Raw genomic sequence first — 72,089 nt, forward strand, 5'->3', positions numbered from 1 at the left:
AGTGGGTTCAAATTCGATAAGTGGTACCCTTAGAAAAGAGACAGAGAGAGAGGAAGGATGGTCATCTGAACACAGAGGAAGAGTTATGGTGCCGCTGCAAGCCAAAGAATGCCTGGGGATGGATACCAGAAACTGTGAGAAACAAGAAAGAATCTTTCCCTAGAGCCTTCAGAAAGACAATAGCCTCCTGACACCATGAATTTCAGACCTCCAACCTCCAGAATTGTGACACAACAATTTTCTAGGAAGCTAATAAACATGTGAAATTAGCAGTATTAGATCCTATTTTCTTTATAAAACTGGCAATGGAATTAATGATTATTTTTAATCACCTCTATGTTTATCCCTATCCAATTTACAAATTTGTCTCTTTTTAAACTTGTTAATAGATAAATCTTAATGTATGAATTTTGTATCCTGATTATGCTTTTTGAAATTCAATCGTGTTGCTGGGTGTAGCAGTAATTCATTGACAAACAATACTGTATTTTTTTACATCATGTATGGTGACATTACATAACAGATATCTTTTCTAATGCAGATGTTTTGTTGTTAGGTGCCATCGAGTCAGTTCTGACTCATAGTGGCTCTATGTACAACAGAACGAAACACTGCCTGGTCCCGTGCCATCCTCACAATCATTGTTACGCTTAAGCCCATTGTTGCAGCCACTGTGTCAATCCATCTAATTGAGTGTCTTCCCCTTTTTTGCTGACCCTCTACTTTACCAAGCATGATGTCCTTTTCCAGAGACTGATCCCTCTGGACAACATGTCCAAAGTATGTGAGATGTAGTCTCACCATTCTTGCTTCTAAGGAGCATTCTGGTTGTACTTCTTCCAAGACAGATTTGTTCATTCTTTTGGCAGTTCATGGTATATCCAATACTCTTCTCCAACACCACAATTTAAAGGTGTGAGTTCTTCTTTGGTCTTCTTTATTCATTGTCCAGCTTTCACATGCATAGGAGGTGATTGAAAACACCGTGGATCGGGTCAGGCGCAACTTAGTCTACAAGGTGAAATCTTTGCTGTTCAAAACATTAAAGAGATCTTTTGCAGCTGATTTGTCCAGTGCAATGTGTCTTTTGATTTCTTGACAGATGCTTCCATGGGTCTTGATTGCGGATCCAAGTAAAATGAAATCCTTGATAACCTCAGTCTTTTCCCTGTTTATCATTATGTTCCTTATTGGTCCAGTTGTGAGGATTTTTTCTTTCTTTGCATTGAGATGTAATCCATACTGAAGGTTGTGGTCTTTGAACTTGATCAGTAAGTACTTCAAGTCCTCTTCACTTTCTGCAAGCAAAGGTTGTGTCATCTGCATAACGCAGGTTGTTAACGAGTCTTCCTCCAATTCTGTTGCCTCCTTCTTCTTGATACAGTCTTCTCAAATTATTTGCTCAGCATACAGATTGAATAAGTATGGTGAAAGGATGCAACCCTGAAGCACACCGTTCCTGACTTTAAACCACAAAGTGTCCCCTTGTTCTGCTCAAAAGACTGTCTCTTGATCTATGTACAGGTTCCTCATGAGCAAAATCAAGTGTTCTGGATTTTCCATTCTTCTAAATGTTATCCATAATTTGGTATGATCGACAAAGTTGAATGCCTTTGCATAGTCAATAGAACACCAAGCTGAACCGAAGGCATTGGTGAAAAACAAAGTTCCACAAATTGATAGAATACCAATTGAGATGTTTCAACAAATGAATGCAACACTGGAAGCACTCACTTGTCTATGCCAAGGAATTTGGAAGACAGGCAGCTACCTGGCCAAACAACTGGAAGAGATCATATTTGTGCCCATTCCAAAGAAAGGTAATTCAGCAGAATTATCAACAGACCACAGCCGTCAGTATGGATTACATCTCAACATAAAACAAAAATCCTCACAACTGGACCAATAAGCAACATCACGACAAACAGAAAAGACTGAATCTGTCAAGGATCTCATTTTACTTGGATCCACAATCAACACCTATGGAAGCAACAGTCAAGATATCAAAAAATGCATTGCGTTGGTCAGATCTGCTGCAAAGGACCTCTTTAAAGTGTTGAAAAGCAAAGCTTTCACCTTGAAGACTAAGGTGCACCTGACCCATGCCATGGTATTTTCAATTGCATCATACACATCTGAAAGCTAGACGGTGGATAAGGAAGACTGCAGAAGAGTTGACGTCTCTGAATTGTGGTGTTGGTGAAAAATATCGAATATGCCAGGGACTGCCAAAAGAACAAAAAAAATCTGTCTTGGAAGAAGTACAACCAGAATGCTCCTTAGAAACAAGGATGGCGAAGCTGTGTCTTACATACTTTGGACATGTTGTCAGAAGGGATCAGTCCCTGGAGAAGGTCTTCATGCTTGGTAAAGTACAGGGTCAGTGAAAAACAGGAAGACCCTCAATGAGATGGAGTGACACAGTGGCTGCAACAATGGGCTCGAGCATAACAACGAATGTGAGCATGACGAAGGATCAGGCCATGTTTTGTTCTATGGTACATAGGGTTGCTATGAGTTGGAACCAACTTGACAGTACCTAACAACAACAACATATATATATATACATATATATATGTATATATATATGTATATATATATGTATATATATATATGTATATGTATATATATATAGTTGTCTTAGTTATCTAGTTCTGCTATAACAGTACTACCACATATGGATGGCTTTAACAAAGAGAAATTTATTTCCTCACAGTAACCCAGTAACCCAACCCAGTGCCGTAAAGTAGGCTAAAAGTCCAAATTCAGGGTGTTAGTCCCAGGGGAACACTTTCTCTCTCTCTTGGCTTGGAGAAAAGTCCTTCTCATCAATCTTCCCATGGTCTAGGAGCTTCTCCTTGCAGGAACCCTGCATCCAAAGAACGCACTCTGCTCACGGCACTGATTTTTTGGTGGTATAAGGTCCCCCTGTCTCTCTGCTTGCATCTCTTTTTTATATGCCAAAAGAAACTGGCTCAAGATACAATCCAATCCTGTGGATTGAGCCCTGCTTTGTCAACACAACTGCTGCCCCTCCACCCTGATTAACGTCATAAAGGCAGGATTTATAACACATAGAAAATCACATAAGTTGACAAAATGGTGGACAATCATACAATACTGGGAATCATGGCCCAGCCAAACAGATACACACATTTTTGTGGGGCACAGTTCAGTCTATAACAAGTGTCATGTCATTTGTGAATAGATGTAGTGTTTCTTTTCTTTTCCAATTTGGATGTCTCCTATTGTCTTGGTCTTTACAGATTTGCATTGCCCTGGGATCAGAATGACAACAAAAGTGTTTGGTTAATGAGGAGCTTTGGCTATTGAGCCCCAAGGGACATAGAGACTGCAAACAGTCTGCTGTGACCACTTCACTCGACAGCCCCCCCAGAGTCAGGAAGCAGGCGCACCTGAGACTCCGCCCACAAATGATGCTACTTACTCTGAGACCTCATGCCTCATTTAGCTCCTTTGCCTTTCCTGAGGACATATCTTCCAACTTCACCATCCAGGGCAGGTGTGATCATTCCTCAGTGCTGTCAGCCAGGTAACTAAAAATGGCTTAGCTAATGTCTGGAAATAAGGACGGTTATTTTAATACAGATTCATCCAGGTGAAGATGTGAATAGAGTGTATGCATAAAATGATTGGAACCAAGTAACCCATAGAACTTCTGCCTGTCTGCCAGAAATATTCTGACATTTTTCCTTGCGTCTTAGCATCAATGTTCAAGCAACTCTCATTCCAGTAGCCTCCTTCTCTCTGTAAGGGCAGGGGCCCTGTTCTTCCTGAGCAAACAGGATGACTATAACAGAATTGTCTGACATTTACCTGCATTCTTGTGGGGAAGGGGACTGCTTCACTTTACCTTTCCATCTCCGGTTCTTAACACACTTTCATATTAACTCTGTTGTCTGCCTCTGAACTATGATGAAGGAGTTGGAGGCCCAGACAGACACATTAAGCTACTTCCCTATATGTTTGTTTTTGTAAAATTACCTAATATATAAAAGATCATGCCAGCAGTTTGTGCAAAAACAGAACAAAAACCATGGCTGCAATTTTGCCCCTTTCCAGAATTCTCTGCTGTATCAACATCTGTTTATTTTTGAAGTAACAAAGTATGCATAATGAAGACATCCCATTTGTTTTACTCTTTATTCCTTTTGTTCTTTCCCAAGATGATTTTTGCCTCTGGTGATGCAGCGTCTGCTGCTCCAGGAACCATGCATTTTACTGTCTTATATCTTTTCCATCATTCATCAACAATATGGAACCCAGAAATAAAACAGATATTTCAAAATTCCTTCTCCTGGCACTGATAGAGGATCTAGAACTGCAGCCCCTCCTCTTTAGCCTGTTCTTGTCCGTGTATGTGATCGCTGTCCTGGGAAACCTACTCATTGTCCTGGCTGTCACCTTTGACTCCTACCTCCACACCCCCATGTATTTCTTTCTTGCCAATCTGTCCTTCACTGACATCTGTTTCAGCACAGCCACAATCCCAAAAATGCTGGCGAACCTCCAAACACAGCATCAGAGCATCACTTATGCAGGCTGCCTCACCCAGCTCTGCTTTGTCCTGATTTTTGGTGCTTTGGAAAATTTTCTCCTGGGAGTAATGGCCTATGACCGCTACGTGGCAATTTGTCACCCACTGAGATACACAGTCATCATGAACATTCACCTCTGTGGCCTGCTGTTTCTACTTTCCTTGTTCATTAGCATCATGAATGCCCTGTCCCACAGTCTGATGGTGTTGCAACTGTCCTTCGGCCCAGATCCGGAAATTCCTTACTTTTTTTGTGAAGTTCTTCAGGTCATTGAGGTTGCCTGTTCTGATGCCCTCCTCAATAACATCTCATATTTTGCAGCTACCATATTAAGTGGTGTTCCTCTCTCTGGGATCATTTTCTCTTATATACAAATTGCTTCCTCCATTTTGAGACTGCCATCAGCAGGTGGAAAGTATAAAGCTTTTTCTACCTGTGGGTCTCACCTCTCAGTTGTTTCCTTGTTTTATGGGACAGGCTTAGGCACGTATGTTAGTGCTGCATTTACACACTCTTCCAGGAAGACTGCAGTAGCTTCAGTGATGTAGACTGTGGTCACTCCCATGATGAACCCCTTTGTCTATAGCCTGAGAAACAGGGATGTGAAGGGGGCTTTGAGAAAAATTTTCAGGAGCATAACTGCTTTTCAGTGATTATCTTACCTACCTACTTTCAGCTTGGATTTCTAGATGGCATCAAAGAGAAAAGAATGCAAGTGAGGCAGAATGCCTGACTCTCCCATTACCACGTTCTTTTAAAATGACAACACAACATAATGGCTAAGTGCAATTCAACTTAGGTTTGAAATTTGACTTTATTCTTTGTGTAGCTCTGTGTTGTTTGACAAATTATTTTAATTCTCTAAGCTGAGTCTCTTTGGGCAAGTTCCATAGAAACAGAGCCTGAGGCAGGGTTGATTTATTTCTGTGGCACAGTCTCAGAATAAAGAGAGCAGGAGACGGTAGAAGGGTAGGGAAAGGATGCAGACAAGGCTGTGGGAAAAGCTAGAGACTAGCTTCAGCCTGATGCCATGGATTGAGTCATGTGAATGGAAATCAGGCTTAATCCCACTGCGAGACGAGAGCTGACCCTTTATGCCCAAATTTAGATATTAGTATGACATTTTTTTTTTTTTTTTGACATGTCATTGGTTAAACATGTGTGTCCGGGTAACGTTAGCATCCACCATACTCAGTTTAATCATTTATTTTTGTACTGGGTGTTGTTGCTAGCTGCCATCACCTTGGCCCTTGACTCATGGCAGCCCCATCCATAATGGGTAGAATCATTGTGATCCACAGGGTCTCACTGGCTGATTTTTTTGGGAGAAGATAGCCAGGGCTTTCTTCCTAGTTAACCTTAATGTGGAAGAGCCACTGAAACCTAGTCAGCGTCATAACTATGCTCAATGCTCCATGGACAGACAGGTTGTGGTGGCACATGAGGTTTATTGACCAAAAATTGAAACTGGGTCTCTCAATAGAAGGTGAGAGTGCTACCACTGAACCACAATTTCCCCTACATAATGTATAAAATTGGCATATTTGGATTATCTCAGCAGCTTCAGATGACTGTGATAATTGAATCTTATTAGAAGGCTTTGCTTCTAATAAGAAAATATGAACCTTGACTGTAAAATACATAAACAATACAGTTAACTTTCATTATAAGAACTTCAGAGATAGAGAATGCAAAAAAAAAATTTTTTTTTATTCTTCCATGAGGTGGCTTCAACAAGGTACCTTCATCCTAGGAATGGTTACCCTCGTGGCCAGGAATGGCTGCCACAGACTTAGGCATCATATCCAGTTATAATGCTCAGTCACACAAGGTCACTGTTTCTCCCTGAACCTGTTGTTAATTGTCATTTTTAGGTGCTTTCGAGTAGGTTCCGGCTCAAATCAATCCTATATACAACAGAATGAAACACTGCCCAGTCTTGCACCTTTCTCACAATCTTTGCTACGGTTTAGCCATCTTTAAACCTACTGTGTTAATCCAACTTATTCCTCTCTTTTATTCACTGCCTACTTTGCCAAGCATGAAGTCCTTCTCCAATGACTGGTTACTCCTGATAACATGTCCAAAGTACGTCAGACAAAGTCTCTCCATACTTTCTTCTAGGAGGCATTCTGAGTGTGCTTCCTCCAACACAGATTTGTTTGTTCTTCTGGCAGTCCATGGTATAACCACTATTCTTCCCCAGCACCATAAATCAAAGGCATCAACTCTTCCTTGGTCTTCCTTATTCATTTTCCAGCTTTTGCATGCATACGAGGAGATTGAAAATGCCATGGCTTAGGTCTGGTGCACCTAAACCCACAAAGTGACATCCTTGTTTTTTAACACTTTAAAGAGGTCTTTTGCAGGAGATTTCCTGATCGCCGCTTCCACGGGCATTGATTGTGGATCCAACTAAAACGAAATCCTTGGCAAATTCCATCCTTCCTCTGTTTATCATGATGTTTCTTATTGGTCCAGTTGTGAGGAGGTTGTTTTCTTTATGTTGACATGCAATCCATACTGAAGGCTGTGGTCTTTGATCTTCATCAGTGCTTCAAGTCCTTTTTGCTTTCAGCAAGCAAGGTTGTGTCATCTATATGTTGCAGGTTGAGTTTTTCTCCACTCCTGATGTAACATTCTTCTTAATATAGTCCAGCTTCTTGGATTATTTGCTCAGCATACAGATTGAATAAGTATGGTGAAAGAGTACAGCCTTGATCCACATCTTTCCTGATTTTAAACCACACAGCATGCCATTGTTCTGTCTGAATGACTGCCTTTTGGATTATGTACAGATTCTCTCCACATGAGCACCATTAATTGTTCTGAAAATCTCATTCTTCTCAATGTTATCCATAATTTGTTATGATCCACACAATTGAATTCCTTTGCATAGTCAATAATACAAAGGTAAACATCTTCCTGGCATTCTATACTTTCAGCCAAGATCCATCTGACATCAGCAATGAGATCCCTTGTTCCATGACCTCTTCTAAATGGGGCTTGAATTACTGAGAGTTCCCTGTGGAGGTATTACTGCAACTGCTTTTGAATTATCTTCAGCAAAATTTTACTAGCGGGTGATATTAATGATATTGTTTGGTAATTTCCACATTCTGTTGGATCATCTTTCTTTGGAATGGGCACAAATATGGATCTCTTCCAGTCAGTTGGTCAGGTAGCTGTCTTCCAAATTTCTTGGCATAGACAAGTAAGCACCTTCACCAGTGCACCCCTTTGTTGAAACATCTCAACTGGTATTCTGTCAACTCCTGGAGCCTTGTTTGCCTCCAATGCCTTCAGTGTACCTTGAACTTTTCCCTTCAAGGCCAATTGTTCTTTAGGATATGGTACCTCCTGAAATGTATGAATGTCAAGCAATTCTTTTTGGTACACTGACTGCGTGTATCCTTTCTATCTTCTTTTAATGTTTCCTGGGACCTTCAATATTTTGACTATAGAATCCTTAAAATTGAAATTTTTCCTTCAGTTTTTTCAGCTTGAGAAATGCCAAGATATGCTGAGAAATTGTTTTTGGTTTTCTAAGTCCAGATCTTTACACATTTCGTTATAGTAGTTTGCTTTATCTTCTCAACCCCCCTTTGAAATCTTCTGTTCAGCTCTTTTACTTCATCATTTCTTCCATTTACTTTAGCTGCTCTAACTTCAGAAACAAGTTTCAGAGTCTCTTCTGACATCCATTTTGGCCTCCTCTTTTTTTCTTGTCTTTTTAATGTCCTTTTGTTTTCTTCATGTGTGATATCCTTGACGATATTCCACAATTTGTCTGGTCTTTGGTCATAAGTGTTCAATGTGTCAAATCTGTTCTTGAGATGGTCTCTAAATTCAGGTGGGATATACTGAGAACCGTATTTTGCCTCTCATGGACTTGCTGTAATTTTCTACACCTTCAACTTGATCTTGTTATGAACAACTGATGGTCTATTCCACAGTCATCCCCTGGCCTTGTTCTGACTGATGATGTTGAGCTTTTCCATCTTCTCTTTCCACAGATGTAGTCGATTTGATTCCTGTGTATTTCATCTGGTGATGTCCACGTGTATGGTAGCCATTTATGTTGTTGAAAAAAGGCATTTGCAGTGAATAAGTCATTGGTCTTGCAAAATTCTATCATATGATCTCTGGCATTGTTTCTATCGCCAAGCCATATTTTCCAACTACCAATCTTTCCTCTTCATTTCCAGCTTTTGCATTCCAATCACCATTAATAGTCAATGCATCTTTATTGCATGTTTGATCAATTTTAGACTACAGAAATTGGTAAAGATCTTCAATTTCTTCATCCTTGGGATTAATGATTGGTGTGTAAACATGAATAAGAGCTGTATTAACTGATCTCCCTTGTACATTTATGGATATTATCCTGTCACTGACAGCATTGTACTTCGGAATAGATCTTGAAATTTTTTTTTTTTTTTTTTGAAGAATGCAACACCATTCTTCGTCATTTTGTCATTCCCAGTATGGTGTATCATATGAAAGTCCTATTCAAAATGGCCAATATCAGTCCAGTTTAGCTCACTAATACCTAGTGAGCTAGTGACCACAGCTTTCAGTATGGATTACATTTCAGCATAAAGAAAACAAAAATCCTCACTACTGGATCAATAAGCAACATAATGATAAAGGGAGAAAAGATTGAAGTTGTCAAGGATTTCATTTTACTTGGATCCAAAGTCAACACCCATGGAAGCAGCAGTCAAGAAATCAAAAGATGCATCGCGTTAGGCAAATTGGCTGCAAAATACCTCTTTGAAGTATTGAAAAGCAAAGATGTCACCTTGAAGACTAAGGAGTACCTGACCCAAGCCATGGTATTTTCATTCACCTCATATTTGTTCGAAAGCTGGACAATGAATGAAGGAGACAAGAACTGATCACATTGAACTACGGCATTGGTGAAGAATACTGAATATACCATGGACTGCCAAAAGAACAAACAAGTCTATTTTGGAAGAAGTACAGCCAGAGTGCCCCTTAGAAGCAGGGATGCGACGACTACATCTCACATACTTTGAATGTGTTACCAGGAGTGATCAGTCCCTGGATAACTACATCATGCTTGGTAAAGTGTAGGGTCAGCAACCTGATGGATTGACACAGTGGCTAAACAATGGGCTCCAGCATAACAATGATTGTGAGGATGGTGCAGGACCAGTCCGTGTTTCTTACTGTTGTACATGGGGTTACTATGAGCCAGAACCAACTCGAGGGCACCTAACAACAATAATACCTAGGATATCGATCTTTATGCATTTCTTTTTTGATTACTTCCAATTTTCCTATGTTAATACATCATGTGTTCCAAGTTCTGATTATTAATGGATGTTTGCAGATGTTTCTTCTCATTTTGGGTTGTGCCACATGAGCAAATGAAGGTCCTGAAAATTTGAGTCTTTTAAGATTGACTCTAATTTGAGGAGGCAACTCTTCCCTAGTCATATTTTGAGTGTCTTTGAACCTGAGGGGTTCAGCTTCTGGCACTATATCAGACAATGTTCCACTGCTATTCATAAGGTTTTCACTTGCCAATTTTTTCAGAAGTAGATAACCAGGTCCTTTTTCCTAGTCTGTTTTTGTCTGGAAGCTCCCCTAAACTTGTTCACCATGAGTGACCCTGCTGCTATTTGAAATACGAATGGCATAGCCTCCAGCATCAAAGTAACACAGAAGCCAACCACAGGATGACAAACTGACAGATGAGTGGTGTCTTTTGCTAATAGAGGGTCACTATGAGTCAGAATTGATTTGATCGCAATAGAATTTTTTAATTAATATATCCTTTCCATGGAGTCATACAGAAAATACTCATCCCATTTCATCACAAATAATAGGTTCATATATTCCTTCCTAATGAAATTTCTGGTATTGTGAAAAATAATTACTATAAGAGTCTTAGACTGACTACTTAGAGTATATTTTCTGTGGAGAAGTCAACCCTGCTAACCACCACAAGTACTTAATACAATGTTTGGTGCATAATATACAATAAAATTTAACCAGGGTCATTGTGTTCTATATCTTGTCATCATTTGTAAAACTTGTAATTCTTTGCTTTCCTATATTTCTACCCTTTGTTTCAGCAGTTTTATTGGTTTACCTTTGTCATAATATGTATCACCAGCTTTTACTAGTCTTAGTAATATAATCAGTAGGCAAGGTTGGTAATCTTTCAGTCACCTTATTTGTCTGATTCCTTTTCACTGATTTACTGATAAGAAAGTGTCTGGACACAATAGAATTTCCCAGATAGAATGGGAGAAAAATATAGAACAAAACTCAAATTCACGAAAAAAAGATCAGACTTACTGGACTGACAGAGACTGTAGGAACCCTTGTGATAATTGCCCTAAGTCATCCTTTTAATCTGCAACTGAAGTCACTTCCAGAGGTCACCTTTAAGTCAAACAATAGATTGGCCTATAAAATGAACAATAATATTCATGAGGAAAGTGCTTCTTGGAACAATCAAGTATAAGAGACCAAATGGGCAACATTTGCCCAAAAGCAAGATAAGAAGGCAAGGAGGGGCAGGGAAACTGGAGGAATGGAAATGGGGAGGCACGGTAGAAATAAGGGAATGCTGACACACTGTGGGGATAGCAGCCAGGGTCACAGAACAATTTGTGTATAAACTGTTGGAAGGAAAACTATTTGCTGTGTACAATAAATTGCTTGGAAAAAAAAGTTTGTCTTAGTTATCTAGTGCTGCTATAACAGAAATATCACAAGTGGATGGTTTTAACAAACAAATAATTTTCTCAAAATTTAGGAGGCTGGAAGTCTGAATTCAGATGCCGGCTATAAGGGAAAGCTTTCTCTCTCTGTCATCTCTGTATCAACATCCTTGTCTTTTCCGCTTGTTTCCTGGTTCCTTGGAGATCTCCATGTGGATTGGCATCAATCTTTGCCAATCTCTGCTCTACTTGCTTGTTTAATCTCCATATTTCAAAAGAGATTGACTCAAAATATTCCCTACACTAATCCTGCCTCATTAGCATAACAAAGACAATCCATTCCCAAAAGGGACTATAACCACAATCATAACCCAATGCCTTTTTGTCAATTCTGACTAATACAGATGCCATAGGACAGGATAGAACTGCTCCACAGGGTTTCCGAGGAATGGCTGGTGGATATGAAATGCTGATCTTTTGGTTAGCAGCAGAGCTCCTAACCACTGTGCCACCAGGGCTCCAACCACAGGCATGGAGGTTAGGATTTTCAAGACATATTTGTGGGGGACATGATTCAATCATAACAGAGGGTATATGGGTTTTTTGTTTGTTTGTTTACTTTTCCCCTTATTCAATTTATCTTACTTTTTTTCTTTGTAATTTCTGGTCGTATTCACACAGAGAAATACAATGAAGTAAAGTGAATTGAGTCAGTGAGGTTTTAAGGGGAAGGCTCCACTGTAACAATTCTCATATATAATTTTTAATGTGAATTCATTAGGGTAAAAATTTATCTGTGGAAATGGACTTTATTTTGAGGAAGATGTGTTCAGTATAAAACACAATGGGAGAAAAGCAAAGTTGGCAGGACTAGGGAGGTCATCTTTCCACAAGTAAAAATAAAAGCAGGCCATGCAGTCAGAATCATCTCTATGGTGTTGGGGTGACAACTATGTAGGTCTTGGAGGACCATCAGTAGAGTTTCTGGAAAGCCTTCTGGCCTGGTCATCACTAATGGTGGTGCAACGATTGTATTCAGCATCACACTGGGAAGATGGCCTCTAACCTGGCACACCAAGTGTCTTCTCATGCAGAACTGCCTCCATTTATGTCCCCAGAGCACCTGTAAAGATAAGTCACCTAAGGCCTTTATTCATACTGATGGTTTGTTTCCATAATTCACCTCAGAACTAGTGACTTGGATCTCTGGGGAGATACCCAAAAGATAACAACAACAACCAAAAACCAAACCAAACCAAACCAAAGCCATCATCATTGAGTTGATTCTGACTCATAGGGACCCTACAGGATGGGGTAGAACAGCCCATAGAGTTTTCCAGGACTGCCTGGTGGGTTCAAACTGCTGACCTTTTGGTTAGCAGCCATAGCACTTAACCACTACTCCAGCAGGGTTTCCTTGAAAGAAATGCATTCTAAAAAGCACTTTGTGAGGTTTTAAGGCATGATGAAGTCTGAGAAGCGTGACTTTAATTTTTCTTTTTTTGTTTGTACTTTAAATAAAGGCTAACAGAACAAACTAGCTTCTCATTAAATAGTTAGTACACTTATTATTTTTTGATGTTGGTTAACAAAACCATGACAAGTCAACATTCTCTTTTCTTGACCTTGGGTTCCCTATTACCAGCTGTCCTGTCCCCTCCTGCCTTCTAGTCCTTACCCCTGGGCTGGTGTGCCCCTTCAGTCTCACTTTGTTTTATGGGCCTGTCTAATCTTTGGATGAAGGGTGAACTTCAAGAGTGACTTCATTACTAAGCTAAAAGGGTGTCCCAAGGCCATACTCTCAAGGTTTCTCCAGTCTCTGTCAGGCCAGTAAGCTCGGTCTTTTTTTGTGTGTGACTTGGAATTTTGTTCTACATTTTTCTCTAGCTCTGTCCAGGACCCTCTATTGTGATTCCTGTCAGAGCAGTCAGTGGTGGTAGCCAGGCATCACCTAGTTGTACTGGACTCAGTCTGGTGGAAGCTGTGGTAGTTGTGATCCATCAGTCTTTTACACTAATCTTTCCCGTGTGTCTTTAGTTTTCTTCATTCTCCCTTTCTCCCATGGGGTGAGACCAGTGGAGTATCTTAGATGGCAACTCACAGGCTTTTAAGATTCCAGACACTACTCGCTGAAGTAGAATGTAGAACATTGTCTTTATAAACTGTTATGTCAATTGAGCTAGAAGGTTCCTGAAACCATGGTCCCCACAGCACTCAGCTCAGCAATTTGGTCCCTCAGGGAGTTTGGATGTGTGTATGGAGCTTGTTTCCATGACCTTGCTTTATACAAGCTGTGATGACTACTCCAGTATTGTGTACTGCCTTACCCTTTACCAAAGTTATCACTTATCTATTGTCCATTTAGTGTTTTTCCATTCCCACCCATCCCTTCCCTCATAATCATCAAAGATTGTTTTTGTGTGTGTGTGCGTAAACCTTTCCATGAATTTTTATAGTAATTTTTATAGTAGTGGCTGCACACAAATATTTGGCCATTTGTAATTGACCTATTTTACTTGGCATGATGCCTTCCAGATTCATCCATGTTGTGAGATGATTTGCAGATTCATCATTGTTCTTTATCATTGCAATTAAAAAGAAAAGAAAGAAAGAAAAGACCAAAATGGATGTCAGAAGAGACTCTGAAACCTGCTCTTGAATGTCGAGTAGCTAAGCAAAAGGAAGAATGATGAAGTAAAAGAGTTGAACAGAAGATTTCAAAGGGCAGTTCAAGAAGACAAAGTAAGGTATTATAATGACATGAACAAAGACTTGGATATAGACAACAAAAGGCAAGAACACGCTCTGCATTTCTCAAACTGAAAGAACTGAAGAAACAATTCATGTCTTGAGTTGCAATACTGAAGGATTCTATGGGGAAAATATTAAATGAGTCAGGAAGCACAAAAAGAAGATGGAAGGAATACACATTCAACCATTTCAGGAGGTACCATATGAGCAGGAACCAATGGTACTGAAGGAAGAAGTCCAAGCTACACTGAAGACACTGACAAAAAAACAAGGCTCCAGGAATTCACAGAATACCAATTGAGATGTTTCAAAAAACAGATGTGGCGCTGAAGTACTCACTCATCTATGCCAAGAAATTTGGAAGACAGCTACGTGGTCAACCACTGGAAGAGATCTATATTTATGCCTATTCCCCAGAAAAGTGACCCCACGTAATGCAGAAATTATTGAACAATACCATTAATATCACACGCAAGTAAAATTTTGCTGAAGATCATTGAAAAGCGGCACAGCAGCATATCAACAGGGAACTGCCAGAAATTCAAGATGAATTCAGAAGAGGATGCAGAACCAGGGATATCACTGCTGATGTTGATAGATCCTGGCTGAAAGCAGACAATACCCGAAAGATGTTTACCTGTGTTTCATTGACTATGCTAAGGCATTCGACTGTGTGGATCATAACAAATTATGGATAACATTGTGAAGAATGAGAATTCCAGAACACTTAATCGTGCTCATGAGGAACCTGTACATAGATCAAAAGGCAATCATTCGAATAGAACAAGGGGATGCTGCATGGTTAAAAGTCAAGAAATGTGTTCTTCAGGATTGTGTCATTTCACCATACTTATTCAACCTGTATACTGAGCAAATAGTCCAAGAAGTTGGACTATATGAAGAAGAACAGGGCATCAGGATTGGAGGAATACTTATTAACAACCTGCGTTATACAGGTGACACAACCTTGCTTGCTGAAAGTGAAGAGGACTTGAAGTACTTACTGATCAAGATCAAAGACCACAGCCTTCGGTATGGACATAAAGAAAACAAAAATCCTCATAACTGGACCAATAAGCAACATTGTGATAAACAGAGAAAAGACTGATGTTGTCAAGAATTTCATTTTACTTGGATCCACAATCCCAACCCATGGAAGCAGCAGTCAAGAAATCAAAAGACACATTGCATTGGCCAAATCTGCTACAAGGACCTCTGTAAAGTGCTGAAAAGCAAAGACATCACCTTGAAGACTAAGGTGCGCCTGACCCATGCCATGGTATTTTCAACTGTATCATGTGCATGCAAAAGCCGGACAATGAGTAAGGAAGACCAAAGAAAAATTGGTGCCTTTGGGTTGTGGTGTTGGAGAAGATTATTGACCACACCATGGACTGCCAAAAGAATGAAGAAATCTGTCTTGAAAGAAGTACAACCAGAATGCTCCTTAGAACCAAGGATAGCTAGAATAAGTCTCACATACTTTAGACTTGTTGTCAGGATGGATCAATCCCTGGAGAAGGACATCATGCTTGGTAAAGTAAAAGGTCAGCGAAAAGGGGAAGGGCTTTAGTGAGAGGGATTGATACAGTGGCTGCAACAATGGGCTTAAGCATAACAATGATTGTGAGGATGACACAGGATGTTGCACATAGGGTCGCTATGAGTTGAAACTGACTACTTGGCACCTAAGAATAACAACAATGGCTAGTATTCTCAAGAGTTTCCTCATGTGTCTCTTAGCTGTTAAAATGTCTTCTTTACCGAATTGTCTGTTCATTTCCTCAGCCCACTTTTTAATTGGATTATTTGTCTTTTGGTTGTAGAGGTGTTGAATTTTCCTGTTGATTTTAGAGATTAAACCTTTGTCAGATTTGTAACAGCCAAAATTTTTTTCCCACTCCATAGGTTCTGTTTTCACACTTTTTGTGAAGTCTTTTGATGAGCATAGGCGTTTAATTTTTAGAAGATCCCAGTTGTCTGGCTTATCTTCTGGAGTTTGTGTGTTGTTAGTTATGGTTTGTATCATGTTAATGCCATGTATTAGGGTCTCTAGTGTTGGTTCTATTTTTTCTTCTTTGATCTCTATAGTTTTTTTTTATATATATATTTAGGTCTTTGATCCATTCTGAATGTTCTTATGTATAGCGTGGGGTGTGGGTCCTGTTTCAAGTTTTTGCAGATGGACGTCCAGTTTTACTAGCACCGTTTGTTAAAAAGAGTGTCTTTTCCACATTTGATGGACTTTGGGCACTTGTCAAAGATCAGGTGACTGTAACTGGATGGATTTGCATCTGGGTTCTCAATTCTTTTCCGTTGATCAATGTATCTCTCATGGTACCAGTACCAAGGCTGTTTTGATTACCGTGGCTGTATAGTAGGTTCTGAGGTCAAGTGGTTTGAGTCTTCCTACTTTATTCATCTTCTTCAATAGTGTTTTACTTATCCAGGGCTTCTTCTCTTTCCATATAAAGCTAATCATTAGTTTTTCTATCTCTTTAAAGAAAGCTGTTGGTATTTGGACAGGGATTACATTGTATTTATAAATCGCTTTTTTTTTTGGGTATAATTGTCATTTTCACAATGTTGAGTCTACCTATCCATGAGAATGGTATCCTTTTCCATTTATATAGATCTCTTTTGGTTTCTGGCAGTAGTGTTTTGAAGTTTTCTTTGCATAAGTCTTCCCTGGTTAAGTTTATTCCTAAGGTTTTTTTTGTTTTGTTTTGTTAGGGACTATTATAAATGGTATTGTTTTTCTGACTTCCTTTTCATTGTTCTCTTTATTTATGTATAGGAATTCAGCTGATTTTTTGTGTTTAACTTGTGTCCTGCTACTCTCCAGAATCTTTCTATTAGTTCCTGTAGTTTTCTCGTGGAGTCTTTTGGGCTTTCTATGTATCATATCATCTGCAAATACGGACAGTTTACCTTCCTCATTACCAATTTGGATGCACTGCATTCCTTTTTCTTGCCTTATTGCTCTAGTTAGAACTTCCAGGACAATGTTAAATAGGAGTTGTGATAAAGGGCAGCCTTGTCTTTTTCCTGTTCTCGAGGGGAATGTTTTCAGCCTCTCTCCATTAAGAATGATGTTGGCTGTTGGTTTTGTATGGATGCCCTTTATTATGTTGAGGAGTTTCCCTTCTATGCCTATTTTACTAAGAATTTTTTTATCAGGAATGGGTGTTGGAATTTGTTGAATGCCTTTTCTGCATCAATTGAGATGATCATGTGATTTTTTTCCTTTATTTATGTGGTGGATTATGATGACGGATTTTCTAATGTTGAACCATCCTTGCATACCTGGTATGAATCCTACTTGGTAGTGGTGTGTTGTTTTTTTTGATATGACGCTGAATTCTATTGGCTAGAATTTTGTTGAGAATTTTTGCGTCTGTATTCTTGAGAGATATTGGTCTGTAGTTTTCTTTGCCTGGTTTAGGTATCAGGGTTATGCTGGCTTCAAAGAATGAATTTGGAAGTATCCCTTCCTTTTCTATGTTCTGAAATAGTTTGAGTAGTACTGGTGCAAGCCCTTTCCTGAATGTTTGGTAGAATTCTCCAGTGAAACCATCTGGGCCAGGGTTTTGTTGTTGTTGTTGGGAATTTTTTTTTTAATTACCTTTTCAATTTCATCTCTTGTTGTGGGTTTGTTCAGATTTTCAACTTCAGTTTGTGTTACTTTGGGTAGGTAGTGTGTTCCTAGAAGTTTGTCCATTTCCTCTAGGTTTTCAAGTTTGTTCAATATAGTTTTTCATAATAACTCTGTTATGATCTTTTTTATCTCAGTTGAGTCTGTTATAATGTCCCCCATTCCATTTCTTATGTGGATTATTTGTGCCCTTTCTTGTTTCTCTTTTGTCAGTTTGGTCAGTGGTTTGTCGATTTTGTTGATCCTTTCAAAAAACCAACTTTTGGTTTTGTTGATTCTTTCTATTGTTTGTCTTTTCTCTATTGCATTTATTTCTGCTTGATCTTTATTATTTCCTCTCTTCTGGTGGCTGTAGCATTCTTTCAGTGATCTCTTTCAATTAGTTCAAATTGTGTAGTTAATGTTTTGATTTTGTCCCTTCTTTTTTGATGTGTGCATCTATTGCTATAAATGACCTCTGAGCACTGCCTTTGTTGTGTCCCAAATGTTTTGGAATGATGTGTTGTCATTCTCATTTGATTCTAGGAATTTTTTGATTCCATCTCTGATTTCTTCTATTACCCAGTGGTTTTTAAGCAGGGTGTTATTCAGTTTCCATGTAATCAATTTTTTTTTTCCCTTCCTCTTCCTGTTGTTAATTTCTACTTTGATGATATTGTAGCCAGAGAAGAGACTTTGTATTATCTCAGTGTTTTGGATTTTGCTGAGGGTTGCTCTGTGGCCTAAGATGTGGTCTATTCTGGAGAACGTTCCATGTGTGTTGGAAAAGATTGTGTACTTTGCAGCTGTTGGATGGAGTGTTCTGTACATGTCTATGAGGTCAAGTTGGCTGATTGTGGCCTTTAGATCTTCCGTATCTTTACTGAGTTTCTTTCTAGATGTTCTGTTGTTTAGTGAGAGTGTTGTACTGAAGTCCTACCATTATTGTGGAACTGTCAATTTCTCTTTTCAGGGCTGCTAGAGTTTGTTTTATATCATTGAGTGTGTAGATATTTATTATGGTTATGTGTTCATGATGGATCATCCCTTTAATCATTATATAGTGCCCTTCTTTGCCTTTTATGGTGGACTTTGTTTTTGTTTTTTTTTTTAAGCCTTTTATCTGAGATTAGTATTGCCACTCCTGCTCTTTTTTGGTTGCTGTTTGCTTGATACATTTTTTTCCATACTTTGATTTTTAATAAATTTACATTTTGTTCCTAAGGTGTGCTCTTCTAGACATCACATTTATGCATCCTTTTCTATCCATTCTGTCACTCTCTGTCTCTTTATGGGTGCATTTAGACCATTTTCATTCAGTGTAATTATTGATAGATGTGACTTTATTGCTGTCATTTTGTAGTGTTTTTTCTTTGTTTTTGTGGTGCAGACATTTTCTTTGTTTATCTTACTGTCCTGTGCTGAATTCCCTTCATCGATTTTTTCTTTCTTTACAGATTTGTTTTTACTGAGATTTTATGTTTTTCTTCCTTATTTCGATGAGTTGATTTGTTAACTTTCTTTGTGTTTACCTTGAAATTTACCTTTATCTTCCCAGGTTTTAATCAGTCTATTATTACTTGGTATCATCATGTCTTCCTCTGCATTAGAAAGTTCTATACCTCTTCTGTTTATGCCCTCTTTTGTTGTTCTGATGTAGTCATTTACAGATTAACTTCTCTTGTTCCCTGTTGTAAATTTTTTGGTTTTGAATAGTCCTTGAGAGTTCATTTCCTAGGTTGGTATCTGGCTGGTGTGATATTGCATCCTAGATTCAGGCTGTAGTATGATGTTTTTTATTCTCAAACTGAAGGACTCCCTTTAATAATTCTTGTAAGTTCAGTTTGGACTTACATATTCCCTTAATTTCTGTTTATCTTGAAATGTCCTAATTTTACCATCATATTTGAATGAGAGTTTTGCAGGGTATATTATTCTTGGTTGGCAATTTTTTTTCATTCAAGGTTTTATATATGTTATCCCATTTCCTTCTTGCCTACATGGTTTCTGCTGAGTAATCAGAATTTAGTCTCATTGTTTCCCCCTTGTATGTGACTTTTGTTTTTCTCGAGTTGCTCTCAGGATTCTTACTGTGTCTTTGGTTTTAGTGAATGTAATTATGATATACGCATTGGTGTTTTTTTGGGGGGGTGGGTGTATCCCATATGGGGTTGGTTGAGCTTCTTGGATGGTCACCTTTTCATCATTCATGATATTAGGAAAGTTTTCTGTCAGCAACTCTTCAATGATCATCTGTGTGTTTTTCATTTTCTCCCCCTATTCTGGAACTCCGATCATGAGTAAAATTTTTGCTTTTGATTGTATCCCACATAATTCTCAGGATTTCTTAATTTTTCTTTGTTCTTTTTTTCTGATTTTTCCCTAAATAAAGTAATACCGAAGTATTTGTCTTCAATTTCACTGATCTTTTCTTCCATTGTTTCAAATCTGATCCTCAGACCTTCATGACACTGTCCATTTCTGAAATCTTATTCTTTATTTTTGGATTTCTATTTATTGTTTTTTTTTATGATTTCTAGTTGTGAATTTATTTTGACATTTTGTTGCTGTATTATTTTCCTGAATTCTTCCATTTTTTGTCTGTACTTTCTGTGGATTTGTCTATTTTTTCCTCATTTTTGTCTGCTTTTTGCTTCAACTCCTGGATAGCTCTACATATTAGAGATATGAATTCCCTATTAAGTAGTTCCAGTTCCTTTTCTTCTCCTGGAAAGTCATTTTGTGTTTTATTTTGGAATCCTACTGGAACCATCCTGTCCTTTTTTTAATATGTTTTGATATTGCCTGCTGCCTTCAGGACATTCATTATTTTCTTTGTTTATTGATTGCAGATGTGTTTGTTTCATCCTGCTTTTTTATTTTATTTGGTTACATCTGAGCAGGCAGGCTGTGCATTCTTTGTTGTTTGCTTATCTGTGGGCTCAATACTTTTCACCCTCTCGTCCAATGGGCAGCACCGGTCACTCAGCTATGGCACAGCAGGGCAGATCTAGCAGAAGGGGAGGGGCTGGGATGGGTTGTTTATGGCATGTACTGGGCCAACAGGGCAGGTTGGGAGTCAGTGCAGGGCAGGCTCTGGTAGGCTGTGCCTATGCTGCTTAGGAGTGTGATGTTCATTGCCTAGTGTAGTTAAGCAGGAAGGAGAAGGGAGGTTGTGATATGTGAAGCTAAGATGGGTATGAGAAAGAAGAGATAGAGGAGAGAGAAACAGGAGCCAAAAAGAAAAAAAAAAAAAAAAGTGCTCAGAGAATTTGCCATTGGAGTGGAGAGATGAGAAACCAAGAAAAACAAAAAGGAAAAGAGAAAAAATAAATACATTTTTTTAAAAATGCCTCCAGGGATCCCAGTGACCTTGGTGTACAGACTGAGGCAGTGGCTCCAAAGCCATGCAGTACAGCCTGGCTAAAAGGGATGTAGACAGCACACAGCAACAGTAATTCAGGAAACAGGAACAGAAGGTAAGTAGAAAGAGACAAGAAACTGATAAATGAAGAAAAACAAACAGAAAAAAGAAAAGCCTCCAGGGACCCCACCAGCATGACATCACAGACCTGGGAAGGGGCTCCCAAGCTGCAAAAAGAAAAAGAAAACAAACAAAGAGTACAAAAAAAAAAAAAAAGAAGTACCCAGGGATCCCACCAGCATGGTAGTACGGATGGGGGAAGCAGTTCCCCAGCCAAGTGGTGCTTTACAGCCTGTCAGGAAGAAGGAAAGACGGTACACAGAACCAAGTGTTTGAGAGAAAGGAGGGGGAGGAGGTGACAGGCAGGGACGGAATGAAAAGAAGCCCCCCTCAAAAAAAAGAAAAGCAACACAAGCAACAACAAAATGGCACAGAAGGAGCCAGCCTATGTGGGCGGGGTGAATCCAAGTGGCAGGGAGCCAGCGCCTTCCGGCCAGCCTGGCAAACTGGGCCTGCTGGGAAGCAGCAGGGGCCAAGTAGGGGGAAGAAGGATGGGGGACGAGGAAGAGTATATTGCTGGCTACTGGTTGTTTTGTCTCCTGCTGGAAGCTCTGTGAAGCCGCTTTCTGGTACTCCCTGTCTGTCAATCCCCAACAGGCATCCCAGATGCTGAATCCATGCTGCTTTAGTTGACATGGGACCTCTGTTTGTATCTCTCCTTAGTCTCTGTTCTCTGTCAGTTTCTTATTCCCTTCAGGAATACTAGAAACTGGGAGAGCTGAAAAAGGATCTTCCCTTAGAGCCTTCAAAAACAGCATAGCCCTGCTGACAACCTTAGTTCAGACTTTGAGCCTCCAGAACATTGAGACAAAAGACTTTTCTCATTTTAAGCCACCCATTTTGTGGTACTTTGTTATTAAAAAAAAAATTACCGTTGAGTCGATTCTAACTCACAGCAACCCTATAGGACAGAGTAGAACTGCCACATAGAGTTTCCAAGGAGCTCCTGGTGGATTCGAACTGCTGACGTTTTGGTTAGCAGCCATAGCACTTAGCCACTACGCCACCAGGGTTTCCAATATGTATAATATTAATATAAACTATTTTTTTAACCTAAACATGGTGTCAGTCTTCCTGACAATGTTTTAGGATAGGGATGACTTTGAATGCACCTGCAGAAAGAAAGGAGCTTGTCCATGTGTGCAAAGGGCCTGAAAAGAGAGTGAGCAGAGAGAATTAGAGCATAGGAGATGGCATAATCCTGGCCTCAGGGTGTGGGCATCAGCCAGCACAAAAGTTTTCCTTCCCTGAGCCTTGCTCCTTAGGGATTTGTCTTGCTCTAAGATTATAATTACAGCAAAAACTCTTACTAATGAGGGATTTTGGATATTGAACTCTCAAAGGCCACAAAGACTACAAAGAATCCTCCTGTGACCACCCTACTAAACAGCCCTACCCAGGTTCATTGGCTGAGCACCTGAGCCAAGGGACCATCACTTCAGCACATTTCTGATCATTGTACTATTCCATTAATGCTTTTTTTTTTTTTGTAATTTTATCATGGGAAAATATATTTAACAAAACATTTGCCATTGAAACCAAATTTAAATGTACAATTCAGAAACAATTATTACATTCATTTAGTTGTATAAAAGTCACCACTATCTATTTCCTAATGTTTTTTATTACCCAAAAGAGAAATCACATTTTATTTATTCATTCATGTGTTGATGAGCACTTGGGTTGTTTATACCGTTTGGTTATTGTAAATAATGCTACAATCAATATTGATGTAAAGAAACTGTCTGAGTTGTTGCCTACAAGTCATGTATTGAATTGTGTCCCCCAAAAATACGTGTCAACTTGGTTAGGCCATGATTCCCAATATTGTGTGGTTGTCCTTCATTTTGTGATTTTCCTATGTGTTATAAATCATAATCTCTGCGTGTGGTTAAAGAGGATTAGGGTGGAAGTAAAACACTTGCTCAGGTCACATCCCTGATCAAATGTAAAGTCAGTTTCCCTGGGGTGCGGCCTGCACCACCTTTTATCTTACAAGAGATAAAAGGAAAGGGAAGCAAGTAGAGAGTTGAGGGACTTGTACCACCAAGAAAGCAGTGCTGGGAGCAGAGAGTGTACTTTGGACCTGAGGTTCCTGCACAGAGAAGCTCCTAGTCCAGGGAAATATTGACAAGAAGGACTTTCTTCCAGGGCCGACAGAGTGGGAAAGCCTCCCCTGGAAGCTGATGCCCCAAATTTGGACTTGTAGTCTACTAGACTGTGAGAGAATAAAAATCTCTATTAAAGCCACCCACTTGTGATATTTCTGTTATAGTGGCACTGAATGACTAAGACAATGGGAGTAGGATTTCTGAGTCATATGGTAATTCTATGTTTAACTTCTTGAAGAAACTTGTGTTTTCCAGAAATTTACACTATTTTACATTCCCACCAGCAATGGATGGGCATTTCAATTTCTCAAGAGCCTCATCAAAACTTGTTATTTTTCACTTTTCTAGTAGTAGTCACCCCTGGGGGTGTAAGGGGGTATCTTACAGTGGGTTTGATTTGTATTTTCCCAATAACTAATGATGTTGAACATCTTTCCAAGGCTTATTGACCATTTGTATATCTTCTTTGGAGAAATGTCTATTCAAGTTTTTGCTCGTTTTTAAATGGGGTTGTTTGTCCTTTTGTCATTGAGTTTTGGAAGTTTTTTTCTGTATTCTGAATATTAAATCCTTATCAGATATGTGGTACCCAAATACTCTCTCCCATTCTGTAGGTTGCCCCTTCCTTTTATTGATAATGTCCACTGATGCACAAAAGTTTTAAATTAATTTTTTAATTAAAACATAATTCATATACTACAAAATTTTTCCTTTTAAGATGTGCAATTCAGTGGGTTTTAGTACATTCACAAAGTTCTTCATCAATCACCGTTATCTAATTTCAAAACACTTTCATTACCCCCAAAACTAAATTCTGTACTAGTTAGCAAAAAAAAAAAAAAAACCGTTGCCATCAAGTCAATTCCAACTCATAGTGACCCTACAGGACAGAATAGAACTGCTCCCTAGGGTTTCCAAGGAGTGCCTGGTGGATTCGAACTGCCAACGTTTTGGTTAGCAGCAGTAAGTCTTAACCACTACAGCCATCAGGGTTTCCTACTAATTAGCAGTCACTGCATAATTCTCTAAACCCCTAGTTCTTGAAAACGACTAATCTGATTTGTGCATCTATGGATTTGCCTGCTCTAGATATTTCATATACATGAAATCATAAAACGTATGGCCTTTTTTTTCTCTGGTTTCTCTCATTTAGTATAATGTATTCAAGGTTCATCCATACTGGAGCAGGTATCATAACTTTATCCCTTTTTTTCCTTAATAATATTCAGTTGTATAGCTACCCTAAATTTTATTTATTCATTCATGGATTGATGGGCATTTGAGCTGTAACCATTGTGTTGCTGTTCTGACTAATGCTGATATGAACATTTGAGTACAAGTTTTTGTGTAGACATAGCCTTTCAGTTACCTTGAGTATAAACCTAGGAGGGGTGTTGCTTAGCCACAAATGAACTATGTTTAACATGCTGAGGAACTGCCAAACTGACAAAGTGGCTGCACAATTTTCATTCCCACCGGCAATGTATGAGAGTTCTAATTTCCGCACATTCTCTCCAACATTTGTTATTATTATTTTTTTTTTGTATAGCCATCTTAGTTGGAGTGACATGTTATCTCATAGTGTTTCTTTAAATAAAAAAATTATTGCAGTAAAATATTTTTTAAAAAGTTTGCCATTTAGCTATCACCAACATTATTCATTTCCAAAAGTTATGCATCAGCCCAAAGAGAAATTCAGTAACCCTTTTGCAATGACTCCTATTTCCTCACTCTTATTGCCCCCACATTTTCTGGAAACCACTAATAAGCTTTGCTCTCTATGCATTTGTGTAACTAGGTACTTCAGATAAGTAGGATTATAAAATATTTCCCTTTTGTGTCCATCTTATTTTACTCAGAATAAAGTTTCCAAGGTTCGTTCATGTTCTAGCATGTGTCAAAGCTTCATTTCTCTTTATGGCTGAATAATATTCCATGGGTGAATATACAAAATATTGCTAATTTATTCACCTGCCGATGGACACATGGCTTGTTTCCACCTTTGGCTGCTGTAAATAATGCTATAATAAATATTCGGGTACAAATATCTGTTTGAGTCCCTGCTTTCAACTCTCTTGGCTATATAACTACAAATGAAATTATTGGGCCATATCATATTTTTTTTATTCTGATATTTCTATATTTAACTTTTTGATGAACCGTCAAACTGTTTTCCACAGGGGCTGCACATTTTACCTTTCCACCAACAGTGTATGAAAACAAAACAAAACCATTGTCGCCGAGTCGATTCCAATTCCTAGTGACCCTATAGGACAGGGTAGAATTGCCCCATAGAATTTCCCAGGAATAACTGGTGAATTCAAATGGCTGAACTTTGGATTAGCAGCCCAGTTCTTAACTACTGCATCACAGGGCTCTAACAATGTATGAGGGTTCCAGTTTCTCCACATCCTTGACAACATTTGTTAGTTTTCATTTTTCTGATATTAGCCACCCTGGTTTTTTTTTTTTAGTGGTAGTGAACTGGTATCTCATCATGGTTTTGATTTGCATTTCCCTAAAGACTGATAGCATTGCTGATGTTAGATGGATTCCAGCTGAAAGGAAAGAATGCCAGAAAGATGTTTACTGTGTTTTGTTGATTATGCAAAGGGATTTGACAGTGTGGATCATAACAAATTATGGATAGCATTGCAAAGAAAAGAAATTCCAGCATACTTAGTCATGCTCATGAGGAGACTACTTAGACCAAGAAGCAAGTGTTTGAACGGAGCAAGCGGATACTGCATGGTTTATTTCAGAAAGGTGTGCATCAGAATTGTATCCTTTCAGCATGCTTATTCAGTCTGTATGCTGAGCAAATACTCTGTGAAGCTGGACAGTATGAAGAAGAACATGACATCAGAATTGGAGGAAGACTCATTAACAACCTACATGCAAATGATGAAACGCGGCTTGCTGAAAGTGAAGAGGACTTGAAGCACTTACTGAAGAAGATCAAAGATCACAGCTTTCACTATGGATTAAACCTCAACATAAAGAAAACCAAAATCCTCACAACTGGACTAAGAAGCAACATTAGGTTAAATGGAGAAAACACTGAAGTTGTCAATTATTTCATTTTACTTGGATACACAATCAACACCCGTGGAAGTAGCAGTCAAGAAATCAAGCGATGCTTTGCGTTGGGCAAATCAGCTGCAAAAGACCTCAATAAAGTGTTAAAAAGCAAAGATGTCACTTTAAGGGCTAAGGTGAGCCTGACCCAAGCCATGGTGTTTTCAGCCTCCTCATACGCATGTGAAGGTTGGACAATGAATAAAGAAGGTCAAAAAATAATTGATGCCTTTGAATTATGTTGTTGGCAAAGTATATTGAGTATACCATGCACTGCCAGAACAAACAAATCTGTCTCAGAAGGATGCTCATTAGAAGCGAGAATGGTGAGACTAGGTCTCAACAAAATGGGTTGACACAGGGGCAGCAAAACTGGGCTCAAGCACAACAACAGTTGTGAGGATGACACAGGATCGGGCAGTGTTTCTTCCTGTTGCACATGGGGTCACCATGAGACAGAACCAGCTTGATGGCACCTAACAGTAACAACACAGTAATAGCCACTCCCAGTGAGCATGAGGGGGTATCTCGTTGTGGTTTTGATTTGTATTTCCCTAACTACTAACGATGTTAAGCATCTTTCCATGGCTTACTGGCCATTTGTGTATCTTCTTTGGAGAAATGTCTATTCAAGATTTTGTTCATTTTTAAATTGTGTCGTTTGTTTTTTTCATTGCATTATAGAGGTTTTTTCTGATTCTGAACATTAAACCCCTGTCAGATATATGGTAGCCAAATGCATTCTCCTACTTCGTAGGCTGCCCCTTCTTTTTCCTGATAAAATCCATTGATGCACAAAAGCTTTAAATTTATTTTCATTTTTAATAACATTTTCATTAAAATATAATTCACTTACCGTGAAATTTATCCTTTTAAAATGTCCAATTTGGTGGTTTTTAGTACATTGACAAAGGTGTTCATTGATCACCATTATCTAATTCCAGAACATTTTAATCACCCCCAAAACTAAATCCTATATAATTAAGTCACTGCACATTTCTCTGAACCGTCAGTTCCTGAAAACCACTAATCCGATTTCTATATCATATGGCCTTTTCTTAGATCTTATTTCTTTCGTTTATTGTAGTGTATTGAAGATTCATCCATGCTGCAGAATGTGTCATAACTTCATTCCGTATTTGCTGAGTAATAGTCCAGTGTGTCGCTGCACCACATGTTGTCATTCGTAGGTTGATGGACATCTGAGTTGTTTCCACTGCTTTGCTGTTAGGACTGATGGTGCTACGGACATTTAAAACAACCTTTGTATAGACACAGTTTTTCATTCACCTTGAGTGTAAACTTGGAGAGGAATTGCTGAGCCATAAACTAACTTTATGTTTAACATTTTGAGAAATTCGAACTGTTTGACAAAGTGGCTGCACAATTTACCCTCCCACCAATGGCCTATGAGAGTTCCCTTTCTCCACATTCTCTCTAATATTTGGTATTATCTGTTTTTATTTCCTTATTTATTCATTGATTTTTTGTATAGCCATCCTCACAGCAGTGAAGTGGTATCTCATTGTGTATGTGTTGTTTTCCTTTTTTAAATTTTATTATGGTAAAATATATATAACAAAAAGTTTGCCACTTAACTAGTTTTAAATGTGCAATTCAATGAGATTAACTACATTTACTATGTTGTGCTACCATCGACACTATTCATTTCAAAAAGCTTTACATCACCCCCAAGAGAAATTCAGTATCCCTTCAGCAGTGACTCCTATTCCCTCACCCTCAGCTTCTGGAAACCACTAATAAACTTTGCTCTCTAGGCATTTGTATAACTAGATTCAAAAAAAAAAAACTAGATACCTTGTGTAATTAGGATCATAAAATACTTGCCCTTTCGTGTCCATCTTATTTCACTCAGCATGAAGTTTTCAAGGTTCGCCCAAGTTCTGGCATGTGTCAGAACTTCATTTCTCTTTACAGCTGAATAATATTCCATTGTACGGACATGCAAAATTTTGCTAATGTCTTCATCTGTTGATGGACACATGGCTTGTTTCCACCTTTGGTTATTGTAAACACTGCTGTGATAAACACTGCCGCACAAGTATCTGTCTCAGTTTCAGTGTCATGGAATGAACTATGTCCCCCCAAAAATGTGTATCAACTTGTTTAGGCCATGATTCCCAGTATTCTGTTGTTGTCCTCCATTTTGTGATTGTAATTTTATGCTAAAAGGTTAGGGTGGGATTGTAACACAACCCTTACCCAGGTCACATCCCTGATAAAAAGTAAAGGGAGTTTCCTTGGGGTGTGGCCTACACCACCTTTAATCTTTTAAGAGGTAAAAAGAAAGAGAAGCAAGCAGAGTGTTGGGGACCTCATACCACCAAGAAAGCAGCACCAGGAGCAGAGCTTGTCTTTTGGACCCAGGGTCCCTGTGCCTGGGAAGCTCCCAGACCATGGGAAGGCTAAGAACAAGGACCATCTTTCAGAGCTGACAGAGAGAGAAAGCCTTCCCTTGGAGCTGAAGCTTTGAATTTGGGCTTTTAGTCTGCTTTACTGTGAGCAAATAAATTTCTCTTTGTTAAAGCCATCCACTTGTGGTATTTCTGTTATGGCAGCACTAGATAACTAAGACACCCGGCTTTCAAGTCTCTTGGGCATATACGTAGAAATGAAATTGTTGGGTCATATGGTATTTCAATATTTAACTTTTTGAAGAACTGTCAAACTGTTTTCCACAGGGGCCGCACATTTTACATTACACCCACAATGTATGAGGGTTCCAATTTTTCCACATCCTTGACAATACTAGTTAGTTTCCATTTTTCTGATACTCGCCCGCCCTAGCGGTAGTGAAGTGGTATCTCATTGTGGTTTTGATTTACATTTCCCTAAAGACTAATCCTGTTGAACATCCCTTCATGTGCTTATTGCCCATTTGTATATCTTCTCTGAGGCATTGGTGATGCAATTGTATCCCACCCATGTGGGAACACTGAGTGTGATACACAGCCAATTACCTCATGTCAGGCCACCAACTGTCTTGAATGTTGCTATGATGCTAACCAGATTACCATGAACTCCAAAATTAAGACAGAATAGGAAGAAAGGCATGGGGATCTACTTCTGAAAAGATAGCCAGTGACAACCCTATAGATCACAACAGAACATTGTGTGATCTTCAAACAATCGTACTGCTGGCCCAGGATTTTTTGTTTTGCTGTACACAGGGTCACCATTAGTCAAGGCTGACTCAATGACAGCAAATAACAATAACATCATCTCTGATGACATACCTATTTAAATTCTTGTTCATTATGACTGTGTTGTTTATCTTCTGTTGTTGAGTTGTAAGTGTTCTTTGTATATTCCAGATATTAACTATTATCAGATATATGGTTCCCAAATGTTTTCTCCCATTCTGTAGATTGTCTCTTTACTTTCTTGATAAATTTCTTTGATGCACAACTTTTTTTTTTTTTTTTCAATTTCATTGGTTCTGTTTATGTTCACCTGGTAGCTTAGTGGTTAAGAGTTTGGCTGCTAACCAAAAAGTTGGCAGTTCAAAACCACCAGACACTTATTGGAAACCCTATGGGACAATCCTTCTCTGTCCTAAGGTGTTGCTATGAGTCAGAACCAGCTCGAGGGAACCTAACAACAACAACAACAATTAATCTATGCATACGAAAGCTGGGCAATGAATAAGGAAATCCAAAGAAGAAACGATGCCCTTGAATTATGGTGTGGGCAAAGAATATTGAATATACCACAGGCTGCCAAAAGAAGGAACGAATCTGTCTTGGAAAAAGTATAGCCAGAATGCACATTAGAAACAAAAATGAGATTTTGTCTCACATATCTTGGACATGTTATCAGGAGGGACCAGTCCCTGGAGAAGGACATCATGCTTGGTAAAGTAGAGGATCTGAGAAAAAGAGGAAGACACTCAATGAGATGGATTGACACAGTAGCTGCAACAAAGGCTCAAGCTTAACAACGATTGTGAGGATGGTGCAGGAACAGGAAGCATTTGGTTCTGTTGTACATAGGGTCACTATGAGTCACAACAGTCTTGAGGGCACCTAGCAACAACGACAACATTTATATATTTTGTCTTTGTTGCTTGTGCTTTTGGTGCCAATTAAGAATTCATTGTCAAAAATAAGGCCTTGAAGTTTTACTCTTATGTTTTTTTATAAGAGTTTCATGGTTTTACTTCTTATATTTATCCCATTGGATGCATTTTGAGTTAATTTTTACATATGGTGTGAGGTATGGTCCATCTTCATTCTTTTGCATTTGTCCAGTTCTTCCAGCACCATTTATTAAAGAGACTGTTCCTCCTCCATTTAATGGACTTGGTACCCTTGTCAAAAATCAATTTGGCATAAATGTATGAGTTTACTTCTCTGCTCTTAATTCTATTCCATTGGTTTATATGTTCATCCTTATATCATTACAACACTATTTTGATTACTTTAGTTTCTTTATAGTATGTTTTGAAATCAGGAAATGTGAGTCTTCCTATTTTATTGATCTTTTTTAAGAGTGTTTTGTCTACTTAGTTTTACATGAATTTTAGGAATAACATTTTCATTTCTGAAAAAGAGCTGTTAGAAATTTGATAAATATTGCATTGAATCTGTAGTTTACTTTGGGGACTATTGACTTGTTAACAACATTGAGAGTTCCAGTCCATAAACAGAGAATATCTTTCCACTGATTTAGATCTTCTTTAATTTCCTTCAGCAATGGTTCATAGTTTTCATTATAAAAGTATTTTCCTCTGTGGTTAATTTTATTCCTAGATATCTTATTCTTTTATATGCCATTGTAAGAGGAAATGCCTTCTTAATTTTCTTTTAACTTGCATCATTGCTGACATATAGGTAAAACAACAGATTTTTGTGTTGTTCATGTACCCTGCTACTTTGTTGAAATCATTTATTAGTAATAGCAGCTTTGCTGTGGATTCTTTGGGATTTTTCATATACATAGAATCATGTCATCTGTGAATGGAGATAATTTTTCCTTTCCTTTCAGGTTTGAATGCCTTTTATTTCTTTTTCTTGCCTAATTTCTCTAGTTAGAACTTTGAGTCCAATGTTGAATAGCAGTGGTAAGAGAGGGTGTTTTTATCTTATTCCTGATTTTAGAGGGGAAGTCTTTCAGTCTTTCTCTATTGAGTATGATATTTACTGGTGGGTTTTTCATAACTGCTCATTATAACGTTAAGAAATTTCCCTTCTGTTCTGAGTTTCTGGAGTGTTTTCTCATGAAAGGGTGTTGGATTTTGTCCAGTTTTTTTTTTTTTTTGTATCAGTTGAGTTGATCATGTGATGTATTACATTCATTAATTTTCTTATGTTTCATTTTGGGCAAAATTCTACTTGGTAATAGCATATAGTCTTCTTAGCACACTGTTAGATTTGGTTTGCCAGTATTTTGTTGAGTATCTTCACACTGATATTCATAACGGATATTGTCTTCGCAATAGCCAAAAGACTTATGGCTGGCTTTAAAGTCACCTACTCACTAACAACTCCCAAATTTATGTCTTCCAGAAGGAACACTCTCCTGGGTTCCAGACTTCTGTAGTGAACTGCTCACTTGATATCTCCATGTGAATTCCTAACAGGCACCTCAAATTCAACATACTCTAAAATACTACACTGATACTTAGATTTTGCCCACAGTATTTCCAATCACTCTTGATGGCAACCCTATTCTTTAAGGTGCTGAGCAGTTTTCTCTAACTGAATATCATCTTTGATCCCTCTCTCTTTCTTATACCCCATGCCCACTTTTTCAGAAAACCCTGTTGTCTATACAATACAAATATATCCAGATTTCCACCAAAATTCACCACTTCCACAGTTATCACCAAGGTGAAAGCCACCACCATTCCAGGAATATTACAAAATCACTACACATAGTGACCCCCTGTGTCGGCCTTTGCCATCAGGAGACTGTTTGAATAATCTGCCTGACACTACATCTTTGATCTCATCTTTTCTATTCTCCACATCATTCACTCCCTTTCAACCTTCCTGGCCTCTGTATGATCTGATCATTGATTTTTTTTCTGAATTATTGATCTTGTGGGTCATCATTTTTGCTTTGCTTTTCTTCAAGATATTAAGTTAGATTTTACTGATATTATTTGAATGGGAAGATTTTTTTTCCCCTCCATGTTTTTCCATCTGTGTGCTCACTATTTCTTGTCTAACATGTTCACAGTAGCCCTCACCAGTCACCACTCCTCTAATCCTGACTTCCTTTTCCTGACTCTCGTGGTGCAGTAAATTGAGACTATCACAATTTCAGCCACTGTGCTAACAGGTAGCTTGGTTCATGTTCTCCTTGGAGGCTTTTCTGAAACTTTCAGCTGTTCTAAGTCTGTATTCATGGTCCAGTCAGTGTCCACAACTCTTGTGTTCACCCACATTTTTCAAATAAAAAATTCTAACTCTGCCCTTGATTTCAATGCCAAATTTTTTCTAGAATATTTTGTCCTCTTTATCTGAATGAGTAAACTTACAGCTAAAAGTTCTTGCTTTGTACACAAATCCATAGCTCACCATACTCACCACTAATGTTTCTGTTCTTTTTTTAGTACCTGGAAAACATAACTGGTATTTTTTTTTATTGTACTTTAAGTGAAAGTTAAAAATCAAGTCAGTCTCTCATACAAAAAAATTTATATACCCTCTGCTACGTACTCCTAGTTGCTCTCTCCCATTGGGATAGCACACTCCTTCTCTCCATGGTGTATTTCCCATGTCCATTCAGCCAGCTTCTGTCCCCCTGTGCCATTTCAATGCCTCTCCAGACAGGAGCTGCCCACATAGTCTCATGTGTCTACTTGGGCCAAGAAACTCACTCATCACCGGTATCATTTTTTTTTTAATCTTATACTCCAGTCCGATCTCTAAAGAGTTGGCTTTGGGAATGGTTCCAGTCTTGGGCTAACAGAAGGTCTGGGGATCATAACCTCTGAGGTCCTTCTAGTCTCACTCAGACCATTAAGTCTGGTCTTTTTATGAGAACTTAAGATCTGCATCCCACTGCTCACCTGCTCCATCGGGGACTCTCTGTTGTGTTCCCTGTCAGGGCAGTCATCAGTTATAGCCAGGCACCATCTAGTTCTTCTGGTCTCAGGCTGATGTAGTCTCTTATTTATGTGGCCCTTTCTGTCTCCTGGGCTCAAAATTACCTTGTGTCTTTGGTGTTCTTCATTCTCCTTTGCTCCAGGTTAGTTGAGACCAATTGATGTGTCTTAGTCAGCCACTTGCTAGTGTTTAACACCTCAGGTGCTACTCACCAAAGTGAGATGCAGGATGTTTTCTTAATAGATTTTATTATGCCAAATGACCTAGATACCCCCTGAAGCCGTGGTCGCCAGACCCTCACCCCTGCCACTCTGGCCTTCAAAAGTCTTGGCTTATTCAGGAAACTTCTTTGCTTTTGGTTTAGTCCAGTTGTGCTGACCTCTCCTGTATTGTGTGTTGTCTTTCCCTTCACCTAAAACAGTTCTTGACTACTATCTAATTAGTGAATACCCCTCTCCCTTCCTCCCTCTCCACTCACGTAACCATCAACATAACTTGCATTTTTATGTTTCAGATCTTTCTGTGGTACAAAAAAAAGTTTAACTTTTTGGGGTGACCAACTATGCTTTGTTCTATTTTGTCTATTATTTCATGTGTTTGAAGTGAATGGGGTTAAGATGGCAAAGGGTAAGTAACATCATAATTTCATCTTATCTCAAGTTGGTGTTCAAAAGTTTATGTATTAATAAACTTCATATGTTTTTCTTGCTGTTGTTAAGTGCCGTCAAGTCAGTTCCGACTCATAGCAACCATATGCACAACAGAACGAAACACTGGCCACCCAGTCCTGAGCCATCCATACAATAGTTGTTATGCTTGATGCCATCTAAGATGCATCAATTGGTCTTAACCCACCTGGATAAAAGAAGAATGAAGAATACAAAGGACACAAAGTAACTATGAGCCCAAGAGACAGAAAGGGCCACATAAACCAGAGACTACATCAGCCTGAGACCAGAAGAGCTAGATGGTCCCCGACTACAACCAATGACTGCCCTGACAGTGAACGCAACAGAGAACCCCTGAGGAAGCAGGACAGCAGGGGGATGTAGACCCCAAATTCTCATAAAAAGACCAGACTTAATGGTCTGACTGAGACTGGAAGGACCCCGGTGGTCATGGCCCCCAGACCTTCTGTTGGTCCAGGACAGGAACCATTCCCAAAGCCAACTCTTCACACAGGGATTGAACTGGACAATGGGTTGGAGAGGGATGCTGGTGAGGAGTGAGCTTCTTGGATCAGGTGGACACTTGAGACTATGTTGGCCTCTCCTCCCTGGAGGAAAGATGAGAGGGTAGAGAGGGTTAGAAGCTGGAGAAATGGTCACAAAAAGAGAGAGTGGAGGGAGGGAGCGGGATGTCTCATTAGAGGGAGACCAATTGGGAGTATGTAGCAAGGTGTATATAAGTTTTTGTGTGAGAGGCTGACTTGGTTTGTAAACTTTCACTTAAAGCACAATAAAAATTAAAGTAAAAAAAAAGAAAGTTTCTTAAGGACCTTCTCCTCTGAAATGTAATTGCAAGGGATATCATATCCTTACCTCCCAGTTTCCTGGTAAGGTTTTAACATAACTTTAGGTGTCTTGCCATAAAGACATTAGAAAATTAGTAATTTTATCCTGAAAAGATGAAAGTAATGAGTTGTATACTCCTGGCTATACAAAGGGTCAGTTACCTTGCTGACTTTGTAATCTCTTTAGTGGATTACCTGTGATGCATCACATAATGGTTTAATGCTTACCCATTAGTAAAACTTACCTTTCTCTTAAAAGAGAGAGAGACGCAAATAATCAATACTGCTGAACTACACATGTAAAAATTGTTGAATTGGCAAATGTTTTGTTGTGTATATTTTTACCACAGAGAGAGAGAGATGCAAAGAGAGAATAGACACGGACAGAAGAGAAGTTAATGTGACTACAGAGGCAGAAATTGGCATAATATGGTCACAAACCAAGGAAAACCTGAAACCACCAGAAGTTCGAAAAGGCAATGAATGGATTTGCCCATAGAGTCTCCGGAGAGTGCGTGACTGTGCACACACCTTGATTTCTGCACTGTGAAACTGATTTCAGACTCATGGCCTTCAGAACTGTAAGAGAATACATTTCTGTTGTTTTTTGTCACCAAGTTTCTGGCCATGTAGTTAATACAGCAGCCAGAAGAAACTAATGTACTTCACTTTCAGTGTTATATATTATTGTAGTTTTTATCCTACTTCACTGGCCACTAGCCTCCTTTGGTGTGTCCTCATCATCTTTCCAACCTCAAGCTATGGAGGGCCTTAAGGCTCACTCCTAATCCTCTTTGCTCCAGCTACCCTGACTCTTTTGCAATAGCATCCAGACCCATGGCCTTAAAAGTCATCTGCACTCCAATGACTCCAAAATTTTTGTTTCCAGAGAGGAACACTCCCCTAAATTTCAGACTGGAATACCCAGCTTCCTACTTGACTTCTCAAGTGGATGCCTCACAGGTACCTCAAACTCAACTCTCTCAAAACTACCACCCTGATATTAAACTTCCAAATATATTTGCCTACAGTCTTTCCTATCACAGTTAATGGGAACTCCACTCTTTTAGATGCTGAGCAGTTATCTCACACCAAGCATTGTCTTTGAATTCTCTTTTTTTATACGATGTGCCCATTCTTTCAAAAGAGAAACATATCTAGAATCCCACCAAATCTCACCACCTCCACTGTTATCACCATGGTCCTGTTGTTGTTAGGTGCCATCGAGTCGGTTCTGACTAATAGCGACCCTATGCACAACAGAACGAAACACTGCCTGGTCCTGCGCCATCCTTACAATCATTGTTATGGTTGAGCTCATCGTTGCAGCCACTGTGTCAATCCACCTTGTTGAGCCCACTAGGTTGGAAGGTACTCAAAAGATGACTGGGGAAGAGCTGCCTCCTAAAGGAAAGTCGACCTTAATGACGTGGATGGAGTAAAGCTTTCAGGACCTTCGTTTGCTGATGTGGCACTACTCAAAATGAGAAGAAACAGCTGCAAACATCCATTAATAATCAGAACCTGCAATGTACAAAGTATGAAACTAGGAAAATTGGAAATCATCAAAAATGAAATGGAATGCATAAACATCAATATCCTAGGCATTAGTGAGCTGAAATGGACTGGTATTGGCCATTTTGAATCGGACAGTCATATAGTCTACTATGCTGGGAATAACAACTCAAAGAGAAAGGGTGTTGCATTCATCATCAAAAAGAATGTTTCAAGATCTAGCCTGAAGTACAACGCTATCAGTGATAGGATAATATCCGTACGCCTACAAGGAAGAAGAGTTAATACGACTATTATTCAAATCTGTGCACCAACCAGTAGGGCCAAAGATGAAGAAATAGAAGAATTTTATCAGCTGCCTCAGTCTGAAATTGATCGAACATGCAATCAAGATGCATTGATAATTACCGGCGATTGGAATGAGAAAGGTGGAAACAAAGAAGAAGGATCAGTAATTGGAAAATATGGCCTTGGTGATAGAAACAATGCCGGAGATGGAATGATAGAATTTTGCAAGACCAACGACTTCTTCATTGCAAATACCTTCTTTCACCAACATAAACGAAGACTATACACGTGGACCTCGCCAGATAGAACACACAGAAATCAAATTGACTACATCTGTGGAAAGAGACGATGGAAAAGCTCAATATCATCAGTCAGAACAAAGCCAGTGGCCAGCTGTGAAAAAGACCATCAATTACTCATATGCAAGTTCAAGCTGAAACTGAAGAAAATCAGAGCAAGTCCACCATAGTCCTAGCTACCATCACTTTAGGATTATTATGAAGTGACTAAATGTAGTACCCTGCATCTGCCCTTGCCATCAGGAGACTGTTCCAATAATCGGCCTGACACTGCATCTTTGATCTCACCTTTTCTATTCTCCATGTTACTCATTACATTACAACCATCCTGGCCTCTGTGTGATCTGATTATTGATTTTTTTCTGGATTATTGTTTTGGTTGCTTATCATTTTAGCATTGCTTTTCTTCATCATTATTTAAATTAGAACATACGGATTCTATTTAAATGGGAAGATGCCCTGCCCTCAATGTTTTTTCATCTATATGCTCACTCTTTATTGTCAGACAGGTTCACAGAGGCCTCGCCAATCATCACTCTTCTAAGTTTGAATTTCATTCCTTGACTCCTCCCAGCTCAATAATATTGAGGCTATCACAAATCCAGCCACCATGCTAAAAGGTAGCTTGGATTATCTTCTCCTTGGAGGTTTTCTGAAACTTTCAACTGGTCTAAGTCCATAGTCATGGGTCCAGTCAGTGTCCACAACTCTTGTATTCATCTACATATTTCTAATAAAGACATTCTACCTCTGCCCTTGGCTTCAACGCCACATATTTTTCTAGAACATTTAGTCCTCATTAACTGAAAAAGTAAATTGCAGCTAAAACTTCTTACTATGGACATAAATTCTTGGCTCAGCTTACTCGTCATTTTATATTTGAGTTCCTTTTATGGTACCTGGAAAACTTAACTTGTATTTTTATATTTCAGGTCTTTCTGTGGTAATGGAAATTTTTCTTTTCTTTTTTTTTTGAGACCAGCTATATTTTCTTCTATTTTATCTATTATTTCATGTATTTGAAGTGAATAGCAAAGAATGCCATCACAATATCATCTTCTCAAGTTAGTTTTCATAAAAGATATGAAGAAAAGTATATATTAAGGAACTTTATATAAAAATAGCTAGGTGTGGTAAAATAAATAAGTAAACACAAAAATTTTGAGTTCATTAAAGGTGAAAGACTTTTAAGTAGATTCTAAATGGAGCAACATCATTACCTATTAAATATTGGCAGTTATCTAACAAAATCTACCGAGAGTATGAATGCACCTGTATCCTAGTTCCTAGCCAATGACATTGTGATTTCTCACAACTCCATTAAAAATCAAGAGCCAAGATATCAAGCCAACCTCCACTAATATGAAGAAAAATGTACATTGAGACAATTGTGATGAAATTGGAAACACTGGTTATGGAAACGTCAAAAGGGAGTCTATCTCCAGTGATCACAGTCAGAATTGACCACAGAGAAGAGTTTAGAACATGCTGTATATAAAATATACAAAATGATACAGTAAGGTTCAGGGAACAGTCAAAGACTCTCAGAAAGAAAAAAACACTACTTGCATTTTACACTATCTTAACTCTATTTATAAATATATTATGTTGTTATGCTGTTAGGTGCCATGGAATCAGTCCTGACTCACAGTGACAGTATGTACTACAGGAGAGAGCACTGCCCAGGCATGTGGCATCCCCACAATCCTTGCTATGCTTGAGCCCATCATGGCAGCCACTGTGTCAGTTCATCTTGTTGAGGGTCTTCCTCTCTTTTGCTGACCCTCTACGTTACCAAGCATGATGTCCTTTTCCAGGAACTGGTTACTCCTGATAACATGTCCAATGTACTTGATATTAAGTCACACCATCCTAGCTTCTAAGAAGCATTCTGGCTCTAATTCTTCCAAGACAGATTTGTTCGTTCTTCTGGCAGTCCATGTTATATTCAATATTCTTTTCCTTACCATAATTCAAAGACATCAATTCTTCTTAGGTCTACCTTATTCACTGTTCAACTTTCACGCTCATATGAGGCGATTGAAAATACCATGGCTTGGGTCAGGGGCACCTTATTCCTCAACCTAACATCTTTGCTTTTCAGCAGTTTGAAGAGATCATTTGCAGCAGATTTGCCCAATGCAATTTGTCATTTGGTTTCTAGACTGCTGCTTTCGTGGGTGTTGATAAATATATTATACCCATATACATAACTATATCTTCACACCTAAAATAGGAGTCAGGGTCCTAATGCAACTCGTAAGATACAGTTGCTGTCAAGTTGTGTTAAAAAAAAACAAAAAAAGAAGATGACTGGAATCCAGTGAGAAGGCTTTTGTGTCCATGTGTGCACGTTGTTGACACGGAGGTTAGCAGAAACAGAGAGAAAAATGGCATGATCTTACAGGGGCAAGGAATCAGCCATCCTGAATTTCACATTCTAAAGCCTTGGTCTTTCAGGATTTTCACTGTCCTGGGATCAGAATGACAATAAAAGTGCTTACTTAATGAGGAGCTTTGGATATTGAGCCCCCAGGGATACAGAGACTGCAAATAGCCTGCCTATGACCACCTCACTCAACATCCCTCCCTCAGGCAGGCAGCAGCACACCCGAGACTCCACCCACAGATAACCCTGAAGCCCAGGAGCCAGGTGTCCCACTCAATCTCTCTGCCTTTCCTCAGAACACATCCTCCACCTTCACCATCTGGGGGATTTATCAACATCATTCTACGGCGACATCAGCCAGGTAACTTAAAATTGCTTAGTTATTGTTTGGAAATAAGGACAGGTGTTTTACCACAGGTTCATTCTGGGGAAACTGTGCTGAGAGTACATGCATGAAATGATTGAACTCAAGTTTCCCATGGACTCCTGCCTGTCTTCTCTCTTCCTGACATGTTTCCTTCTATCTTTGCACCAGTCCCAAGAAGCTCCAATTCTACCAGTTCTCTAATTCTGTCTCTACAATGGTAAAGACCATTTTCCTCCTGAACAGAAATCGCCCCTTCTCCAACATGATGACTGTGATAAAATTCTGTGATATTTTCTTGCATTCTTATGGTGATGAAATAGGGTTATCAGGTTTGCCTTTTCTACCCACCCCTGGTTCTTAAAACACATTTGTATTATTGCTATCACCTGGCCCTAATCTCGGGGGGAAAAAGAAAGAAACATGAAGTCTGCAAGAGACAATTCAGAGTGTCTCCCTCTTCTGTTTTTCTCTATAATAGTACCAAATTTGTGAAGAAAATAATTTTACTGATGCTTCATGTCTGGGAGGACACATTTTTCTTTGTAAAGATGGATCTTTCCTTGGAGTAAGTGTGTCCATCCAGACTTGTTTAGAATATGCCCCTTGGGCTGGAAATCTAGGCCCACAATGAAGTCCACATGGGCCCTGTTGTTTTTGTTAGCTGGCAGTGAGTGGACCTTTGACACATGGCAACTCATGCTCAACAGAACCAAAAGCTGCCACGTCCTCTGCCATCCTCATACTTGATTGTGAATTGAACCATTTTAATACAGAATTTTTATTGGCTAATTTTCAGAAATAGATCCCCAGGCCTTTCTTCCTATAAAATTACAAAATATTTAAAATGATCATAAGAACTCAGATAGTGTAAAAAAAAAAAAATGAGCACCTTATCAACACTTTGCAGAATAAATGTTGATGCTCAGCTATTGATCAAATTCACATATTTTTTATTAAATAATCAAATAATATACACACAGGTGACACCAACTTTGTATCTTCTCGATTTCTCATGACCCTGCCCTAGGTGCTGTTTACCTTTGGTGATGCAGCTACTGCTGGTATAGGGACCACGCACTTGGTTGTCTTGTCAGCTGATCTGTTCCATCAGATTCATCAACAATATGAAACCTAAAAATCAAACAAGTTTTTCTGGATTCCTTCTCCTGGCACTGACAGAGGATCCGGAACTGCAACCCCTTCTCTTTGCCCTGTTTCTGTTCATATATCTGGTCATTGTCCTGGGGAACCTGCTCATCATCCTGGCTGTCAGCTCTGACCCTCACCTCCACACCCCCATGTATTTCTTTCTTGCCAATCTGTCCTTCACTGACATCTGTTTCAGCACCACCACGATCCCAAGCATGCTGGTGAATCTCCAAACACAGAATCAGAGCATCACGTATGCAGGCTGCCTCACCCAGGTCTGCTTTGTCTTGGTTTTTGCTAGTTTGGAAAGTTTTCTCCTGGGAGTAATGGCCTATGACCGCTACGTCGCCATTTGTCACCCACTGACATACACAGCCATCATGAACCCCCGCCTCTGTGGTCTGCTGATTCTACTCTCCTTGTCCGTTACCACTGTGGATGCCTTGATCCACAGTCTGATAGTGTTGAACCTGTCTTTCTGCTCAGACCGGACAATCCCCTACTTTTTCTGTGAAGCTTTTCAGATCATCAAGATTGCCTCTTCTGATACCCTCCTCAATAGCATCTTCTTATATTTGGCAGCTACCATACTAGGTGGTGTTCCTCTCTCTGGAATCATTTTCTCTTATACTCAAATTGTCTCCTCCATTTTGAGAATGCCTTCAGCAGGTGGAAAGTATAAGGCTTTCTCCACCTGTGGGTCCCACCTCTCAGTTGTTTCCTTGTTCTATGGGACAGGCTTAGGTACGTGTGTTAGTGCCGCATTTACACACTCTTCCAGGAAGACTGCAGTGGCTTCAGTGACGTACACTGTGGTCACTCCCATGATGAACCCCTTCATCTACAGCCTGAGAAACAGGGACATGAAGGGAGCTTTGAAGAACATTTTCAAGTGCATACCTGCTTTTCCGTGATTAAATTATCTGCTTTGGGCCTGGATTTCTAGTTTGCATCAAAGCGAAAAAATACTTATGAGCTAGAATCCCCGACTCTCCTATAACCAGGTTTTCTAAAATGACAAAATAACATAATGGCTAAGCAGCTAAGAAATCAAATGACACATGGCATTGGGCAAATCTGCTGCAAAAGACCTCTTTAAAGTGTTGAAAAGCAAAGATATTACCTTGAAGACTAAGATGCACCTGACCCAAGCCATGGTGTTTTCAGTCCCCTCCTATGCATGTGAAAGCAGGACAATGAATAAGGAAGACCAAAGAAGAATCAATGCCTTTGAACTGTGTTGTTGGAGAAGAATATTGACTATATCATGGACTACCAAAAGAAGGAACAAATCTGTCTTGGAAGAAGTACAATCAGAATGCTCCTTAGAAGCAAGGATAGCGAGACTACGTCTCACACACTTTGAATATGTTATCAGGAGAGATCAGTCTCTCGGGAAGGACAGCATGCTTGGTAAAGTAGCGGGTCAACAAAAATGAGGAAGACCCTCAATGAGATGGACTGACACAGTGACTATCACAATGGACTTAAGCATACCAAGGATTGTGAGGATGACTCAGGACCAGGCCATGTTTTGTTCTGTTGTACATAGGGTAGCTATGAGTCTGAACTACTCAATGGCTCCTAACAATGACAATAACAAGTGCAATTCAATTTGGGATTGGACCCTGACTCTGCTCCTTGTGTAACCTCGGTTTCTTTCTTTTTTTTTCGGTCAAGTTCTATAGAAGCAGTGCCTGAGGCAGGTGTTTTGTTATGTGACTTTGGGGGGCAGCAGAAGGGAAGTGGGTGGAGGTGAGGGGGGCCGGAAAAAGGAAAAAGTAAGGCTGTAGGAATAGCCAGAGACTAGCTTCAGTTTGATCCCATGGCTAGAGCCATGTGAATGGAAACCTAGAGTTAGTCCCAATGTGAGAGATGGGAGCTTACTTTTCATGCCCCGATTAGTAGTTACTGAGACATGTCACTGGTAAACTGTATGTGTCCAGGGTAACATCAGCATTCACTGTATTCAGTTTCATTATGTATAAAATGATCAAAATTAGATGGTCTCAGGACTTCAGAAGATTGTGAAATACCTGAACCTTTTCGGTAAGAAAGGCTTCGGTTCTAATAAGAAAATATAAACTCTACCCTAACATGCTTTCATTACAAGGACTTCATTACAAGGACTTGAGAGTTAGAGAACGTACAAAAACAGGAGAGTAGGGCTTCATTCAGTCTCCTACAAGGTGGCTCCATCCTAGGATGGCTGGAACAGATCCAGGCATCATATCCACACATGATGCTCCGAGACGCAAAACTGACCTTCTCTGGGCCTATTGTTAATAGAGGTCTATTGTTAATAGACGTTTCCATGGAGTCATACAGAAGACATCTCCTCCTGTCTCATCACTTTGAATAGCATCATACATCCCTTCCTCGTCAAATTTCTGGTATGGGGAAAAGCAAGTACTATGACAGGCTCAGACTGACCATGCAGATTGTATTTCCTGTTGGGAAGTGAATCCCTGCAACCACTAAAATCACTTAATACAATGGCTGGCACATAATTCTCAATACAATCCAACTGGGATCATTGTGTTCTACACGTTACCATTATTTATAAGGCTTGTTATTCCTTTCTCTCAAACACTTCTACCACTTGATTCAGCAGTTTTATTAGTTTACCTTTAATGTAATATCTTTCAGTAGGTTTTACTAGTCTTAATAATATAATCAAATGAATAATTATTCAGTAGGCTGGATAGGGTTGATAGTTGTCATGGATTGAATTGTGTCCCCTCAAAATATCTGTCAACTTGGCTAGGTCATGTTTCCCAGTATTGTATGATTATCTACCATTTTGTCATCTAAAGTGATTTTCCTATGTGTTGTAAATCCTATTAATATGATGTTCATGAGAGAGATTAGGAGCAGTTACATTAGATAGTGCCTTAATCCAATCTCTTTTTATTTTTTTTAATAATTTTTATTCTGCTTTAAGTGAAAGTTTACAAATCAAGTCAGTCTGTCACATATAAGCTTATATACACCTTACTCCATACTCCCACTTACTCTCCCCCTAAAGAGTCAGCCCTTCCAGTCTCTCCTTTCATGACAATTTTGCCAGTTTCTAACCCTCTCTACCCTTCTATCTCCCCTCCAGACAGGAGATGCCAACACAACCTCAAGTGTCCACCTGATACAAGTAGCTCACTCCTCATCAGCATCTCTCTCCAACCTATTGTCCAGTCCCTTCCATGTCTGATGAGTTGTCTTCGGGAATGATTCCTGTCCTGGGCCAACAGAAGGTTTGGGGACCATGACCGCCGGGATTCCTCTAGTCTCAGTCAGACCATTAAGTCTGGTCTTTTTATGAGAATTTGGGTTCTGCATCCCACTGATCTCCTGCTCCCTCAGGGGTTCTCTGTTGTGCTCCCTGTCAGGGCAGTCATCGGTTGTGGCCGGGCACCATCTAGTTCTTCTGGTTTCAGGATGATGTAAGTCTCTGGTTCATGTGGCCCTTTCTGTCTTTTGGGCTCATAGTTATTGAGTTACCTTGGTGTTCTTCATTCTCCTTTGATCCAGGTAGGTTGAGACCAACTGATGCATCTTAGATGGCCGCTTGTTAGCATTTAAGACCCCAGACGCCACATTTCAAAGTGGGATACAGAATGTTTTCATAATAGAGTTATTTTGCCAATTGACTTAGAAGTCACATTAAGCCATAGTCCCCAAGCCCCGCCCTTGCTTTGCTGACCTTCGAAGCATTCAGTTTATCCTGGAAACTGCTTTTGGTCTAGTCCAGTTGAGCTGACCTTCCGTGTATTGAGTATTGTCCTTCCCTTCACCTAAAGTAGTTCTTATCTACTAACTAATCAGTAAATAGCCCTCTCCCACCCTCCCTCTCTCCCCCTCTCGTAACCACAAAAGTATGTGTTCTTCTAGTTTATACTATTTCTCAAGATCTTATAATAGTGGTCTTATACAATATTTGTCCTTTTGCCTCTGACTAATTTCACTCAGCATAATGCCTTCCAGGTTCCTCCATGCCATGAAATGTTTCACACATTCGTCACTGTTCTTTATCGATGTGTAGTATTCCATTGTGTGAATATACCACAATTTATTTAACCATTCATCTGTTGATGGACACCTTGGTTGCTTCTAGCTTTTTGCTATTGTAAACAGAGCTGCAATAAACATGGGTGTGCATATATCTGTTTGTGTGAAGGCTCTTATTTCTCTAGAGTATATTCCAAGGAGTGGGATTTCTGGGTTGTATGGTAGTTCTATTTCTAACTTTTTAAGAAAACGCCAGATAGATTTCCAAAGTGGTTGTACCGTTTTACATTCCCACCAGCAGTGTATAAGAGTTCCAATCTCTCCGCAGCCTCTCCAACATTTATTATTTTGTGTTTTTTGGATTAATGCCAGCCTTGTTGGAGGGAGATGGAATCTCATCGTAGTTTTAATTTGAATTTCTCTAATGGCTAATGATCGAGAGCATTTTCTCATGTATCTGTTAGCTGCCTGAATATCTTCTTTAGTGAAGTGCGTGTTCATATCCTTTGCCCACTTCTTGATTGGGTTGTTTGTCTTTTTGTGGTTGAGTTTTAACAGAATCATATAGATTTTAGAGATCAGGCGCTGCTCAGAGATATCATAGCTGAAAATCCTTTCCCAGTCTGTAGGTGGTCTTTTTACTCCTTTGGTGAAGTCTTTAGATGAGCATAGGTGTTTGATTTTTAGGAGCTCCCAGTTATCTGGTTTCTCTTCGTCATTTTTGGTAATGTTTTGTATTCTGTTTATGACTTGTATTAGGGCTCCTAACGTTGCCCCTGTTTTTTCTTCCATGATCTTTATCGTTTTAGTCTTTATGTTTAGGTCTTTGATCCACTTGGAGTTAGTTTTTGTGCATGGTGTCAGGTATGGGTCCTGTTTCATCTTTTTGCAAATGGATATCCAGTTAAGCCAGCACCATTTGTTAAAAAGACTATCTTTTCCCCAATTAACTGACACTGGGCCTTTGTCAAATATCAGCTGCTCATATGTGGGTGGATTTATACCTGGGCTCTCAATTCTGTTCCATTGGTCTATGTACCTGTTGTTGTACCAGTACCAGGCTGTTTTGACTACTGTGGCTGTATAGTATGTTCTAAAATCAGGTAGAGTGAGGCCTCCCACTTTCTTCCTCTTTTTCAGTAATGCTTTACTTATCCGGGGCTTCTTTCCCTTCCATAGGAAGTTGGTGATTTGTTTCTCCAACACATTAAAAAATGTCATTGGCGTTTGGATCGGAAGTGCATTGTATGTATAGATGGCTTTTGGTAGAATAGACATTTTTACTATGTTAAGTCTTCCTATCCATGAGCAAGGTATGTCTTTCCACTTATGTAGGTCCTTTTTAGTTTCTTGCACTAGTACTTTTTAGTTTTCTTTGTATAGGTCTTTAACATCTTTGGTAAGATTTATTCCTAAGTATTTTATCCTCTTGGGTGCTACTGTGAATGGTATTGATTTGGTGATTTCATCTTCCATGTTCTTTTTGTTGATGTAGAGGAATCCAAGTGATTTTTGTATGTTTATCTTATAACCTGAGACTCTGCCAAACTCTTCTATTAGTTTCAGTAGTTTTCTGGAAGATTCCTTAGGGTTTTCTGTGTATAGGATCATGTCATCTGCAAGTAGATAAATTTTACTTCCTCCTTGCCAATCCAGATGCCCTTTATTTCTTTGTCTTGCCTAATTGCTCTGGCTAGGACCTCTACCACAATGTTGAATAAGAGCAGTGATAAAGGGCATCCTTGTCTGGTTCCCGTTCTCAAGGGAAATGCTTTTAGGCTTTCTCCATTTAGAGTGATGTTGGCTGTTGGCTTTGTATAGATGCCATTTATTATGTTGAGGAATTTTCCTTCAATTCCTATCTTGCTGAGAGTTTTTATCATGAATGGGTGTTGGACTTTGTCAAATGCCTTTTCTGCATCAATTGATAAGATCATGTGGTTTTTGTCTTTTGTTTTATTTATATGGTGGATTACATTAATGGTTTTTCTAATATTAAACCAGCCTTGCATATCTGGTATAAATCCCACTTGGTCGTGGTGAATTATTTTTTTGATATGTTGTTGAATTCTATTGGCTAGAATTTTGTTGAGAATTTTTTCATCTATGTTCATGAGGGATATAGGTCTGTAATTTTCTTTTTTTGTGATGTCTTTACCTGGTTTTGGTACCAGGGATATGGTGGCTTCATAGAATGGGTTAGGTAGTATTCCGTCATTTTCTATGCTTTGAAATACCTTTAGCAGTAGTGGTGTTAACTCTTCTCTGAAAGTTTGGTAGAGCTCTGCAGTGAAGCCGTCCTGGCCAGGGTTTTTTTTTGTTGAGAGTTTTTTGATTACCGTCTCAATCTCTTTTTTTGTTATGGATCTATTTAGATGTTCTATTTCTGATTGTGTTAGTTTAGGTAGGTAGTGTTTTTCCAGGAATTCATCCATTTCTTCTAGGTTTGCAAATTTGTTAGAGTACAATTTTTCATAATACTCCAATACGATTCTTTTAATTTCAGTTGGGTCTGTTGTGATGTGGCCCATCTCGTTTCTCATTCAGGTTATTTGTTTCCTTTCCTGTATTTCTTTAGTCAGTCTGGCCAGTGGTTTATCAATCTTGTTAATTTTTTCAAAGAACCAGCTTTTGGCTTTGTTAATTCTTTCAATTGTTTTTCTTTTCTCTAATTCATTTAGTTCAGCTCTAATTTTTATTATTTGTTTTCTTCTGGTGCCTGATGGATTCTTTTGTTGCTCACTTTCTATTTGTTCAAGTTGTAGGGACAGTTCTCTGATTTTGGCTCATTCTTCTTTATGTATGTGTGCATTTATCAATATAAATTGACCTCTGAGCACTGCTTTTGCTGTGTCCCAGAGGTTTTGATAGGAAGTGTTTTCATTCTTGTTGCATTCTATGAATTTCCTTTTTCCCTCCTTCACGTCTTCTATAACCCAGTCTTTTTTCAGCAGGGTATTGTTCAGTTTCCAAGTATTTGATTTCTTTTCCCTGATTTTTCTGTTATTGATTTCCACTTTTATGGCCTTGTGGTCTGAGAAGATGCTTTGTAATATTTCGATGTTTTGGATTCTGCAAAGGCTTGTTTTATGGCCTAATATGTGGTCTATTCTAGAGAATGTTCCATGTGCACTAGAAAAAAAAGTGTACTTTGCAGCAGTTGGGTGGAATGTTCTGTATAAGTCTATGAGGTCGAGTTGGTTGATTGTAGCAATTAGGTCTTCCGTGTCTCTATTGAGCTTCTTACTGGAAGTCCTGTCCTTCTCCGAAAGTGGTGTGTTGAAGTCTCCTAGTATAATTGTGGAGGTGTCTATCTCACTTTTTAGTTCTGTTAAAGTTTGTTTTATGTATCTTGCAGCCCTGTCATTGGGTGCATAAATATTAAATATAGTTATATCTTCCTGGTCAATTGTTCCTTTAATCATTATGTAGTGTCCTTCTTTGTCCTTTGTGGTGGACTTAAGTTTAAATTCTATTTTGTCAGAAATTAATATTGCTGCTCCTGCTCTTTTTTGCTTGTTGTTTGCCTGATAAATTTTTTCCATCCTTTGAGTTTTAGTTTGTTTGTGTCTCTAAGTCTAAGGTGTGTCTCTTGTAGGCAGCATATAGACGCATCGTGTTTCTTTATCCAGTCTGAGACTCTCTGTCTCTTTACTGGTGCATTTAGGCCATTTACATTCAGCGTAATTAAAGATAAGTATGTGTTTAGTGCTGTCATTTTGATGCCTTTTTATGTGTGTTGTTGACAATTTCATTTTCCACTTACTTTTTTGTGCTGAGACATTTTTCTTTGTAAATTGTGTGTTCCTCATTTTCATAGTATTTGTCTTTATGTTTGCTGAGTTGTTATGTTTTTCTTGTTTTTTATTTTGAGTTATGGAGTTGGAATACCTCTTTGTGGTTACCTTAATATTTACCCCTATTTTTCTAAGTAAAAACCTAGCTTGTATTGTCCTGTATCGCCTTGTTTCCCTCTCCATATGGCAGTTCTATGCCACCTGTATTTAGTCCCTCTTTTTGATTATTGTGATCTTTTACATATTGACTTCTATGATTTCCGGTTTTGAGTGTTTTTTTTCTTTTTGAAATTAATCTTAATTTGTTTTTGTGATTTCCCTATCTGAGTTGATATCAGGATGTTCTGTTCTGTGACCTTGTGTTATGCTGGTATCTGATATTATTGGTTTTCTGACCAAACGATTTCCTTTAATATTTCTTGTAGCTTTGGTTTGGTTTTTGCAAATTCTCTGAGCTTGTGTTTATCTGTAAATGTTTTAATTTCGCCTTCTTATTTTAGAGAGAGTTTTGCTGGATATGTGATCCTTGGCTGGCAGTTTTTCTCCTTCAGTGCACTATATATTTCATCCCATTGCCTTCTTGCCTGCATGGTTTCCGCTGAGTAGTCTGAACTTATTCTTATTGATTCTCCCTTGTAGGAGACCTTTCTTTTATCCCTGGCTTCTTTTCAAATTTTCTGTTTATCTTTGGTTTTGGCAAGTTTGATGATAATATGTCTTGGTGATTTTCTTTTTGGATCAATCTTAAATGGGGTTCGAAGAGCATCTTGGATAGATATCCTTTCATCTTTCATGATGTCAGGGAAGTTTTCTGCCAACAGATCTTCAACTATTCTCTCTGCATTTTCTATTATCCCTCCCTGTTCTGGGTCTCCAATCACACGCAAAGTTATTCTTCCTGATAGAGTCCCACATGATTCTTAGGGTTTCTTCATTTTTTTAAATTCTTTTATCTAATTTTATTTCAGCTATATTCCTGTCAATTCCCGTGTCCTCCAGATCCCCCACCCTGCATTCCAGTTGCTCGAGTCTGCTCCTCTGACTTTTTATTGAGTTGTCTAATTCTGTAATTTTACTGTTAATCTTTTGGATTTCTGAATGCTGTCTCTCTGTGGATTCTTGCAGCTTATTAAATTTTCCACTATGTTCTTGAATAATCTTTTTGAGTTCTTCAACTGCTTTATCAGTGTGTTCCTTGGTTTTTTCTGTAGATTGCCTTATTTCATTTCTGAGGTCATCCCCTATGTCTTGAAGCATTCTGTAAATTAGTTTTTTATATTCTGCATCTGGCAATTCCAGGATTGTATCTTCATTTGGGAAAGATATTGATTCTTTAGTTTGGAGAGTTGTAGAAGCAATCATGGTCTGCTTCTTTATGTGGTTTGATATTGACTGCTGTCTCCGAGCCATCTCTGAGATATTGTAGTGATTTATTCTATATTTGCTCACTGAGTCTTATCTTGTTTTGTTTTCTTTCAATATACATAGATGGGCTACTAGATTGCGCTGTCTTGATTGTTGTAGCCCTTGAATCACTTATGTCCTATTACCAGCTGGTTTGGGCTGTTACCAGATATATATATATTTTTTGTGTGTGTGTATGTGTGTGTGTGTGTGTGTGTGGTGTTCACGTACCCTGGAACTTTGTTGAACTCATTTATTAGCTGTAGTAGCTTTGCTGCAAATTCTTTGGGATTTTTCATATATATAAGATCATGTCATCTGGGAATGGAGTTAGTGTTTCTTTTCCTTTCTAATTTCAATGTCTTTTGTTTCTTTTTCTTGCTTAATTTCCCTGGTTAGAATTTCCATTCCAATGTTGAATAACCCACTGCCGTTGATAGCAGTGGTGAAAGAAGGCATTCTTGTCTTATTCCTGATTTTAGAGAGGAAAACTTTTAGTCTTTCTTTACTGAGTATGATATTTGTGGTGGATTTTTCCTAGCTGCCCTTTATACTGTTGAGGAATTTTCCTTCTATTCTTAGTTTCTTGAGTATTTTATCATGGAAGGGTGTTGGATTTTGTCAAATGCCTTTTTTGCATCAATTGAAATGATTACATGGTATATTACATTGATTGACTTACTTCTGTTTCATTTTGGTCAAAATGTCACTTGGTCTTGGCATATAATCCTTCTAGCATGCTCTTAGATTTGGTTTGCCAGTATTCTGTTGAGTATTTTCACATTAATGTTCATGACAGATACTGTCTGCAATAGCCAAAGGACTCATGGCTTTAAAGTCATAGACAACTCCCAAATTCATGACTCCAGGAAGGACCACTCTCCTGGATTCCAGACTTCTGTATTTAATTGCCTACTTGCTATCATTATGTGGATACTTAACTGGCACCTCAAACTAAACATACTCCAAAATGCTACACTGATATTAAGACTTTGCCCACAGTCTTTCCTATCACAGTTGAAGGCAACTCCATTCTTTTAGGGGCTGAGCAGTTTTCTCTCACTGAACATCATCTTTGTTTCCTCTCTCTATCTTATACCCCATGCACACTCTTCCAGAAAACTCTATTGTCCATCCAATAAAAATATATCCAGAATCCCAGCAAATTTCTCTACCTCTACTGTTACCACCGTGGTGAAAGCCACCATCATTCTAGGAATATTACAAAATCGTTACACCTAGTGACCCTGTGTCTGCCCTTGCCACCAGGAGACTTTAAATGACCTGTTTGACCCTACATCTTTGATCTTATCTTTTCTATTCTCCACAGCACTCACTCCATTACAACGTTGCTGACCTCTGTCTGATCTGATTATCGTATTCTTGTTGGTCATCAGTTTTCTTCAAGGTTATTTAAATTAGAACTTATTGATTCTATTTGAATGGGAATATATTTTTCCCCTCCATGTTTTTCCATCTATGTGCTCACTCTTTCTTGTCTAATAGGTTCACAGTAGCCTGTTAGGTGCCATCCTTTGCCCTCTTGTCTCAAGTTGGTTTTCAAAAGTTTATGTATTAACAAAGTTCATAAAGAAATTGTCAAATGTGGTAAAACAAATGAAAATATAGAGTTCATTAAAGTTAAAGATTTTTAAATGAGTACTAAATTGGAGTACCATCTTCATCAATTAAAAAAAAAATTGTTTTTATTTAACAAATCTATTGACAAGGGGCTCAAGCATCACAACGATTGTGGGCATGGTGCAGGACCGGGCAGTGTTTTGTTCTGTGGTACATAGGGTTGCTCTGAGTTGGAATCAACTCAATGGCACTTAACAACAACAACAAAAAGAAAATCTATTGAGTCTATGGGTAAGCCTGCATAGAAGTGCCTAGCCAGTGACATCATGATTTCTCACAACTCTATTAAAAATCAAGAGCAAAAAGTATAAACCTACTTTGCACTAATGTGAAGAAAAATGTGCGTTGAAACTATTGTGATGAAATTGGAGAAGCTTGCTATGGAACCCCCAAAAGGGAGTAACATCTCTAGAGTGATCACAATCAGAATTGATCAGACAGAAGAGTTTAGAATACAATATATATAAAATATACAGATTGAAAAGTAATGTCCAGGGAACATTCAACGACTATTATAAAGAAACGATGCTGAATATTTCCATTTTACAATAGCTTAGGTATATTTCCAAATTATTATATTCATATGCATATGTAAGTATGTGCATGAGTATATTAAGATAATTCAAAAACAGTTGCAGAAGTACATCAACAAGGAACTGCTAGGAATTCAAGCCAAATTCAGAAGAGGATGTGGAATGAGGGCTATCACGCTGATGTCACATGGATCTTGGCTGGAAACGGAGAATACCAGAAAGATGTTTACCTGTGTTTTATTGACTATGCAAAGGCATTGAACTGTATGGATCATAACTGATTATGTATAACATTGTGAAAAATGGGCATTCCAGAACATTTAATTGTGCTAATGTGAAATCTTCCCCACGTGTGTGTCAGTTTGTAGTACTGTGGGGGATTGCATGTTGCTGTGATGCTGAAAGCTATGCCACCAGTATTCAAATATCGGCAGGGTCATTCATGGTGGAGAGCTGAGCTTCCAGACTAAGATAAGACAGACTAGGAAGAAGGACCCTGCAGCCTACTTCTGAAAAGATTTAGCCAGTGAAAACCTTAGGAGTAGTAGAGGAACATTGTTTGATATAGTGCCAGAAGATGAGCCCCTCAGGTTGGAAGGCACTTAAAAGACAACTGGGGAAGAGCTGCCTCCTCAAAGTAGAGTTGACCTTAGTGACAAGGATGGAGTAAGGCTTTCCAGACCATTAATAATCAAAACCTAGCATGTATGAAGTATGAATCTAGAAAATCTGGAAGTCATCAAAAATGAAATGGAATGCATAAACATTGATATCCTAGGCATTAGTGAGGTGAAATGGACTGCTATTTACAATTTTGAATTGGACAATTATATGGTCTACTATGCTGGGAATGACATCTTGAGGAGGAATGGCATTGCATTCATCTTCAAGAACATTTCCCAGATATATCCTGATGTACTATGTGTCAGTGACAGGATAATATCCACATGCCAACAAGGAAGACCAGTTAACACGACTATAATTCAAATTTACCCACCAACCACTAAGGCCAAAGAGGAAGAAACTGAAGATTTTAACCAACTTCTATAGTCTGAAATTGAGGAACATGCAATAAGGATGCATTGATGATTACCAGAGAGATTCTAATGAAACTATACACATGGACCTCACCAGATGGAATATACATGGATCAAATCGACTACTTCTGTGAGAAGAAACAATGGAAAAGCTAAATATGGTTAGTCACAAGGCCAGTGTCCCACTGCAGAACAGGCCACCAATTGCTCCTATGCAAGTTCAAGTGGAAACTGAAGAAAATTAGAACAAGTCCATGAGAACCAAAGTATGACCATGAGCGTATCCCACCTGAATTTAGAGACAATCTCAAGAATAGATTTGATGCACTGAACACTAACGACCGAAGACCAGATGAGTTGTGGAATGACATCAAGGGCATCATACATGAAGAAAGCAAGAGCTCATTTAAAAGACAAGGAAGAAAGAAGAGACCAAAATGGATGTCAGAAGAGACTCTGAAGCTTGCTTTTGAATGTCAAGTAGCTAAAGCAAAAGGAAGAAATGACAAAGTAAAAGAGCTGAACAGAAGATTTCAAAGGGCAGCTCAAGAAGACAAAGTAATACACTATACCAAAAAGAATTGGTCGATGTTCAACCATTTCAGGAGGTAACATATGATCAGGAACCAATGGTACAGAAGGAAGAAGTCCTCGCTGCACTGAAGGCATTGGCAAAAAACAGGGCTCCAGGAATTGACACAACCTTACTTGCTGAAAATGAAGGTGAAGTATTTACTGATGAAGATCAAAGACGACAGCCTTCGGGATGGATTCCACCTCAACACAAAGAAAACAAAAATACAATTGCACCAATATGACAATGCAACATCATGATAAAAAGAGAAAAGATTGAAGTTGTCAAGGATTTAATATTAGTTGGATTCATAATAAACGCCCATGGAGGCAACAGTCAAGAAATCAAACAGCATTGCATTGGGCAGATCTGCTGCAAAATACTTCTTTGAAGTGTTAAGTAGCAAAGATGTCACCTCAAGGACTAAAGTACTCCTGGCCCAAGCCATGGTATTTCCAATCACCTCTTGTGCATACAGAAGCTGAACAATGAATAAGGAAGACCAAGGAAGAATTGATACCTTTGAATTATAGTGATGGCAAAGAATATTGAAAGTACATGGCCTCCCAAAAGAAGGAACAAATTTGTCTTGGAAGAAGTGCAGCCAGAGTGCTCATTAGAATGATGATGGCAGGACTTCGTCTTACATACTTAAGACGTGTTATCAGGAGGGGTCAGTCCCTGGAGAAGGACATGGTGTTTGGCAAAGTAGAGGGTCACCAAAAAAGAGGAAGACACTCAATGAGATGAACTGACACAGTGGCTGCAACAATGGGCTCAAACATAGCAATGATTGTGAGGGTGGCAGGATGGAACATTGTTTCATTCTGCTGTAACTGGGCTCATTATGAATCAGTACCATCTCGAGGGCACCTAGCAACAACATACATAAACTATACTTTCACACCTAAAACAGGCATCAGGCTTCCTAATATCAGTGGTGGAAACCTGGTGGTGCTGTGGCTAAGACTTCAGCTGCTAACCAAAAGGTCAGCAGTTCGAATTCGCCAGCCACTTCTTGGAAATCCTATGCAGTGGTTACTGGTAAGATAAGAGTTGCTTTCAGTTGTAATTAAGTAAAGAAGACTTCGATTAGATAAGGATGGTACGTCATGTGTGCAAGGTGTTTGAAATAGAGGTTAGCAGAAATGGCTGGAGAGAGGTGAGTGGCATGCATCTGTCCTCCTCAGGGAATCATTCATCCTGAAAGCCATGTTTTATTGTCTTGGTCTTTAAGGATTTGCACTGTCTTTGGATCAGAATGACAATAAAAGTGTTTGACTAATGAGGAACTTTGGACATTGAGCCCTCAGGGATACAGAAACTGCAAATAGTTGGCCTATGACCTTCTCACTCAGCAGCCCTTCTCCAGTCAGGGGGCAGCACAGCCGAGACACCACCCACAGATGATCCTCTTGCCCAGGAACCCACTACCTGACTCGGTCCCCCTGCCTCTCCTGAGGATAGACCTTCTGCCTACATCATCTAACATCCAGGGCAGATGTTTAGCCTCATTCCTCAGTGATGCCATCCAGGTTACCTAGAGTCCCTTAGTTAATGTTTGGAAATGAGGACAGGTGTTTCACTGCAGGCACATCCAGAAAAAGCTGTGAGGAGAGTTGTTAGGTGCCATTGAGTCAATTCCAACTCATGGCGACCCCATGTACAACAGAACGAAATGTTACCTGATCTTGTGCCATCCTCACAATCATCGCTATGCTTGAGTGTATTGTTGTTCATTATTGCAGCCACTGTGTCAGTCCATCCTCTTGAGGGTCTTCCTCTCAGCAGGGAGAGTGATGAAAGTACATGCATAAAATGCTTGGAACTAAGTCTTCCATGGACTCCTGCCTGTCTTCCATCTTCCATCTTTCCTTGTATCTTTGTACCAGTCTCAAGTAATCCCATTCTACCAGTCTCCTCCTCTGTCTTTACAATGGCAGGCACCCTTTTCCTCCTGAGCAGAAATCTGTCATTTCTCAAACATGATGACCACTAGAGAATTCGCTAATATTTACTTGCATTCTTGTGGTCGAGACAGAGGAAGTTTTATCGACTTTATCTTATCTTCACATTTCTGGTTCTTAACACACATTTTTATCATGCCTGTGGTCCAGCTCTGATCATGGAAATACGTGGGGTCTGAGATAGACACATCACACTATCTCCCTACTCCATCCGTTTTTTCTTTATACAATTGCCAAACATTCAAAAAAGATCATACGAACACAGGTAGTATTAAAGAAAAATAAATAAGTAGAAAGACCAGCCTTTCACCTCTTTTGAGAATAAATAAATGTTTACACTCAGCTCTATCAGATTTTTTTTCTTTTTAATAGCCAATTAATATGCATAGAGAGGACACAAGCTTTGTAGTCTTCTCCGTTCTTCTCCTTCCCTTCCACACATGGCATTTACCTCTGGTGATGAAACTGCTGCCGGTCCAGGGACCACACATTTGATTGTCTTGTCACTCATCTTTTCTATCAGTTTCAGCAACAATATGGAACCCAGGAACCAAAAACATATTTCAGAGTTCTTTCTCCTGGGACTGACAGAGGATCCAGAACTGCAGCGCCTTCTTTATGACACCTTTCTGTTCATGTACCTGGTCACCGTCATGGGAAACCTGCTCATCATCCTGGCTGTCGGCTGACTCCCACCTCCACACCCCCATGTATTTTTTTCTCTCCAATCTGTCCTTTACAGACACCTGGTAAAGTACAACCACAGTCTCAGCGATGCTGGTGAACATTGAGACACAGAGAAACTCTATCACTTATACAGGCTGTCTCACCCAGGTATGTGCTGTCCTGGTTTTCAGAGGTTTTGAAACTTGTCTTCTTGCAGTAATGGCGTATGATCACTATGTGGCCATTTGTTACCCACTGAGGTACACAGTCATCACATAGACTCTCGACTCTGTGGCCTGCTGATTGTAATCTCTTTGTTCACTAGCACCTTGAACGCCCTGCTCCATAGCCTGATGTTGTTGCGACTGTCCTTCTACACAGACCTGGAAATCCCCCATTTCTTCTGTGAACTTGCTCAGGCTCTCAGACTTGCCCGTTCCAATACCCTTATCAATAACATCATGCTATATTTTATGTCTCGCATATTTGCTGGTATTCCTCTCTCTGGGATCATTTACTCTTATGCGCAAATTATCTCCTCCATTCTGAGAATGCCGTCAGCTGGCGGAAAGTATAAAGCTTTTTCCACCTGTGGCTCTCACCTCTCAGTTGTTTTCTTGTTCTGTGGGACAGGCTTTGGGGTGTACATTAGCTCTGCATTTACACACTCTTCCAGGAAGACAGCAGTAGCTGCATTCATGTATGCTGTGGTCCCTCAAATGATGACTCCTTTTATCTATAGCCTGAGGAACAGGCACATGAAGGTAACCTTGAGAAAAATCATTGGCAGGATACCTTCTCTTTAGTGATTGTGTTCTCTTCTTTGGGCTTCTATTTCTAGAACGAGTAAAGTAAAAGAAATACTGGCGTGTCAGAATACCTAACTATTGCATCAACAAGTGCTTCTAAAATGACTAGATAATGTAATGGCTAAGTGTTGCATAAATGAGTCAAAAATGCCCTCTGCATATTGGTCCCCAGTCGTTTACTTCTTCATAGCAAGCTCAAAAAAGACTGACAATGTCAAACTCAAATTTGTACATATCCAATTCTTTTTAAAAATACCCCAGGTAAGTCGATTTTACCAACTTAGAGCCTGCCTTCTTTACTTACCCCACAAAGCTGCACCCAACAGCTGCTAGATAAGACAAAACCTTATAGGGGTCCTAATGTTCTGCTGCCTTTGGAGTGTCTCTGACCTAGAGACTCTCCACCTTACTGCAGTAGGACATCTCATAGGGACACGTAATCCCCTTCCTTCCCTCTGCTCTTCCCTGGGAGTTTTTATGCCCTCTTCCCCTTCTGTTGTCTCCCTGTAGTGTTTGCCTCTGGAAGACCTCCTGCTGTAGGAGATGACACCCTAAATTGCTTGTTATGCAACTGGTATTCCACAGTCATAAATTTTTTTCTTGATCAGCCCTGAACTCCGCTGAACTCACTATACTAAATGGAATTTAACTTGGGATTGAAACCAGGCTCTGTTTTGTGCCTAGTTTTGTGCTGTTTGACAAATGATTTGCACTCTTTAAGCTCAGTTTGTTTGGGCAGGTTCCATAGAAGCAGAGCCTGAGGAAGGGCTTCTTGTTATCGGGATATTGTTAGTATCCTACTCAGACAAAAGCAAGTGGGAGACGATGGATAAGGCAGGGAAGGATCTAATGAATGTTGCTATCATGGCTAGAGTGTAGCTTCGGCCTGGTACAATGGATAAGGTTGTGAACAGGACCCCATACTTACCTCACTGTGAGACAAGGATGCTGACCTCTCATGCCCCAATTCAGCACCTAGTGAGATCTGTCACTGATAAACTGTCTCTAATAATGGCAACATCAGCACCCACCATGCTCGGTTTCATCATCTACAAAATGATCTCTGTAATTTTAGATGATCGTGAGATATTTAAATTTCATCAGTGACGAAGCCTTTGGTTCTAAGAAGAAAAAGAACTGACTCTAATATCCTTAAGCAATAGAGTTATATATCATTATAAGGAAAGGCCTTCAAAGGTAGGGAATGAACAGAAACAGGAAAGTAAGCTTCATTTAGTCCTCTGTTAGGTGGCTTCATCTTAGAAGTGGTTCCCCTTGTGGTCTCCTGATTGTTGCAGCAGATCCAGGGGTCATATCCATACCTGATGTCCAGAAAGAGAAAGCTTGCTATCCTTACCTGTATCTATTATTAATAGACCTCTCCATGGAGTCATCAGAAGGTAACTCCTCTGTATTGGGTTGAATAATGCCCCCCTCCCCCCTGCAAGATAGGCCAGTCCCTGGAAACCTGTGGACATTACCTGATACGATAAAGAAAAAAAAGTGAATGTTGCTGCCTGTACTTTTGGTGTCGTATTTAAGAAACCATTTCCCAATCCAAGATCAAGAAAATTTACCTCTCTGTTTCCTTCTAAGAGGTTTGTAGTTTTAGCATTTGATCCATTTCAAGTTAATTTTTGTATTGATATAGAAGGGGAAGGGTCCACCTTTATTCTTTTGCATGTGACTATCCAGTGGTCTCAGTGTCATTTTTTAAAAAAGTTTGTTTATTTTTTCCTGTTGAATGGTGCTGGTGCTAAATGTTTAGTCTTTTTATATATGGATTTTCTTAGTTTTCTGTTTTTTGTCTCCCTCCCCCCACCCCCACCACCATGTGCTTTGGAGATTCAAACCTGTTGTTGGGTGTAGCACTAGCTCATTTATTTTTCAGTGATGTACATTTTTACATTGTATACAGTACTTTCACAGAAGTTCTTTTTTTATGCAGATGGAAGTTTTGCTAGGTAGTTTTCTGCTCTTATGAATAGAGCTGTTTCAATATTCTCATTTCTCCTAGCTGAAATCAGCAAGAGTTTTATAATAGGGGAGGGGGAAGTATATGTTATTGAGTATAGGGGAAAACCTATTATTCTTTGGATAGCTCCAAAGTTTTTTAAGTGGTTGAACTAGTTTTTACTCCCAATGAATATTCCTTGTATCCTTGTAATCACCAACATATTTTCATTTAGTTTAACATTAGTTTAACAATCTGTTAAGTATAAAACATTATTTATGAATTTGTGCATGATTTGTTGTGTATATTTTCACCATAATAAAAAAATAAAAATTATTCAATCGACTAACATTTCTGTTATGAAGAGCTTGAAAATCTTTTCACCTACCTGTTATGTGCCATTTATTCTTCCCTTTTTGTGAAATATCTGTTTATGGTATTTCATTGAGTGGTTTATCTTTTTTTTTTTTTTTTAATTCAAAAGCTTTCTTTATTTGGTGGAGGTGTTAATACTTTGGCAGTTAGATGCATTACAAATTTCTTCATTAGGTCCATGGCTTGTATTTCATATCCTTTCATGCCTGTTTGGATGAACAGAGTGCTTTTCCTCTTTTCTTCTCTGTTGTTCCCTCTCCTTCTGTTCCAGAATGCCCTGCAGGGTCAGTGGGGGTTGGCACTGGGACTGTATCAAGACTGTTTCCCCCTCTTCCCAATCCTGTTCCCCTCCTTTATCTTTCAAGGTGCAGACTCCAGGAGCAGTTCCTAATAAACTTTTATCACGCTAATCTCTGCTTCCCAAGGGAGCCCAACCTGGAGCTATAGGAAAAAGATGGACTATTGATGGTGCTAAATGTTATGGAGAATAAACTTCAGGAAAGGGATTAGGAAAACAGGAAGATGTTGCAGTTTTAGATAGGAAGGCAGAAGGGACCTCACTAAGCAGTGTACTTGTAAACAAAGACCTACAGGAAGAGTGGAATGAACCTGTGGTTATCTGGAGGAAGAAGCAACGGTAATTACCTGGAGTAAGGCCAAATTGGGCCTAAAGCATTATCTTTTTTTCATTTTTGCTGGATTTGATTTTTTTTTTTTTTAAATCCTGTTAGTAATTTTGTGGGAGTGCCGTGGGATTTTCCTTTCTTGTGCTAACCATGTCTACTTTTAGTTATCAAGGTTATGCCGGCATTATACAATGAGATTGAGAATATTTTTTCCCTTATATTTTCTGAAAAGATTCCTTTTCTTTTGTCTACACTCACATTGTCCAATTCTTTCCTTCAATTTCCATTTGAGTTCAGTCTGTCAAAAAATCTAAATGTGCAAAGAAACAGGAGAAATTAGTGTAAGAAAATATATTTATTGTGAGTAGAAAAGATCCCATTCAAATTGGGTAGCATCACCCCCAAAACACAGGGAAGGCTCTCCAAAGAGGATTAATGAAAACAGGTTATATAGGTCATCGTCAAGTTAATTTCTCAGGAGATAGCAACAGAACACATGTTGGGTTCCAGGGTCAGCCTATTGTAGGAACAGAGGCACTAAGAACATGTCATATATTTTCCTGTAAGACCCTGGGGTTCCTGCTTCTTGCAACTGACTGCACATAAGTAATTCTCTCAAAGATCCCAATGTCTGAGGCAAAGAAGTCCTTACTAAGCTACTCACTGGGCTATTGTGTGACCTGAAGGTGACTCCAGGAAAACCAGTTCTTTAAAGGCTCAAGGTTTAAAAGGACACCTCAGGGCAAATGGTCTGGGCCAGTTACCTCAACTCCAAGAACCCAGAAATCTGGGTATTTGAAGACTTAAAATGGTTTGTCATTTCCTCCCTTTTGATCACAATTCTGCTATAGAATCTTTGATCATAAATGTTCATTTATTGTAGGCAGGCATCATCTGATTCTTCTGGCCTCATGACAAAGGAGGCAGTTGTTAATGGAGGTATCAGACATGGAGCCTAGTTCTTTTTCTGCCTGCTACAACAGACAAACAAATGTCCTGGAAAGACAAACCCTTCTTTCCTTTGCTGCTCCAAATGAACAGAGACCAACTGTTGCACCTTAGATGGCCACTTGCAAGCTTTTAAGACCCCAGACACTACACAAAGAACTAGAAGGTAGAAACAGAAACATTAAGAACAATGTTAGGCCAATTTACTAAAATAACTCACAAAACTATGGCCCTAGGTCTTTCAACCTAGAAACAAATTCCATGAGCCATTTATTCGTAACCAGCATCAGTGACTGAGTTACATGTGCCTCAGCAGCAACTACATTCTGTAAAATCTAATATTGTGTATTATTAATATAAACACACCAACATTCACCTATTAAGACACAAATTCCTTCTCAGGAGACTGCCATGGATTGAATTATGTCCCCCCCGAAAATCTATGTATCAATTTGGCTGGGACATTATTCCCAGTATTGTGTGGTTATCCTCCATTCTGTGACTGTAATTTTATGTTAAAGAGGATTAGAGTGGGATTGTAACACCCTTACCGAGTCACATCCCTGATCCAATGTAAAGGGAGTTTCCCTGGGGTGTGGCCTGCACCACCTTTTATCACTCAAGAGATAAAAAGGAAAAGGAAGTGACTAGAGAGGGGGAACCTCATACAACCAAGAAAGCAGTGCAGGGAGCAGAGTGCATCCTTTGGACTTTAGGTCCCTTTGCAGAGAAGCTCCTAGTCCAGGGGAGCTTGATGAGAAGGTCAACAGAGAGAGAAAGGCTTCCCCTGGAGCTGACACCCTGAATTTGGACTTTTAGCCTACTTTACTGTGAAAAAACAAGTTTCTTTTTGTTAAAGCCATCCACTTGCAGTATTTCTGTCATAGCAGCACTAGATGACTAAGACAGAGAATAACAGAAAACCAAATACTATTCTATTTTGTAAAATCACAGCTCGAACTTCAGGTACTTCTCTAGTTATGGTCTTTACAGCTTTGCTAAGTTTATCAACAGAAATTTCTAATTCCAGAGTCAGAATATCTAAATCCATCTAAAGTTCAATTATTTCTTTTAATGTGAGAGTCAGCTATTCCAGTAACTAATAGCACTGTGCTGATTACAGAATAGCCTATGATAATGGTTTTTCTCAACTCCAGATTCTTCTTTTAAGTTTTAAAAGTTTATTTTCTGGTCTCAATTTCATGTTCCTCTCATATTTCTTTTTTCCTCTTGGTTAATAGATTATAGAAACAGCATAATAAGAACCAGTTCAAAGCTGCAGGAGAAAAAACAAACCCATTAATTACATAATTTAGGGGAAGGGTAAAAATGGTTTCTTTTATCTAGAAAATGGAATCTTTTAGTCCACTCAGTGCTATGTAGTTGATTTCTGTTCATGTGATTCTGGATCAGCAGCAGTCCCTGAACACATCAGGTCAGCTTTTACTCAAGAGTTCTGGAAATCTTGACTCAGTCCGGCAGTTGGAGAAAAATGTAGAATGAAGCTCTAACTCACAAAAAAAGACCAGGCTTACCGGTCTGACAGAGACTGAGAAACCCCAAAAGTTTGGCCCCTAGACACTCTTTTATCTCAGTACCGAAGTCACCCCAGAGGCTGACCTTTCAGTCAAAGATTAGACAGGCCCCTAATACAAACAGTAATACTTGTAACTCTACCACATGTATGAGCCTAAATGGGCACACCATCCTAGGGGCAAGGACTAGAAGGCAGGAGGGAACAGGAAAGCTAGATGAATGAAAATGGGGAACTCAAAGTTGAGAAGGGGAAAGTGCTGACACGTCATGAGGTTGGCAACCAAAGTCACAAAAATAAAAAGTGTATTAATTGTTTAATGAGAAACTAATTTGCTCTGTAAACCTTCATATAAAGCACAATAAAAAAAATTAAGAAAACGTCTTGATTTGTTATTCAGAGGCAAAAGTATGGCAGAGTAATTTCTTGGTTAGTATTCTTAGACTCACCACTGATACGATTTTTTATTTTTCTTTTGAGAGTTAACAGTAATGCAAGTCATTATAAAATGAAATGGTAGGGATGTATAAAATATATATATAAAAAAAAAACTCCATAGGTAAAATATGTGAATTCCCCAATTAAAACTATTGACATTGATGATGTTACATTCAAAAGAAATAAAGTTGCAACCAAATTTGCAGTTAAAATAACTAAAATTACTAATGATAATATTACACTCATTGTCAAAACATAAGAGGAGGCAATGACACAAAAAATTTTAACCCAAAGAAAATTTGGTACTTTTCCAAATTTGACAATACATTTCATGTAACTCATATCACATTAAATAAGCCTTTTTATTTTAGTATTTTTCCCTTTACAAAGCCAGAAAAAAATATTTTTTGGCTTTCCAAAATGCTTCAAAGTTGTCAGGAGTTTATCGTAGGTAACGTAGAGACAATGCTTGTGGCTTGGTTTTCACCATGAATTCAGGAATTTATTGTAATAGACACCGAACCCTTGCCTCTGAGGCAGAATACACACAGGATAAAATTAACTCTTCAACCCAGTTATTAAAGATAATTTTTTAAGGTTAACAGTAAGAAACCCAATTTTTTTTTTTTTGGCTTTATATGTTTTTTGACACTAAAGCTCTTAAATATCTCTTAAATTAACCCATTGAACTATAGCTATGACATAGAAAAATTAGACCTTATCAAAAAATTCCCTTCTGGTAAACCTTTTAAACTTTGTACAACCCTTTAAGTGGCAAAAATGAATACACTTGTTAGCTATCAGTTTGGCATACTGTGGGGGCCTGCTGTTGGTGTGATGACGGAAGCTATGCCACTGATACTGAAATACCAGCAGGATCACCCATGGTGGACAGGTTTCAGCTGAGCTTCCAGACTAAGACAGAATAAGAAGGACCTGGAGGTCTACTTCAGGAAAGATTAACCACTGAAAGCTTTATGAATAGCTACAGAACATTGTCTGACATGGTGCCTGAAGATGAGCCCCTCAGGTTGGAAGGCACGGAAAAGACAACTGGGGAAGAGCTGTATCCTCAAGGCAGAGTCAACCTTAATGACAATGGGTTGAGTCAAGCTTTAGGAACCTTCATTTGCTGATGTTGTAACCCAACACTTTCAGGTCAGCTCAGCTAGGAAGACACATAGAACAGATGAAAGCAAAAGAAGCTTTATTTAGTTGACCAAGTAAAGGAGCACACCAAGATGTCTCCTAGAACAATAGCCCAAGGGGTTGATATGGATAAAGGAAATCGGGTCTGGGGTCCTCAGGAACACCCAGGGTGGGGCCAGCTTACTAATTAGTTTGACCTCAGAGGGCGTTCTAGTGGTGGTCCGATTTTCTGCACCTGTTCAGTCTGAAAGAGGGGGCCACAAAGATGGCATTTTGCCCATGCTGGGGGTGTAAACAAGGTGTGTTTTTAGGCCTCTGACATCAGTAAGTTGTCTGAGGGACAAGGTCACCCATACTGGGCAGTTCAGGCAGGCCTGAGCTGGTCCAAGGACAATTTTAGCTGGATTGAAGACTGCAGCCTCTTTTTATTTACCTGAGTCAGAACTGAAACTATACCTAAATAAGAAGATACTCTAAAAGCAGAGGTTAGTTCCTGTTTTGCCTAATAAGGAGATAGCTTATACACTGGGAGTTAACTCTCTGTGTTACTGAAGATGGCAGGCTTGGCCCCTTGGCACGGCCTCTTGTTTATTCAGTGTGGCTAGAGTACTGCCGGCCTCAATGTGGCATGACTCAAAATGAGGAGAAACAGCTGCAAACATACATTAAATATCAGAACATGGAATGTGCAAAGTATGAATCTAGGAAAATTAGAAATCATCAAAAATGAATGGAACACATAAACATAGATATCATTGGCATTAGTGAGCTGAAATGGACATGTATTGGCCATTTGGAATTGGACAATCATATGGTCTACTATGCCAGGAATGACAACTTAAGAGGAATGATGTTGCATTAATCATTAAAAAGAACATTTCAAGATCTATCCTAAAGTACAATGCTATCAGTGGTAGGATAATATCCATACCATACAAGGAAAACTAGTTAATATGACTATTACTCAAATGCACACACCAACCACTAAGGCCAAAGAAGAAGAAAATGAAGATTTTTACCAACTTCTAGTCTGAAATTGATCAAGTATGCAATCAGGATTCACTAATAATTATTGGTGATTGGAATACAAAAGTTGGAAACAAAAAAAAGAACCGGTAGTTGGAAAATATGGCCTTGGTGATAGAAACAATGCTGGAGATCAAATGATAGAATTTTGCAAGACCAACGACTTCGTCATTGCAAATACCCATTTTCAACACCATAAAGAGTGGCTACACACACAGACCTCGCCAGATGGAATGCACAGGAATCAAATTGACTACATCAGTGGAAGGAGATGATGGAAAAGCTCAATATCATCAGTCAGAACAAGGCCAGGGGTCAGCTGCAGAACAGACCATCAATTGCTCTTATGCAAGTTCAAGTCGAAGCTGAAGAAAATTAGAATAAGTCCACAATGGCCAAGTATGACTTTTAGCGTATCCCACCTAACTTTAGAGACCATCTCAAGAATAGACTTGATGCCTTGAACACTAATGACCAAACACCAGACAAGTTGTGGAATAACATCAAGGATATCATATGTGGAGAAAGCAAGAGGTCATTAAAAAAGACAAACAAGAAAGAAAAACCAAAATGGGTGTCAGAAGAGACTCAGAAACTTGCTTGTGAACGTTGAGTAGCTAAAGCAAAAGTAAGAATCTATGAAGTAAAAGAGCTGAACAGAAGGTTTCAACGAGTGAAGCCAGAAGACCAAGTAAATTATTATAAGGCCATGTGCAAAGACCTGGAGTTAGAAAAACCAAAACAGAAGAACAAGCTAGGCATTTGTTGAGCTCAAAGAACTGAAGGAAAAATTCGGGCTTCAAGTAGCAATATTGAAGGATTCTATGGGGAAAATATTGAAATATGCAGGAAGCATCAGTAGAAGATGGAAGGTATACACAGAGTACCTATACAAGAAAGAACCGGTCGACATTCAACCATTTCAGGAGGCAGCATATGGTCAGGAACAAATGTACTGAAGAAAGAAGTCTAAGGTGCACTGAAGGCACTGGTGAAAAAGAATGCTTCAGGAATTGAGGGAATACCAAATGAGATGTTTCAACAAACAGATTTAGCACTGTAAGTGCTCTCTCATCTATGCCAAGAAATTTGGAAGAAAACTACCTGACCAACCAGCTGGAAGAGATCCATATTTGTGCTCATTCCAATGAAAAGTGATCCAACCGAATGTGGAAATTATTGAACAATCTCATTAATATCACATGCAAGTAAAATTTTGTGACAATCTTTCAAAAGTGGCTGTAGCAGTACGTCAACAAGGAATTGGCAGAAATCCAAGCTGGATTTAGAAGAACCAGGGGTATTATTGTTAATGTTAGATGGATCCTGGCTGAAACCAGAGAATACCAGAAGGATGTTTACCTGTGTTTTATTGACTATGGAAAAACATCCAACTGTGCAGATCACAGCAAATTATGGATAATATTGCGAAGAATGGGAATTGCAGAACACTTAATTGTGTTCATGAGGAACCTGTACATAGATCAAGAGGCAGTCATTTGATCAAAACAAGGGGATACTGCATGGTTTTAAAATCAGGAAAGGTGTGTGTCAGGGTTGTATCTTTTCACCATACATATTCAATGTGCACGTTGAGCAAATAATCTGAGAGTCTGGATTATATCAGAAAGAACAGGGCAACAGGATTGGAGGAAGACTCATTAACAATCTGTGTTATGCAGATGACACAACCTTGCTTGCTGAAAGTGAAGAGGACTTAAAGCATTTATTGATGAAGATCCGAGACCACAGCCTTCAGTATGGATTGCACCTCAACATAAAGAAAAGAGAAATCCTCACAACTGAACCAATAACAACATCATGATAAACAGAAAAGACTGAAGTTGTAAAGGATTTCATTTTACTTGGATCCACAATCAACACTCATGGTAACAGCCATCTAGAAATCAAACGATGTACTGCATTGGATGAATCTGTTGCAAAAGACCTCTTTAAAGTGTTAAAAAGCAAAGATGTCATCTGAAGATTAAGGTGTGCCTGACCCAAGTCATGGTGTTTTCAATTGCCTGACATGCATGAGAAAAATGGACAGTGAGTAAGGAAGACGGAAGAAGAATCAAGGTCTTTAGATTATGGTGTTGGTGAAGAGTATTGAATATATCATGGACTATCAAAAGAATGAATAAATTTGTCCTGGAAGAAGTACAGCTGTTACCAATCGCCAATCTAACACAAAGGTCCTTGTCTTTTCTTCAGTAAAAATACACGCGAAAGACAAACTTCATCTTTAGCAAGCTTTGTTTTGCTTGAGTCAAATAAAAGGAGTCAGCTGGAGACTAAGCCTCTCCAAAAGACTGACTCAAAAAGGGAAGCAAGGTTAGGGCTTATATGGGTTCAGTGGAGACAATAGAGTAATGAATATTTAGTCAGCTTCTTTTTCAAGGGGCAGGTACTTCTCAGAATGGCGGCGCATGCTGATTAGGTTGTACACACACCTGGAATCCAAGATTTAACCCACGGATATTCAAGATGGAGTCTTCTTGGCAGACCTTGGCATCGCTTATTATGCGATGTAGCACAAGCACACTGATCTTCAGTACTACATTGTCATCTTCGGAAGGGCTAAGGAAGGTTAAACAGTGGTCACACTTCGTTCTTCTGGGCATGTGGAGCCTGTAAAGGAGGAAGGGACTAGAAAAACACTAAGAAGGAGATAGTAATTCATAGGTTGTTTCAGTCTTATCTCATGTTGGCAGGGTGTGGTTCCTGTTTACCCAACTTGTAGATGGTAACCTTTTAACAGCTCTTTTGTTCCACCAGCACAGTTAACCCTATCTGTCTCACAAGCAGAATACTCCTTAGAAGCAAAGATGGTGAGACGATGTCCCACATATTTTGGACATGTTATCACAAGGTACCAGTCCCTGGAGAAGGACATCATGCTTGTTAAAGCAGAGGGAAGACCCTCAACAAGATGCATTGACGTAGTGGCTGCAGCAACAGGTTCAAGCATGACAACAATTGTAAGGATGAGGCAGGATCAATCTGTGTTTCGTTTGGTTGTACATAGGGTCACTATGAGTCAGAACCAACTTAACAGCATATATATATATTCACATATATGTATACATACCTACATACATATCTTCCACTCTTTTCCTTCTCTGTGCCATAAAAAGCAAAAGTATTTAAAGAAATTATAATGACTATCCATTAATTCAATATCAGTAAGTTACCTAGAAAAATCTTTGAAATTATTTTAAGACCATATATCACAAAATACAATTATTAGTGAAATAAAGTTTGTTTAAATAGTCTATATTTTCATTCAGATTTTTATCCATATTTTCCCCAATCTAATCTTTGAGATTTTAATAACTGGGCTTTTTTTGTTGTTTGTTTTTTTAACTCAAAGCCTTGGCCGACCCTGACCAATTCATTGATATGCATTTGACCTTTTTCTATCTTGGGTGGGGATTTTTTGTTTTTTCATTGTGATTTTTATCTTTTGAATTCTTAAAATTCCTCTGCAATAGAGAGAGCTTAGTCATGGTTCTTTATCTTGGAGATTCACCCAATTTCTGATAACTGTTTTAGGACAGGATTTTTCTTATTTTAACCTCATCAGAGTCCACATTATTTATCTTAATTTCTTTTGTTTTACAAGGTTTTCACAAGGTTGAGAGGGGTCTTTTCTTCAAAAGCTCTGTGGGAGCTACAAGGGCCTCAGAGAGTGAGGGCCAAGGAGGCCTGAACTTGTCCTGCCCTCCCTCTCTAAGGCTTATCCTCAACAAGAAGAAATGGGCAATCGTGATTAATTTACATATGTTTAAGTTGGCATAGGAATTTTGAGAGGCAAAATACTTCCTTTCCTGTAAATATTTGGACTGTTAAATTTTATAAGTGCTGATTTATCACTAAACTGATTGATTAAAGTTCTTTGAAGAAATAATCTAATTTAATAATACCGTCTGGAGGTAGGGAATTATTACACCTTCATAATCCTATCTTTTGTACACTTTAAAGAATCTTTTAGAGGAGCAATTTAGAATAATTTGTCCTTTATAAGACTGTGCTGTACCTATCAAAAAAATTTTCATCTTTTTTCAGTGCACTTTTCAAATAGACCAATTTATATCAAACTTTCTCAAAGTAGCTACTGAAAACCCAAACCCAAATTATAAGACAGGCACAAGAAGCAGTTTTTTTTTTTTTTTTTTTGCAAGAGAAAGAGCTGAGACTTGACCTCACTTAAAAAAACAAAACAAACAAACAAAACAAACTGTCAGCCACAGCCTCCAGCCTGAGAGAAGGCAGGAAAAAAAAAAAAAGACACAACTCTGGGTCAGATACAAGCTCTTTGAACATACAAACACACACACAAAAGAGAGACATAAAAGCAACATAAGTTCACTGATCTGTGAGGCCAGCTGTAAAAACCAGGCTGTACTCCTAAACAACACAAAACAAAGCAAATAGGGTACCCCTTTTGTTAATGTACCTTTGGAAATTGGTAAGATTGATTCATTTCAACAGGTTCTAGGTAAAAGTGATTAACTTGCCAGAGTCTCAGATGGGTCTCAGACACTTTGACAAAAGCTGAGTAACAAAAAAAAGTTCTCCAAAGAGAAAAGAAAAGACAATGCAATGGGAAACCATTTTCCCAAAGTGGAAGAAAAAAGAGAGAAAATGGGAACTCATTTTCACAAAGTGATCACTGAAATTCCCAATTAAAAATTACTCTTAATATACTCAGCATTTTTGAACATGAACCTCAAACCAGGATCCCAATATGAGGGAGCTCTAGGCTCACTTCTCCTAGATGTCAAGGATTCTATTCTCTTGGATTGAAACTTTGGTTTCCCATAGTTGAATACAATACCTAGCAGGGAGTCTGATGCAGGGTTTGGTGAGTATTTTGTTTTACAGTGTACCGCCATTGCATGAGAGTTTTCTATCAGCTGGTGGGCAGCATAATGCTCTGGCTCATCTCCTGTTCCAGCTTATCCTCACTTGAGCATCTTTCTGTTGGCAATAAATACCCTAGAAGACCTTGAAATTCTCATGCCTACACGTTTTGTGGCTTAAAAAAACTCTGGAATTTCTTTGTAACAACCATATAAAAACCAGTTTCATTCTTTCCGAACCTATTTCATTCTTCCAGTGAGAGATACAGCCTCTTATGAATTACAATTTTTGAAACAAAATCTTCAAGTTATTTTGGAATCCTGAATGTGTTTAGAAACTTGAGAATATCAATCAAATTAAGCAACCCATTGATCCTGTCTGGTTTTGGCACCATGGTTTTCTAATTTAGATCTCAAACACAGCAGTCTCTCTAACTGAAAAGTACCCCAATGTGGTCTCCAATTTGACGAGCGGAAAATGATAGGAAGCTCAAACAGAAAAATACAAATGCAAACAAGACCTAGACCCCATAGTTCTTGGCCATGTAGTGAGACAGAATTCCACTAGGAAAATCCACTTCTTTATTGGATTGGAAACTCTGGTATAGTGGTTAAGAATTATGGCTGCTAACCAAAAGATTGGCAGTTCAAATCCACCAGGCACTCCTTGGAAATTCTATGGGGCGACTAGGGTTGCTATGAGTTGGAATCAATGGCAACAGGTTTGTTTCGTTTTTCTTAATTGAATTTGGCATACCCCTTTTTGAGACAGTCCTAAGCACTCCAAGACAACAAATGCACCAAACTCACAATAAATATTGGATTCAAGCTCAAAACAAAAAAGGGGTGGAACTCAAAAGTCCAAGAGGGCTTACCAAGATGGCCTCCAGATGCTCCATGCAGGCAATGAACTGAAAGAGTTTTTGAGGGTGTCATGCTAATGTCGAACAAGAGCTCTGGGGGAAGTTGGTCAGCTGCTATGGATCCAACTTCTGACGCCAGCAATTGTCAAAAAACCTAAATGCACAGAGAATCATCAGAAATTAGTACTACAGAATATATGCATTGTGAGTAGATATTATTCAAATCAGGCAGCATCAACTCAAAAATATAGAGAAGGCATTCAGAAGAAGGGATAGCAAAAACAGGCTGTATAGGTCATTGTCATGTTAATATCTCAAGAGATAGCATCAGAACATATGCAGGGCTCTAGGATCAGTCTGTTGAAGGAACAGAGTCACTAAGGATGTACCACACATTTTCCGGTCAGACCCTGGGTTCCTGCTTCTTGAAACTGACTCCACCTTTATAATTCTCTAAAAGGTCCCAGTGCCTGAAGTAAAACAGTCTCTGATAAGTTGCTCTGTAGGCTATGATGTGATCTGGAGAGGACACCAGAAAAAGCAATTCCTTTAATGCTCAAGGATTTGAAAAAGGATACCTGACGGAAAATGGCCTGTGTGGATCACCCCAACTCCATGAACCCAGAAATGTGGATTTTCCAACAGAATTAAAATGGTTTATCTAAAACTGGAAGTCCATCTATTAAAAAAAAAAAAAAAGAAGAAGAAGAAACAGGAACCATACTTCACACCATACATAAAACCTAACATAGAATACATCAAAAACTAAATATAAAACCTAAAACTAGACAGATCATGGGAAAAAATATAGACAATGGTAGGGGCCCTAATGCATGGCATAAATACAAGACATAACTAAGAATGCACAAACACCAGAAGATAAACTAGATAACTGAGAGCTCCCAAAAATTAAAGACTTATGCTCATCAAAAAAATAAAAAAAGAATCTACCGACCGGGAA

At 38.9% G+C, this 72,089-nt stretch overlaps 1 protein-coding gene and 1 pseudogene across 1 annotated transcript; both read left to right on the plus strand.

Annotated features, from left to right (window-relative positions):
• Positions 1-2,729: 2,729 nt before the first annotated feature.
• Positions 2,730-5,212, plus strand: LOC111749268 (olfactory receptor 7G2-like; annotated as a pseudogene).
• Positions 5,213-40,813: 35,601 nt separating this feature from the next.
• Positions 40,814-42,017, plus strand: LOC135230618 (olfactory receptor 7G2-like). Its single transcript, XM_064280549.1, has one exon. It carries the CDS (start codon positions 40,890-40,892, stop codon positions 41,826-41,828), a length of 939 nt encoding a protein of 312 aa, XP_064136619.1. The 5' UTR covers positions 40,814-40,889; the 3' UTR covers positions 41,829-42,017.
• Positions 42,018-72,089: the final 30,072 nt, after the last annotated feature.

The sequence above is a fragment of the Loxodonta africana genome, chromosome 3, assembly GCF_030014295.1.
Source record: "Loxodonta africana isolate mLoxAfr1 chromosome 3, mLoxAfr1.hap2, whole genome shotgun sequence".
NCBI lineage: Eukaryota > Metazoa > Chordata > Mammalia > Proboscidea > Elephantidae > Loxodonta > Loxodonta africana.

What these genes read in the sequence shown, in the direction of transcription:
- LOC135230618 (XM_064280549.1), top strand. Translation starts at nt 40,890, where the DNA reads ATGAAACCTAAAAATCAAACAAGTTTTTCTGGATTCCTTCTCCTGGCA.